At 41.0% G+C, this 59,177-nt stretch overlaps 2 protein-coding genes across 4 annotated transcripts in view; one reads left to right on the top strand and one right to left on the bottom strand.

Annotated features, from left to right (window-relative positions):
* The window catches only part of GPATCH1 (G-patch domain containing 1), a 14,704-nt gene extending 7,816 nt beyond the window's left edge, over positions 1-6,888 (bottom strand). For 2 of the 3 annotated variants that reach the window (XM_021550797.2, XM_021550796.2), the window contains exons 1-11: positions 6,759-6,888; positions 5,698-5,832; positions 5,410-5,495; positions 4,865-5,025; positions 4,412-4,509; positions 4,221-4,279; positions 3,652-3,897; positions 2,733-2,880; positions 1,943-2,022; positions 721-925; positions 1-138 (exon numbers count right to left, since the gene is read on the bottom strand). The exon at positions 1-138 is cut by the window's left edge and continues 150 nt beyond it. In XM_021550797.2, coding sequence (XP_021406472.2) covers positions 1-138; positions 721-925; positions 1,943-2,022; positions 2,733-2,880; positions 3,652-3,897; positions 4,221-4,279; positions 4,412-4,509; positions 4,865-5,025; positions 5,410-5,495; positions 5,698-5,832; positions 6,759-6,834 — 1,432 coding nt within the window. In that variant the 5' untranslated portion in view covers positions 6,835-6,888. The remainder of the gene's footprint in view (positions 139-720; positions 926-1,942; positions 2,023-2,732; positions 2,881-3,651; positions 3,898-4,220; positions 4,280-4,411; positions 4,510-4,864; positions 5,026-5,409; positions 5,496-5,697; positions 5,833-6,758) is intronic. The other variant, XM_077786267.1, reaches the window with a different exon arrangement.
* Positions 6,889-14,275: 7,387 nt separating this feature from the next.
* Positions 14,276-44,683, top strand: RHPN2 (rhophilin Rho GTPase binding protein 2). The gene is made up of 15 exons (XM_031505871.2): positions 14,276-14,463; positions 24,869-24,984; positions 28,182-28,310; positions 30,998-31,073; positions 32,112-32,189; positions 32,866-32,990; positions 33,905-34,071; positions 36,364-36,551; positions 37,869-38,025; positions 38,490-38,609; positions 38,704-38,898; positions 40,027-40,103; positions 40,844-40,990; positions 41,807-41,962; positions 43,226-44,683. Exons 1-15 carry the CDS (start codon positions 14,401-14,403, stop codon positions 43,475-43,477), a joined length of 2,046 nt encoding a protein of 681 aa, XP_031361731.2. The 5' UTR covers positions 14,276-14,400; the 3' UTR covers positions 43,478-44,683.
* The last annotated feature ends 14,494 nt before the right edge of the window (positions 44,684-59,177 follow it).

The following is a 59,177-nucleotide window of genomic DNA, read 5'->3' on the forward strand; positions in this document are numbered from 1 at the left end:
AGGCCACCTGGAATCTGCTATTTGCTGACTGCTGAGACACTATTTTTGCTTTCATTTGTTGTTCAGATGCTTGTTTCACTTCTTTGAGTCTTTCTCGATCTTTCTCAGACAGATATTCCAAAACAGAAGGAGCCGGACCTAGAGCAGAAAAAAAGCAGTAAAAGATAAAGAGAAATGAAAAATTACTAGAACTATTTCTTGCACTTTAGTAGAAGAAAAATCCCTACCACATGTGCATAAATTCAGATAAAATGCTCTGAAGTAGAAATTAACAATAAAATGGCATACATGGCAAATAAAAATTTGGCCACTATTACATCTTCTATGCTATTTACATATAACTTGATAAAGTTTACTGTTGTAGATACAAATGTGAGCCACAGTTACAAATTATCTGAGTAGATCTGAATGTATTTCAGTAAAATATTTTACAGAAAAAATTATCACAGCCTATTATATTCATAAAAGGCCACAACCCTCCCAAACAAAACACAATCCAACACATACTTTTTGTCTTTAAAGTATTTAAGTAAATGAATATACAGACAGTTACATCAACAATTCAACTGCTGATATGAAACTGAGCAATGAAATGGTAACTAGATTTGATATATTTATGTTAGAAAATAAACTCTCAAGGCCAGACCAAATTCTTACTGTTCTATAAATAAACATATAAACATGCTTGAAACACAAAGATATAGTCACGTATCTTAATACCTTTCAGCTCAGTCTCTCCTAGCTGTTCCCTCCTCTGAGCTGCATTCAAAGCATGCCTGCCTTGCTGTGTTGGATCACTCTCCAGTTTCCCAGTTGACTCCTCCAAGGCCTTCTGTAAATGGCAGCTTTCATTCCCAGCTGTTATCACAGGTCGGAAGTAATGGACTGGTCTGTAATTTCGTGGCAGGCTAGGTGGTGGGTAAATCTGGGGGGAAAGGGGCAACAAAACAAAAACCCACTGAGAGAGAGAGAGAGACAACTTTGTATGCAAGACTTATAAATGTGTTTCTGAAAAAGTCAGCTCAACCTAAGAATTCCTCAATTTACATCTTGGCAGTAGAAACAGACAGTACAAGCTAACAACCCCTTCAGACCTAGCCAGCAAGTAATACAAATTCTGTAATACAAATTCTGGGAACAAATATATTGACAACATATTTAAAACTATGAAAAAATATGAAAACATGGACATTAAGTGACAGAAAAATTAACAGGAGTCTTAGGATGCACTGCTTTTATTCGAGAAAACACCTTGTAATATTGCTTACTATTTTTTTTAAACTGAAGTCAAATGATTTTATCAATTGGACAACTGAATACTTCCATGCTTACTATATTTTAACATCTTTCAAAGTGCTTTTCCCCGTGTTCTTCATTCAAGCTGTTGCTTAAAGGGTTACTCTGTGCTCCCTATACAATGGGATTTTTTCCCACACATATTTCCTCCTTTGAAAGAGGACCCTGTCATACAGTTGTTTGTCATTCTGATTTATGCAAATATATATGGCATGAATTATGTAAACCTGAAGACAGGCCTAAGAAATTAAACTGTCACTAAAATAGCAAAGTGAACAAAGCATGAGGCCTACTTTTTACAGAAAACTGAATGTTACATATGAAAGATGTAAAGCAAAAATATGGATTTTTTTTTTTAAGTTAAATTGAACCATTCCTCCAACTTTACGGCAAGTAGCAGTGAATAGTGGAAGGTATTTGTTCAAAGCCAGTACTCAGGCAAAGCTTAAATAGCTTCAGAAGTCTGATAAATTTTAGGTTTCTGTTGAATAGCCCCCTGTGTCATAATTTTGTTCATTCAGCAATTTTCACTGCCGACCAAAACATTTATTTATAAGAACAGAAAAACACCAAGAACCAGTAGTCTGTATTGTTCACAGGATGAATGATGTTATTCTTAATACATAAAATATCACTATCTGCTTACCTTGATTGGAGCTGATGGTTTTGATGCCAAGGAAAAGCCAGGCAGGACTTTGCCAATATATTTAAATTCTCTTTCAGGCCCTACAAAATGATCACAGATGTAGTATTTAAAACATCCATTTTTTTCTGAGTATTTTCCATATGTCACTGTCTATTATGAGACATAATTGTAGTTAATCTTCACCACCTTTAATTTAAAATTAAGGGTTCTGATTCTGGATTAGTATTACACAACTAAAAATTGCTCCCAGAGTGACTGCTGAAGGTTGAACATGGCTTATATTGAAGCAACAGTATCCACACTGTGCACAGCTAACACCATCAGTGCCATTAAAGTGCACACCTAATGTGAACAGGTACTCCAGAAATTATGACAGTGTTTCATGCACTTACCCAGCGCAGAAAAAATAAAGTGGTACCAAGCTACAATTTACAAAAATTATCTCAAAATACAGAAGTTCAGCTAAAAAAAAGTTCTCTTTTTAAGTGCTGGGTCATATTTTTTAACTGTGATTCACAGTCACTTGTTTTCTTCAGTGAAACTGAACATTGTATATCACCAAGCAGCACATATTGTCCTTTTGAAAATGTGCTTTGAGGGTTTAATCTACACTGGGATTAGTGGAAGACTTTGGAAATAATTTCTGTAATTGAACACTTCAATATAGAAGGAGGACTAGTTGAATTTTCAGATATCAAGGCTAAAAATTAAAATATATGGCAAATACAGATTACATTTTTTTCCTTCCTCCATATTACACTCACTCTTTAAAGACAATAACAGTTCTTACTTTTTTTGGATTCATACTGTTTTGGTGCTGTCCAGCCATACAAGCCATCCCCAGGCTCCTCATCCTTTAGAACTGTATCATATTTTGACAGTGTGTCAGTTGCATAAATATCATCATCTTCTTCCTCTAAAGCTCCTACACCAAAAGCCTAAAATACAAATTTCAAATGAGAACTCAAAAGTGTGAAAAATTTTAAGCCACATATCAGAACACATCTACATGGATTACCTATTAATCTACATAAAATCTACAGTACAAATATATATTCACTGGGAAAAATGTACAGATTCACCACAGAAACTAAGGCAGGAAAAAACCCCACACCCCAGTGAGCACAAAAGCAAATACATTCCACTTCCTTGACAGGGAGGGACAGCAAGTTTGGTGTGTACAACACAAGAACAACAGACTAGTTCCACCAAAGTAATATGTGCAATCTGACTAAGAGCAGGTTAAATTCTCAAAAGGAAAAAATATGTCAGTTAACAGGGAAATTAAACAAATAGAATTCACCGAAAATATAAACTGACAGTGCTTCTAGGTAAGAACTACAAATACCCTGAAGCAACACAAAACCTCTCTAGCTGACAGATACAGCATTACTAAAAGTACAATAGACAAAAAACATAAACTAAATACATACTGAATATTAACTTTACCTCATCAAAATAACACAGAACATTTTTCCATCCAGCTACTCAGAGTCAGGTAGTTTTATAGTGTTTTACAGTTTGAGTAAGTGAAGGCATTTGAGACTTCTAAGGGTTTTTCTGCATCTTCAAAGTAAGTTTAAAAAAATTTCTCAAATCACACTTGACATTTCTTACAATAATAGAATGACTAGGAGCTTTAAACTTAAAACAAAATTTATGTGGATTTTACTACACTAATCACAAAATGCATTAAAAAATGTCCTTACCTGACCTGTAATACCTAGTTTTCTCCCTTTACTATGTCTCAGATCACCAAGTAAATTGCTTGTTTCTTCAGAACCACCAGTGAAAAGATTCAGGTGTTCTCTTCCAGACGCACCAAACAAAGCTTGTGAGGGGTCCAAACCCTTATAGCCAAGTCCATGGACATTCTCTTTGGGAGTCAAGTCTACAGGCATTACATCTTTCGGTGCAAATGTCACATTCTCTGGCTGGTATTCATCCTCTTCATCCTTGTACAAAATACAAGTTCATGAGAGCAAATATGACTAAAAGTTCTGTATGTTGAGCTTTTACAACATTCAGTTAACATGAGCCTAGGCAAGTTTGAATTTCCTGAATTGTGTATGAACCATACCTTCTTACATAGCAAAAGAAGAAATTTAGATATTAAAACCTTTATTCACATTAAGCATAGAAAGTTCTTATAAACACTTTTAAAAAGATTTGAATCTGCATTTTAAAATACTGTTTGAGGACATTAAAGAAGTTGGTTTTTTTATCTGTCATCACATATTCTTACATAAGTCAACAGAAAACATTCCTTGTTCAATACCTCAGAACCCTCAGACAGTCCAGGTGGTAATGCACAACCATATATCTTCACTGTAGGATCTGCAAGAGACATCATAACATCATATTACATTAATAAAAAGAGGGTTTAAAATCAGCTTTCTAATCAGTCTATGAGTGTTAACTTTCTACTAACAAGGAAGTTAATTAGCTCAGGAACTTCCCTGAACTTACCAGGTTGCTGTCTCCGTGGCTTTCTTTTGACTCGTGGTCCAATTCCTTGTCCTTCTTTCCAGCCCATTTTCCGTAACAGTTCAACCCCAACTGTTATTCTAAAAAGAAAACAAAAGGAAACAAAACCCAAAATTACTTCAAACCACACCTTTCTTATCTGTTGATAAATAATGTACATATATAATATTTGAACTTCTAGTTCTATATCCTGCTTTAAAATCAAATCTGAATGTGTTACTATTTGCATACACACTACCTGCCAGTTTATAAATGTTTCCTTGGTATAAATCTGCACATTCAAAACAAAAATCCAGGTGGAGGCCACTTAGGAAACGTAACACTGCAGGATCTTCCAGTCTCACAATTATGGTGGTCAAACATTACTTTTCCAAGCAATACAACACTTCTAAGTGAAATCAACGGTTTGGTGAACTTTCAGGTAAATTTACTTACTTAGATGGTCCAATTAAATCATCAAATGCAGTGGTTCCTGGAATGGGAGCAACCACTCCTGCAATCTGCCTGGCTTTCTCTTTTATCCTGTCTTTAGCTTTAGATGCAAAATCATCTGTAGTTGTAATATCTTTTGGTGCAATCCCAAATTCACTAAGATCCTGGAAACATACACAAAATGAAAACATTTAGATTAAACATCCTTCAAGTTCTTACTTACTCTAATAGTAGTGTAATGAAAATGACATATGACCTTCATATTTGCTAATTTTCTCAAGCCACTTATGCAGTTGTTTTTGTAATAACTTTAGTGGAAATATCTTAAACACTTTCAAAAGTATTTGCATTTTCTGATAAAGTGAAAAAGTTGAGTTCTGGTTTTACATTTTAATATTGACATTACAGGAGTTTCTTAAGTGAACCTATGAAATAGTCTACATAACCTAGTAGAATAACACTGTATACAAGAAGTAATTTCAAGGTTACTTCAATTTTTGCTGTCATGGCAACTATTTACACAAGTTTTCCTTCCTTTCTAAGTTTACCTCTTCATCCATGAAGTCTTCTGGTCCAAGAACGGTTTTACCTGCTCTCTTCTGCCGTGACGATACAAAAGCTGATGGTGTCCATCCTTTAAAGAAGGAAAATATTTAAGTAAGGTACTTAAAGCAACATAGTATTCAAAAACACTTCAAACATTTCAACCTTGCATCTTAAGGATATATCAAAGGACTATTTATAAAGTTACAGTCCAAAAACTCAAGGAGAAATAACTTCAGCAATACGGTTTCAACTATTCACAGTATAAGGAAGAGCAGGAAACCAAAATGTACCTTCCTTTGTACCAACAGTGTTAAAGTAGCCGGCAGAAAAGCCACCAGTAAATGCACCATGGAAACGCTGGTATCGTCCCTTTGCATCTTTAACAGTCTGCTCTTGAAGAGGGACTGGCTTTTTAATTCGTTCACCTGCAATCAAATAAAACAGGAAGTAAGACACAACTTTACATGAAGGAACGATCTCCCACTTCCTCCAGAAGCTGTTTCTTCCTTACAAGTAAGAACGGGATCAAACACTAGCCACCCTGTCGTGGAAAGAATCACATTTTATTTATTTCCACTGCACTGTAACTATTCATGTACACCACTGAAAAAGGAAAAGCGTGAAGTGTTCACATCAAACTTCTTAATTCTACTGACTTCTGAGAGCATTGGATTTTTCTTGTGAAATGGAAGTTTTAGTTTTTAAGTATGCAAGACCTCTGGCAGGATTTCTTCAGTTCAGTAATTGCTTGAGAAATTATACATCAAAAGCGTACAAACTGAAACAAAACACAAAAGCCATAGACTTCGGCACAAACCTTTGTAACAGTATTTCTCGAATAAAGTAGCACAGACGTGGGAATCACAACTGCACATTAGTCCCTACCCTGTCCATCCCAACAATATAAGCATGGGACGGTCAGATTAGTATAACTGCGTACACTTGAACTGTACTGGGTGTTTTTGGAAGGATGGGGAGGCCAGAAGCAAAGAGCAGCAGCCGGCTCCACCCGGAGCAGCCGCCACAAGGCGCGGGGTGCCGCAGCCGCAGCGGTGCCGGGCCCGTCTCGGCCTGCGCTGGGCCGGGCCCCTCGCAGGACAGCCGGGCTGCCGGGACGGGCCCGCGGCAGCAGCAGGGGGAAGGGGAAGCAGCCCAGCGCTGCGCCCACCCGCCGCATCCCTCACGGTCAGGGCTGCGGGGCGCCCGGCCGCGAACCGAACCGGACCGCGCCGCGCAGGCCTCCGGGACAGCCCGGCCCCAGCGCCTCACGCCGGGCCGCTCCGCAGCGCTCGGCACGACGCGCCGACCGAGCGAGGGCGGGGAGCAGACGAGCCTCCCGGGGGTCCCTTACCCTCCTGCAGCGGCTGCAGCGCGCTTCCATAGCTCACCAAGTCCTCCTCCTCGCTGTCGCTGCTCTCCGCCGCCATCTTACACGACGGTGGCCGCGGGGGACCCGGCCGCGTCACAAGAGGGAGGCGGAGCCGCCGGCCCAAAGAGCGCCGCCCTGCACCGCCGGCGGGACGGGAACGGCGGGACGGGAGCGGCGGGACGGGAGCGCCGCCCTGCGCCGCCGGCGGGACGGGAACGGCGGGACGGGAGCGGCGCCCTGCCCCGCCGGTGGGACGGGAACGGCGGGACGGGAGCGCCGCCCTGCCCCGCCGGTGGGACGGGAACGGCGCCCTGCGCCGCCCTGCACCGGCGGGACGGGAGCAGCGGCACCGCCGAGCGCCCCGGAGCCCTTCGGCGCCTCACGGCGGCACCGGGCTTGCCCGCCCGCTCTGGGTGCCCGCTCTGGGGGCCCGCAGCCTGTCCCGGGCACACGGGCCCTCCGGTGCCACCGTGTTTGGCTGAAGAGCCCCGGCGGCCCGGGAGCTCTGACTGGTGTGTTCGGAAATGACCCACGGCACATAATGTCGAACTCCCGGCCATCGGCAGCCGTGCGGTACCTCCCTCCAGCACCACTTCAGCCCCCTCGCACTCAGGGCTACGGGAAGGGCAGCAGCGACTCTGGCAAACAGATTTCATCCAAATCAAGGTGTAAAGCGGGCTCCACCCTGAATCAAAATCAACGGAGTTGCGGAGCTCATTGTACATTTAAGCAAATACATGGCAAATTTTGCCTAACCGCGTTGTCTTACGGGCTGTTCAAGAATTTGCACAGAAACCGGGGCAGAAGTCTGGGCGTTCAAACCCTCCCTCAAAGAGCTTCATCCCTGAACGCTTTCAGGAATCTCTGAACCTCCTTGGGAAGTCAGAGAAACGTTTACTGAAAGTATTTTGTACAAAGACCAGTATTCACCAGCAGGACCCAAGTGTTCAAAATTTGGATTTGATTTACACTGTTACTCCCCTCTCCCCCCGCAAAAAAAAACCCCAAAACCAAACGCTTCGATTTACGCTGAAAATTCCACAACTTTTTAAAGTATCACCAGTTTCTTTGAAACCCTTGAAAATAAATCAGAACACAGTCTTCAGAGATTCCTTCCTTTAACAGGTACGACTTCTGTGTATTCTCCATCCCAGTGTTTCTCTGCATTTGTTTACATGGAACTGGTTTCTTTCAAAGTGAAACTGCCGGAGTTGCACGTGAATTCAGGTTTCCATAGGAAATATTGCCACGGTTCCATGCAAATAGGGAGTACTCTGTTTCAGGTCTTTAATTCGCTCAAAAACAATATAGTGAAAACCACAGACACTATCTACGTGCATTGTCTTTTCTCATCATTACTAAGCACTTAGCTAGAACACACAGTGGCAAAACGAGTTGTTAGCATACTTGCTGTTTGTCTTTGTTTAGGAAAGAATTGTTCCTGAATAGTCGGTACTGTGTGACTTTGACTTAACACACCGGCTTAAATAAACCTTTTTTGCACAATGCTAACAGAAAATCTCTTGAGTGTTTTGTCTGATCAGTTCAAAGACTTGGGGTAATCAAATACTGAAGCTTCTTTTCCGTTAAGGCTTTTCTCAGATTAGAATCACTTTTGTATCCCAGTAGTATTTCCTTTTCCATGGTAAACTTTCTCGTTTACAGTTATTCAACCAGGTGACAATTGCTATTTGTGGCTGTTTCATAAGACAATAATTCCAATGTCTTTTTGTAAATTGCAATTAAATTAAAATATTAGTAGAATTGAATAGCTTATATTTCAAATAATTTTTTACAGAAATTTGTCTGGTGAAAAAAAAAATCAGCATTTTTGAATGAAAGTTCACATATTTGCCAGTGGATGTAAGGCTGAAACTGGTCCCTAAAGGCATGGGTAGATTCCAGGCTTTTGTTTTCCAATACATAGTTTTCAACATCTGCTTCTGTACTGGTTCATCGGGAAGATCAGGCATAGAAGTGTCTTGGTATGTCTTTTGTTGTATTATTTAAAACCACGACTTCAAATAGCTTTGGTGATTTGTTTTAAGTCATGCGAGTCACGGGAGCTTCAGACTAAAATTGGTATAATCGATATATAAAAGAAAAAAGCAAAAACTTGATTCATCGAAAGGGTTTTTTAAATCACATTAAAGGACAAAAACCAAAATCATAAGCACAGGAAGTATAAAAATCACATATTTTTACAAACAATTAAAAGAGACAAACTCACGTCTGCCTTCTTTTGCATTCAATGGGAATGTTTCCTTGTATGTTCATCCTGCCAACTCAGGGCTGTCTTATCAGTTGACAAAAAAGTCACCTGAAGGTCATCCCCCGAGGCATTGTCTTAGCTTTTCCCAAGTTCTACTTTTCTTTTTTTAAAGGACTGGAAAATAAAAAGATATAACACACATTGTTCTTAAATACCCAGACTTTCATCTGTCGATCTCGGTTAAAGGCAAGGCGTTTACTGGGAAAAGTGGTGATGATTTTGCTCATGTTTGATCTTAGTTTCCACATAAACTGCAATGTCTTGTTTCCAATGTGGTTTCACAGTACAATAGGCAAAGTATATTAGTTATTTAATAGTAAATAGGATTTCAGTGAAGATAATGCTGCAGTTAATACCTCTAAGGTGAAGAAGCAGCAGTGGAGCACTGCCACCTACAGAAAGCATGTCGTGCTTATCTAAAGTCCTGATACTGAGTTTGTGTACCATTTTCAGATAATTTTATTACTCCTCAGTAAATTTCTTGGTAAGGAAATATTCCACTCCATTTTGTAAATTTCTAACAGTCTCAAAGCAGATTCACATCACTGCTGCTACTGTGTCTCATGCCCTATTTTTGCAATTTGCAATCTCTTTTTTTGCTCCCCACAGATACTGTTTGGAAAGAGAATGGGGGGAAAATCGACCTATGATGATGTTTCCTCACTCCTCACCTCGTGCCTGCTTACAGCAGGCAGATACTTAGTAAAAACTGCAATCTTCAGAAATAAAGGATGATAGTAACTCAACTAAATCACTGCAGTGGAATGTAGCGACAAAGCTACAGGCTGTCATGATTACTGACAAAATCTTTCTCTCTTTCTGATCAGAATCTAAGTTCAATATTCAAAGCCACCGACAATAGGAACATAAATGTTCCTCTTATGTTAGGTTCAGAATTCAAAAACCTACCTTGAGAAGCAACAGGAGTTGATGCATAGTTCTCCCTTCATACAGTATAATTCTAATGTGCTTCTGCTGGTAAGCCTCTGGGTCTCTCTGGGACAAAAGAGGTCTTGAGACATGCTATCACCATATAGACAAAAGGACTGTAAAATCGGAGATAAGAAACATTGTCACTCCAGAGACCTGCCAGATTCCTGTCTTGGGTATGGAATGATACATAACCAGTCCCCAGCAGGAAATTAATTTCCCAAGCTGGAACTATTTCCTAGCAGCCAAAGAGAAGACTATTGATTGATGGAGAAGAAGTAGAGGATTAACAGAACTAATGGAGTGAAACAAATATATGAGAATATATATATATATATATATATATATATATATATATATATATATATATATATATAATATATATGTGTCTGCGGTAAGGGTGTTCAGATTCTGGTCCCAGTTCTCATCCTTCTTACCTTTACTATTGTGGGACAAAACATGGGACAACTCAAGGTCTGCCATTATGTGCCTGTTTCCAGCATGGTCATTGTCTACATCACCTGGCTGTTTTATCTGTGAAAATGCACAAAGCCAGTTAGCACCTAGTTCTGCAAAGAACTAGGAGATGATGAGTTCTGGAAAGAACTAAGAGAGGTGATGCAGAGATAAAAACCAGTTCTTTCAGATTCAACACTTCATGCAGAACTGTTTTGCCAATTGATCAACACTTCATGCAGAACTGTTTTGCCAATTGACAAAGCAACTTAAAGGACACAGACACCAATGGAGAGAATGGTCTTATTTTACTATGAATAGTAAAGCAACACAAAAGTAAAATTACACATTTAATAAAACAATAAGCTTACCACTCAGCTTTGACAACAAGCAAAAATAAGCAATTAATGCACCTAGTCATTACTATACAAGAAAGAGAGCACTGATTGAGAAAGACAGATCACCGAGTGCCTAAATACCATCATCCAGAGTCTGCAACTGCATTTGCTGGTGAGCCCCATTTCAAAGAGAGGACCTGGAGAAATCTTCCCGTCAGTTGGGAAAATCCTACATGGTGCATGCACCCATAGGTGAGGCTTCCCAATTCACCCTGAAAGGGAGTCCAGTTTTTATAGGCTCAAATCAGCCAGGCAAAGTGACCTGTTTATATTTTTATCACGGAAACACCTGATGGCACCCTGGGCCAGAGCCCAGGCCTCAGCTGAGTGGGTTTTCCCTAAAATACCATACAAACAAACCTCTATTAATGTCAGTTAGGAAAGTTTCTTAAAATAATACATTTTTTGCAGATAACTACACAAGATTATGGAAAAGTTTCTAAAGCAGCCTGTTTGGTGTTAAACAGCTGGCATACATGTCTTGGTCATCTATTTTTAGGTAAGTAATGCTGATGGTGTTGGTCACACAGTGCCCAGGATTGTAAGTCAGCTCTGGCTTAGGCCTGCTGCTCAGGCTTCAGCACATGAAGAACATATTGATATTCTTTAGATGCAAATTCTTAAGCATTTGATGCTTTCTTACAGATAGATGTGTGTCCAGTGCACGAGATCACAGAATTGACTCTCTTCAAATATTAAAAATAAATGTTGAACAAACATCTGTATCTATACAACCCATTTTCTGAATGCATTTATCTGTATTTCTAGCCTACATTTCTCAATCTTTACAATGCAGCAACCAAGCCTCTGACTCAGGCAGTAATCATGAGAAGGTTTGTGGTATAAACCCAACTCTATTTAGGAATTCTAACAGCAACCAAATAGCTACTGGAGACAAGATGGAGCACAGAGCAGGGACATGGTTTTTTAGAGTGTAAATCAGGTTTTGGAATGTTCTAAGCTGCAATTTACATTCCAGGGTCAGAGAGCAGTCCTACTCAGCCATTATACAGCTGAGCACTACTAAGATCATACAATCAATATGTGCTTTTGCAAAAAAATCCATGTTCCCTATATGCACACCAAACCTCCAGTGACTTAGTGAAGAAACACTCTATCAGTGCTAATGCAGTCATGATGAAATCCCCTTTATTCGAGTGAGGGGAAGTCTCAGTGTAATCTGGCAGTTGTGAGGGTGCTGGGTGATATACCCCAGACACTGACAGCAGGGAGGGAGCCTGCTATCTTGGACTCCTGCTTTTACTGTAGAACTTACTAGATGTGCTGACTTTGCTTTATTCAAAGAATCCACCAGCAACAAAGAAAGGCAGCATTTTGTCATTGGAATATGTTAGAAAGTGTCTTTGGTGTTGTATCACGCAGAAATCTCTGCAAATTTGTGTTTTACACATAACTATGATAACGAGCATTTTTGTTAACTGAGCCTATGGCCTGAATACAGGCTCTTATTTGGAGTAATAGCTGTAGCCTTTCAATGAGATCAGTTTTCAATAAAGCCAGTGACAGCAGCACAAACTACAAAGAGGGTTACATAGATGTTGTTTTAATTGGCAGGTTGTATCAGCACAGCCTGCCTGGAAAATTACTCACTTATTTAAACTAGTTTCTGTATTGCTTTGGAGTTTTATACTGATTTGCAAGATTTGAATTTTAAACCCCTTTTTATCAGATAAGTACCTTTTCTAATAAGATACAATTGAAAATATTTTTACACACTCAAATCAGAAACTGAAGCAAGTTTCCTACTCTCACCTATTCATATTTAATACACATTTTGATAGACTCATCCAGTATCTTTAGAATTATTGGGGAAAAAATAGTGAGGTGAGAGTGAGCAAAATCACAACAAACAAAATTCAGCTGCTTTCAAGACAGCAAGTCTTTGGATCCCAATTTCTGAGTTGCTGACTCTAATAATCTTCCTTTAAAACATGCAGTAGACACACAGTCTAAACAGACTGCCTTGTAGAACCTTTTGGAGACCCTGTCATTATTACATACGTGAAAGCATGACACGAGCCACTGCTGTTGTAAAGGTGAAAAAGAGGAAGTTTATTTTCTGACTCCAGCATTTGTACTTTTCCAAAGGTGACAGTGGATTGGAGGGTGAAGGTGCCACCTCGCCAACGACATTGGACAAACTACTAGTACATCAAATTTCTCTGCCTCTGTGAAGGAATGCAACATAATAGGTTGTTTACCGAGTTGTGTGAGAAAATTCTCCACAAGAATGTAAACACAGAAGGCTTTACAAAATCTTAAGAATCAGGGCAACAAGACCCCACTATTTTCAAAGAACAGTTTCCATTAAGAATATAATTCCAAGGATATTTTTTCCTTTGATAAGAAAAATGTTCTCTGTTCTTTTTTTTTTTTTTTTTTTTTTTTTTTTCCTTGCCTGACACAACTACACCATAATTCAAAGAAAGCTAAAAAAAGAGAAACAAGGCTGGGGGAGGTGGGGAGGAAGGTAAGTTAGGTAATACCGATTGAAGTACTGCATCTATCAGTGCTAAATGTGCAGGAAGCTCTGTAGGTTAGGCATGGCTAGGAATAGGATCCAATATTGGCAAATTCCAATATCTGGAATTGTCAAGCTCTGTAGGTTAGGCACGGCTAGGAGTAGGAACCAATATTAGTAAATTCCAATATTTGTGTCCAAATAATATTTGTGAAACCAGTTACACAACAGAGTGTTGCAGACAGGTGGTCTCTGCAGCACGAACAACTGCAGACCTCCGCAATGTTGAGGCTGGTCCCACAGCGGTTTCCTGGAGCAGAGCCAGCCCTGCCTTTCACTGAGACCCCGCTGCCCTTTTCAGGGGCCGGGGCTCCGGCGCCTCTTCCAGCCTTTTCACAGATCAGGGGCCAGGGAGAGACCATTGCTGCGAGCCGTGCCGGCAGGTCGAACCCACGCAAAGCACTCGGTGCCAAGGGGCCGTGAGGATCCTCCCCGCGGGGCTGGGAGCGCCCCTGTGGGGGAACGCGCCCGCTCGGAGGGGCAGCCACCGCGGGGAGCCTCGCCTCCCCGAGGCCGTGCCCGGGGAGAGCTGCCGGCGGCCCCACGCTGCCGGGAGCGGCCGCTGCGGGCGGCCGCCCCAGGGGCTGCGGGAGCCGCGGGGAAGCGCCAGCAGCGAGCCGCGCCTTCCAGGCGGCCAGGCGGAATGGCCAGGCAGACTGGCCCGGCCGGAGAACGGCCGGAGGGCCGAGGGGGAGCGCGCTGAGCCGCCACCGCTCAGCACCGGGCTCCGCTCTCAGCCTGCCACCGCCCGCCGCCGCACCGCGGGCGCCTCGGCCACCCGGCGGGGCTCCCGCGGGAAGAGGCCCGGGGGTCGCCGCCGGGACCTCGCCGGGACCACTGGGCGGCGGCGGAGCAGCGCCGTGGGGCGGGGCAGCTCCTCCCCGCCACCGCCGGAGGTGGGGCCGGGCGGTGCCGTGGGGCAGCGCTGGCATTTCCGCAGGGTCGCGGCGTCGCGGGGGAGAGCTCGGCTCCTAGCAGCGGCGGAGGACGGACGGAAGGAAGGTCGGTCGGCCGGCCCGCCCGAAGATGACAGACGCCCTGCTGCCCCGGCAGGCGGCGGAGCCGGCGGGGGACGGCTACTTTCGGAAGGTGGGAGGCTCGGTGGCCAGCCCGGGGCGGGCGCGTTGCGTGCACCCGGGGCTGGGGTGCCCTCTCCGTCGCTCACGGTCTGCGTTCTCCCGGCGAATCCTTGTGGGCTCCGTCCTGTGGCAGCCCACGGGTGTGGGGGCAGCCTTGGGGGCCAGGGGCAGGGAGGCGAGGTGGGGAGCCGGGGGAGCGCGGCCGCACGGACCGCCCGGCGCGGGCTCCGCCCGGCGCTGCCGGAGCGCTGCGCGGGACCCCGGCGGCGCTCCCCGCTTCGTGCTGGGCGTCCCCCTGAAGGACAGGAGCCCTCGCAGCTTCCCAGAATGAGCCAAACTCCACTTGTCGGCCTTCTTTTTGCTGTCTTCATTTTCTTTCCCCCCCCACCGCTCTCTTCCCCGTTTGCTACTCGCCGCGTCTCCGCGCGCTTTCTAGTAAATTGCCTTGTGTACCTGTAAGAAAGTTTACTGGAGTAAGGTACGAAGTTAACAGATTCATTAGGAAGTTCCTAATGAACATCTGCCCTAATTACTTTTCAGACTGACTGGGCGGCTTATGCCGTAACCTGCACCTGAGTTCTTTTTGCACAACAGTAATTATAGTTAAGTATTGCCTGTAATGCAGCCCTGTGGGGCTCTGTGAACTTCGCTGGAGGTAAAGGACAGTAAGTGCCGTTTTCAGAGAGCTTTGATTCGGCCTTCCCTTGCTGTTTTTAAGTTCCCGTCCATAGGTTTCAAGTCGGGGTGTGGGTACACGGGAGTTTTGGTGTAGATTCTGGATCCAGGACCATGAATTGTATTGTCTGTGGAGGGGGTAAAAAAAAGCTCCATACATCTGGTTGTTGCTGCTCGCCTCTGTGCAAAAATAGCCCCATTACGCACTTCAGCAACCACCTGGATTACGTGCTGGGGAGGCACATAGGCTTTGCTTTGTTGCCCTTTTTACAGGCAGTTTGATTTTTTGGCCACAGTATTTATCGAATTCATAAGTGCAGGAACTTAAACAGTATTGCCCTTTAGCAGAGAAGCTGTTTCTAGCTGAAAAGAGCCAAGCTTTATCTGTGCCAGCCATGCTGCAAGGAATCACTGCCACCTTGTAAATAACTAGAGCCTAAAACAAAACTTGGACCAAATCTTGTCTGGCTTCTTCATTTGAGTATTCCTACTGTAGTATTTGGTGAGTAAATCACTTTTAGTCTTTGTAGTCTTTAGCAGGACTTTCAGTCTTTAGCAGTCTTTCCCAGTCATACAATGTGACCAAGTTGTAATTACTTAGTTTTCATTGCTATGTTTTCTACACTGTAGGAAGCTCATAGGCTGCCTTGAGGCATGCTAGTAAAAAAGTTGACTTTTCATGAACTACCTTACTGATAAGGGCTACCTGAAGTTTAGCAGCCAAATTGTGCCTCAGGTCATAAGAGTAGTAGATCTTCTACATTCAGACTTGCTAAACGACTGAGTTTACTTTAAATTAAGTGTTGTATGTTGCAGTTATGGTCACTGAAAAAGTATTAGTTCAGTGTAAAGCCTATTGGAATGAATTTTTTCTCATATATGAAAATACTGTAAGATGAATTTAATACCTAATCAGGAGCATCTTTCCTATTACTAACTGCTTTAAGACATAAGTAATGAAAAATGGGGAATCTGATCAAATCTGAATGAGCCACATGCTGCAGTGAAACATTCTTGCCTCTGTTCCCTTAGATCTTGGAAAGGTTCAGCCAGCTCATAAGTGTCTTTATTAAAGTTATGAACTTTAGATTAGGCTAGATGCTCAAAGCCTTTAGCCCCTAAAAGTAAGAAGGAAAATAGTATACCTTGTTGTATGTTAGTTGACCTCAAAAGTCAGACCTTTAATACTGATTTAGAAGTTGTAGGTGAAGGGGGAGGAAAAAGAAAACGCCAAAAAAATGGACCAAAACAATCTTATTCCTGCAATCTTTAACAGGTATACCCTGTGAACTCAAGGAGATACTTTAAATGTGGTATCTACATGTCCCTGTGAATGGTATACTTGGTGATTTCATATGACTGAAATTAGTGACAGAGCTTTTGATGGGTGTCCGTGGGTCTTCCCCCCTTCCCTTCTGAGTTATCTTGGTATTGTTTACTCTTACCTTTCTAAATCACACTGTTTTCCTGAAAAGATTTGAGGGTTTACCACTTTTGTTGGTGCAGAATCGCATCAATTTCCAAGGATAGTCTTTGTGCTTTTAGGTCAGGGGGTACGTACTTAATCGACTTTTTTTATTCTGTAAGCTGTGTAGCAAGGTGAAAACACTTGCTTTGCATCAGTCCTGCTCAAACTTGGCTTCCAAACACTACTTACACAGTGAGGTTGTCTCCCATACTTTCTAAGGATGTTGTGCACAGTGAAATGTTGTAATTGATAAAAATTGGGCAATTCATACAGTATCCAATTGTTTTAGACTCTTGATTTCTTTTGATGAAAGGATTACTATGGGAAATGTGCTCAAAGTCTCTCATGTTCTTTTATTTATTACGCTTTTTGAAGTTTTAAATACAGCATACCAGTGCCCTTGCTATTCCCAAGATGCAGCATGTTATTTACTTAATTTTTTAGTGTTTTGTTTTGGGTTTTTTTTGTGTAGGGAGGGGGCCCCGTCAAACTATGACTGGCCAGAAACAGGGACACAGATGCACAGTCGTGTTTCCTGCTTTGTCTAATGCTGTCACACTAAAAAGTGACTCTGCCATCTGTCTGAGATGTGGTGGGTGCCAGGAACTGAAGTCCACTTGCATCCTTTCTCAGATTTACCCTCTCCATTCCCTGGCAGTGATGTCAGAGCTGCTCCAGATAGACCTTTCCCTTACCCAGTCTTTTTCCATTATCTCCTTTTTCCCCATGGCAAAGACCTATCATTTATATATGCAAAATTTTTCTTTAAACCTGTAAGGTGCTTTGAGCTTGCTCAATGCTGGTATATCTTTTGTTGGTGTTTTTTCCTTTTTTAATCACCTAATTTTAAGGAAATTACCTGTGCAGCCACACAGGGCACATTTAACTCTATCACTGTTGCCCCATTCACTTCCTCTTATATTGCCCTTCCAAAATAACCCTCTTGAGCTGTTTGATGAGCTGTAGCCAAACTTCTGAGAAGAGTTTTACTTTTAAAAGCAAAACGGACAACAACAAAAAATATTCTTTGTGGGGTCCTGAAGAGGGTATGGCAAAATGGAAGAAGCACCTTACTTTCCATCAAAAAGAAGATAGAGCTTCTGCCTGGAACTTTTTAATTTCTGGCATGATAATGTACCAGGAACTGGTTTTGCTACTGTTGTGTTTATCTTGGCTTAGCTCAGTGTACATTGCCAGGGCACACTGTACCTGTTCTCCTGGGTGGTGTGAGTGCTCTTGGACCGTGAGCCTCATGTCTTGACCTATTCTGTGTGGAGTTTCACATTCTTTCACTGTTACTGACAGCAATCAGTGAATCAGCAATGCATGTCCCACACATCCGTCCAAATTCTGCCCCCAGTCTTCCTTGTCTATAAAAATAATAACAAAATTAATGCTAAGAGCAAAGAACAATTTGTTTTAAAAGTACACCATTTAGACAGGAAGTATTTTTCAACAGACCAATAGTAATTAAAGCAGGTCTGTTGTCATGTGCTGCTTTCCTTACATGAGATACTTTTCCCAATCATGCTTATTTTTTACACCTGCCATGGTTCTGTGGCTTGCTTGGCCTCTCAAATGTCTTCCTGGATTTTTTTAGTTACCTTTGAATGCTTATGAGAGAAACAGCTTGCTTTTTCAAACCGTTCTCCCTTTTTTTTTTTTTAATAGCACACCACCCCACTTAACCAGTAAGCTTTTGCAAAGTAAATATCCCTGAGACACATCAATGTACAGAACTGAGGATATTTATAATACAGTACTTACACAGTGCTTGTGTGATGACCTGGTCTATGCCTGCCTTATTTTTTGTTTGTTTGTTTGGGGGTGGTTTCTGTTTTTTTGGTTTTTTTTTTTTTTGTTTTTTTTTGGGTTTTTTTTTTGTTTGGTTTGGGTTTTTCTTGGTGGGTAGAAGCAGAGCAAGGAAGAAATACCAAGTAACTTCTTTCTACTCTACTCTGTTTTTCCCACCTTGGCTTGCTGCTTTGTAACACCTTACACTAGCCGCATTTTCAAAATGTCTCTCACCTGTCAGAAAGTTGCAATAAATGGTAAGAAAAAGCCATAGGTAATTTTCCAAGGTTAACATGTCTGCAGCTCTCTGGGTATTGGCTGGCTCAACATGAAACATCCCAGCTTCAGTTTGGTTGTTCTGGATAGCAGTGCACTGTGCTACACAGAGGCAGAGCAGTAGGACAGCTAGCTTAATAAATCTTTAGATTTTGATCAGTTGAACAAAGGTGCATAATTTTTTCTCTTTCTTAAAGCTTTGCTTTCATCTGTGAGGCTAGATACTTATCATATAGACCAAGCTGATTCAGAAAGAATGACTGTATATTAGTCCCCTGTGTCAGGGAAGAAGGCTAAAAGCAGAAGCAAGCAGCTCCATAAGTGAGGTACCAGACTGAAGATGATAGGTATGGTAACTAGCTCATGAATCAACACTTCCCTAATTAACTCTGTGTCCTTCCCCTCTTTCTGAGTTTTTTTCTGTAGGGCTTCCCCCCATCTGTGGTTAATGTATCAGTTTACCAACCTGCCACACCTGTCCTTCCACTGGGGTTTAACTCATGGAGTTCTTTCTAAGTCATTAGTAGCCAGGCAACCATCAACATTAGCATTGACACAGGAATATTTATTTGGCTATTTGTTCTCTTTCCTCTCGTCTGGCAGGACAGAAACAACATAGCAATGATTCATATAACCCTTGTCATCCAAAGTCCACTCATTATATACGAATTCATAAAACCTAAAACAGAAAGTAGGCCTTCATGTGAAACTAAGAATCATCTGAAACTTGGTTAGTCAAGAGACAGATGTCTCTGATGAAATATGAATGTTAAATTTTGCTTAGTAAGTGCTGTGACAAGATGGAGTTCATGTAGGAAATACATATTTGGAGTCTAATACAATAATTACTTTATATTAATTTTTGGGCCAGGCTCTTAGAACTATAAAATACTTCATTCATAGCACAAGTAGACCAGGCTCTCAAAGACCAGAGCTTCCCAACATCTTTATTAAAGCAAAAAATAACAACAACAAAATGCTCAGATAAAACTGGTGCTTCTGAAAGATCTGCAGTATATAGCTCAATTTTCAAAACTGAACTAGTGGGACCATGCAAAAAACTATTAATTATAGTATTGCAAGAAGGTAAGAAAATGACAATTTAGCAGGACTTGGGATCAGTTCTAGAAATACTGGTGTGAAATACGCTGTTTTCTATGATTGCTGTTAGTACCAAAGAAGTTCTGTGCATGAGTTCCATACATAGTTGTTATTTAAACATGCATGTTTTAGTACCTGGAGGATATGGCCATTTGTGTACACTGCTGGGCTTGACGAGCTGCACTGGCTGGAAAGGACTGTTTTCCTTTAAGCAGGGAGGCACACCTAGTTTCAACTCTGTGTCACCTTCAGACAGTGTGGCTCATCTTAACAGTTCAAACCACTACTTTGTAAAGCATATTTATGTTAATTTCGAATACTTACTGCCATTACTCATCGTTTGGCAGTCATGATTTTTGCATTCATCATGACTGGACTTCTGATGTAGAAATGCTGTTTGGGAAAGGGATCTTCTACATGGAGGAAGACAAAACTAAGCACTTGTTTGGACCTGTTTGCTAAATAACTATATAGTACACAGATTTTGTGCATTACACAAGGGGTATCTTTCCCAAACTGTGTATTTCTTGAGGGATTTTTTCAGATGTTGGTTATTTTCACTGTTCTCTATGCAGACTTCTACCTTTGTCAGATTAAGTTATTTTTTGACTTAGAGATGGGGGTAACTGAGAGGCATTTAAAAAACTTTTATTCTATTTTTAGTCTCATGTGAAGGGTGAGACAATGCAGGTGTTAAAATTCACAACATCACAATCAGAAGTTAAATATTTCTTAATTACAATACATTATAAGTGTTTCTTGGATTTTTAGTTTTTGCTACACTATGCTGTAAGTGCTTTAAAGCCAATACTCTAAAATTACTTCTCGTGGGTCTTAATATAATGTGTTTTTCATAGTTCTATTTCTCTAAAGTATCTAGTCTTATTTTTAAGGTTATCTTTTGAAACTTTTCTAGCTCCATTTCTCTCTCAATAAGGTCTGTCCTATTCTATGACATTTCTAAGTCAGCATTTATTATCTCAAAGTTTGCATACAAATACATGCTATGTGAGCTTTGTCACGCTTTGAGAATTTTCTATAAATCCATTTCCCATACTATCAATCAGTTTTATGGCAGCTTGATTACAGTTTAAAGAGTTTAAGCCTGCAAATGAACACAAACTAGTCGAGTGTCCTCATCCCCTGTGCAGGAGATGTAAAGAGCAACATTTTCCAAAAAGCACAATATTAATTCCTTATAGGCTTTGTGAAGTTAATGGGAGCCATATGCTTGAGCAGGTGAGTATATCCTGAAAACAAACTCCTCTATCCATAAGAAGCCTCTTACCAAAACTGTTGCACTTGCAGGCACACTGGAGGTTATATAGACACTTTGGTCTGTCAGTGCCTTGTCCTGGTAGGACCCAGGGCTGGTTTTCCTTCCTATAGACAATAGTGTCTGAGGACCTGAAATGGAGGGAAACATCTCTTTGCAGAGTTTCAGATCACTGCAGTTATATACTCACTTTTTAGTGGGAGCTTGATCAAAAGTTCATTAAAATGGAGAGATCACATCTATAAGCTTCATGGGCTTGGGAATTAGGCAGTTAGTCTTCTGAAAAAATTCTGAAGAGAAGCTGTAAAGAAGGATTTGAATGATGTCATCAAACATGTTTGGCACATAAAAGGGACCAGGGAATTCTGGGAGGAAGCTGCAGCTTTACAGAAAAAATGAAGGGCAAGGCAAGGATACATTTTAGAAGGATGCTTGAACTAAGTGGTCAAGAAAGAAATTGGAAGGAAATACCTGTGCATAAATATGGAGATAACAGGTCCGAGATGAGAATTAAATACCCAAAATAAATGCAAGAGCAAATAATTTGTGAGGTTCAAATGAAAAATGGCATGGGTAGAATGGAAGGAGATAAAACTTTGAATAGCAGTAGTAGAAAAGGCTGTACAACACAAAATGAAGGAAAATCAAAATGGGGAAGAACAGCTTCATCCCAGACAAAGAACCAGACTAAGAGCAGACAGCAACCTGTGGCTACAAGACCATGTTATACACTCAAGTGTGCATTGCTTATATCTTTGTTGTGTGCAAAGGAGCATAAAGTATTTGGTAGTTAAAGGACTGCTTCTAATCTGAGGTGAATGAATGAGTTTGCTGCATGTGTGTATTCCCTCCAGTAAAAAGTTCATCTTCTGTGTGTGTCGTGGTTTGACACTGGCCAACCAGGCACCCACGAAAGTCTCTCTTGCTCTCAGCTGGGTAGAGGAGAGGGAAAAAAAAAGAAATAACTAAGGGTTCATGAGTTGAGATGAGGACTGTGAGAAAACACTCTAAGGGCAAAACAGGTTCAAATTTAAAGGTTTAAAGTAAATATATTATTAAGAGAGTCTGAGGAGCATAATGACAAGTAAAATAAGCCTTTAAACACCTTTCTTCCCCTTCCCTCCTTCCCACTGACAGCACAAGGAGACAGGGCATGGAGGTTTTGTTCAATTCATCACCCGAGATCTTCTGTTGTTCACTTGGGGAGAGAAGTCTTTCCTCTGCTGTGCTGTGGGTCCCTCCACAGGCAGGCACTCTTCCCAGAACTGTTGTGGCATGGGTCACTTGTCCACAGGGTGCATGCAGTTCTCTAAAGCTAGGCTGCTCTAGTTTGGGAGCAAGGGCTCTGTCTCTCTGTCTCTGGCAGCAGGAGCCCTCTCTCTCTGTTTGGATCTCCCACTGGATCACAGCTTCCTCTGGCACCCGCCCGCTCTGACATGATCCACGGGCTGCCAGTGGATCTCTTCATCCCCTGTGGACTTCATGCATTGCAGGGGGACAGTTGTTTCACCATGGTCCTCACCACGGCTGGCAGAGGAATCTTGGCTCTGACACTGGAAAACCTCCCCCCTCTTTCTTTCCCACAGACCTTGGTGATCCATGTTGTTTTCCCTCACATGCCCTCACTACCTCCTCTTTTCCGAGTAGTAGAAAAAGTGCTGCTCATAGGTACCATCGTCAAAAAGTTCCACCAGCTTAAAGACTCTTGCAGGATCCCACAGTGCTGAGAGGTTGATTTCGTCTAGCTTCCATGTCAGAGAATTGCTCGCCACGTTTCTGCTGCCGGCCCAGCAGCCCCACCAGCACAGCATGGGCAATGGTAGATCCCATGGCACTGCCATTATTTAGTGCCTCTACTCAGGCAGGGTGCTGGGGGAGAGAAGCCACCACTGCCCTGCCCTCCCTCAGCACGGCTGGGAGAAGCCACCACTGCCCTGCCCACCCTCAGCGTGGCTGGTCAGGGGTGGCCAGGTGGGCAGGGCTCACCTTGGTCCATGCTGAGGTAGCGGTGGCCGTGGCACCTCGCCACCCCTGGGAAAAGCTGTGCGTGTGCTGTTTTGATTTTCTTCTTAAATGTGTCATCACAGAGGCATTGCCACCCTCTCTAACTGGGCCAGCAGCATGTCCATCTTCAGAGCCATCAGAGATTGGCTCTGCTGGACATGGTGGAAGCTTCCAGCAGCTTCTCGCAGAAGCTACTTCGATGGCTCTCCCCTGCTGCTAAAAAACTCGGCTGTGCCAAACCAACACGAGATGTCAGGCTTGCTGTGAGAGCTTTCTCAATGAAGACAGCTGTGGGCTTGTGCTGGGAGTGGTATCTCAATGCAGTAATTCAATGTGTGTTTTTTGAAGTTATGTGGCAAATGGTGCTTCTGGAGATGTTTGCACAAGCTTCCTGCCTTTTACCTATTTATTACAAGCTTTTCAAACTAGATATGTAAAACTAATATTATTAGGCTGTGTAGTTATTACTCAGTTGAACTAGAGTAATCTGGTTTGATCAGCTAATTTCTCTGTTGTCAAGTCAATTTGCTTTCACTTGACAACAGAAACAAGAACTGAACTTCATGATCAGAATGTCATGTTCTGTTTAAATACTGACTTTTTTTTTTGCTGGTATGTCATTGCTTGGCCACTCATAATTAGATCTTGTTAATAGACTTTTAAATGCTCTTATAACAAAATCAATTTTTTCTAGTCAAAACTAAGAGGGAGAGGTCCAAACTAGTGCATAATTTAGTGGCTGGAGTAATTGAAAGAAGACTTAGAGAGATCTCAGCCTCCTTGTGTAGCAGACAATACAGTAGGACTGATAAGCTTTATAATCATACCCAGTGAGGCCACTCAAAAGGACATTCTTCGTTTAAGGGTAAGCCTTAAAACAGAATTATTAGTTAAGGTTGCAGGGATGTGCTAGCAGACTCCTGAATATTAAGATTCAAAGGCATTTGATACTTTTTAAAAAAAGAGGTGGCAGGGGCAAAGAATAAATTGTGGAAGATAAATTTCTAACATATTTTAAAAAGGTGTTAAAATTGTGTTTCCCTTAATCAAAAAAGACATACGTGCAGTCCTATTCATCTGTAGCAGTTTTAGCTTATCAGTGCTCAGAATACAATGGCTCAGTCTTGCTCAAACACAGGTTTCAGCAGGATTTCACACTTTGCTTTTTAAGAGCCTAATTTGATAAGAGTCTGAGGGTATAATCATTTTACCCTGTTAAGCTTTATTTTGGTAAGTTTGAGATGTGAAGGAGCTTAGGGAAGGAGGGGGAGGAATTGTACTGAAGGTCTGAGCCACCAGAAGGGAAGATCAGAGATCCTAAAACTGGGAGCAGCTTTTTGGGCCCCAAACTTTGAGCACCACAATCTCTTTTGGACAGAGTTGTATTTCAAGGCCACATATATCCCAGTATGGAACTCTGATATTTTACAAGGCAGAAACTTTGATGAGAGTTGCTGTCTTACCAGATACTGTTTTCATAAAATCCTACAAACTTAATAACATGCTGTCAAATTTGGTTGCATTTGTAAAATACCTTGAAAATATTTTTAGGGGAGAAGAGACTGGCTCACATGTGTACTTAAGGTTTAAAACAAATACTTTCTGTCTGGATTTTGATGATAAAATGTACTGTGGTCATGGTCCCTTGTGGTTTAAATGACCAAGTTTGAGACAAGAAATACTATTGTTGATGTTAGATCATCCTTGATGTCAAGGTTGCTAATTTGTATTCATACAGAACTTATGCCTTTAACATTGAATTTAAATGAACCTTTAAAGTTTCTTCCAACAGAAACAAAATATTTGTTTTCTTAATTCTAGGGATGTAATCCTCTTGCTGAGACTGGACGAAGCAAACTGCAAAATCAAAGAGCTGTTCTAAACCAACAGATCTTAAGAGCAGTGAGAATGAGAGCTGGTGCTGAAAATCTTTTAAGGTACATGTCATGGTTTCTTCATTTTCTTGCTCAAGCAACAATTGTTCGATTTTCTTTTAGTTTTGTAGAAGTCTCTTAGCTATTGTATTTTCTCCTCATTTTCCCCAAACATGCTGCATCTCTTACTGTAGAAGGATTTGTCAATCTCCCTGATTTTTTTTTAAAAGCTATAGCTCTACAGATTAATTATTTGCTTTCAAGTGCACTTTCATACTATGTTGTAGTAAATTAGCTAAATGTTAGACTTTCTTAGGTTGCTCTCTTTGTTCAGCTTTATTGCTAGTGATAATGGCAAGTGAACTTTGCTGAATATTGTAATGAGTCCCTTTTACTCTTCAAATCAAATTAAGGTATTGCCAGTTTGCTGTTGGCTTTTTCCAAGACCCTTTAATTCAGTACTGCATAGTAGAAAGGACCATCCATTGCCTTCTTTACTCCCTGTAAATATGATATAGGAGTAGCAGGGTAGCACACATCTAATTTGAGCTGGGTTACCACCAGTTGCCACCAAATTCCCCTCCAGTTTGAGGTAACTTAATCTATTACATTTAGTTAGGATATGTTTTCATACATTGCTGTCCCCATAGGAATAGCCTTATGCTGACCCTGCCTTCAGGCTGTTACATCCTGTGATCAACTGTTTGATCTACAAACAGCCTGTAGATTTCCAATCTTACACAGAAGAACTGAAAATTATCCCAATTCTCATCTGCAGTAGTTTCCTGTAGTGTTTGTTTCTCTGCAACTGGAGCAACAATGGGCCTTTAAAAACAAAATCTAGTAAATATAAAGAAGTGAAAATGCTTGGATAAATTAAATTTTCTTAAACTTGCCATTAATCAATGGGTTGCATGTTGTCTGTTACCTGCTTTTATCTCCACTTCTGCAAGAAATGTGACAGGCTAAAAACTTAGGTAATTTTAGCCTCTGTGACTGACTTAAATTTGATTTGTTTTCTGGTAATTGACTTAAGGAGTGAGACTTAAAATTGTATTGCTTTTTATATGTGTTGCATTATACCTGCTTTTGAAATGAAATACCTCATTCAGTTAATGTTTCTGCTTGTTGATTCAGGATTGTTTTGGAAAGGCTAAAAAGATAAGTAATATCTAATGAGAAAACTGATAACGTTTAACCTAGATATCCTAAAGTTCAGTTTCTGATGCCAGTATTAACTGCTGAAATACTGAAGTCACTATTTACAGGAGTGGGAACTAAATCTACTTAAGAGCAGATTTCTTTTTAAGATTTTAGAAATCTAAAATGAATTTACACCAGTTGCACTATTAAAGCTAGCTAGTTCTTTGAAAGAAGCAATTTTAAAAATAACCTGACCACTAGACAGTTCACATGATTAGTTGTATCTACAGTCTCCTAAGGAAAAGCATAAACTAGCTTTATGTTTGCAGATTCTATTTGAATTTCATCAGGTTCTAAAAGAAACAAACCAATTGCTGTCCACAAGAAGCCTCCTGGAGTAGAATTTGAGAAAAAACTGGAAATGCAGGCTCCTTTACTTTTGGCTGAAAGTAAGCGCTAGGCTTGAAGCACATAATCCATATATAACCATATAGTGCAAAGACTTCTGTTCTTAGAATTTCTAAAAGTCACCCTCTCCTTTTTTATTTTCTTCTGCTCTGGAAGTTAAGTTAAAATTAAATTTAGTGTAGAATTGTGTGAATTTCAACAATACCACATTGCCCCTGTAGCTGTGTTCTGCTGGTTGCTACTAAAAATATGTCTTCAGTGTAAAAAAAACATGAAAAGGTGATAAAATTAAATTGATGTGGATGTTCATAGCCACAGAGCAAATAGACAAGTCAATCTGGATGGAACTGTGGGGTTTCTGAAAAAGATACCAGAATCCCTCCTGTGGAGGATGGTAAACTGGACCAAACATGGAGCCTTCATACATCACAGTTAAAGTGCTTGTGGTATCAAAACTTGCTCATTTATCTGGGAAGATAAGTTCCCATTTAGCAGGGAAGATCCACCCCACCATATGTTTGTATCCAGTTTGGTTTATCAAGGCAACAGATGTTAATATTGCTTAATTTAAGCAATCCAAGGTATTCAATAAGGTACAGCATAGAAAAAAAAAAATCACAGATAACTCCTTTATAATATGAAAAACAAATCTAGAACTTTAGTTTTGGAAAAATTAGTTCTTCCTCAAGGGGCTCCATAAAACTGGAGAACTGCTCCAAGTGAGCCTAGATTTATTAGATAGTTGTTCATAAATAATTATGAAGGCGAATTTTGCCTTAAAGGTAAATGCAAAATGCTGCAAATTTAAGTTTGTTCTTGTCTTTAGATTCATACTAATATTAGGGTACAGTATCTTAAGCATGGACACCATTTATCTTAAACCCATACCTGTGGATTTATAGATACAGATGATTTAAGTATCTTGAAAACAGTAATATTCTAATGAAATTGTCAGTATGGAGACTCAGGTTAGAAATTGTGATATAAATACACAAATAAATAATCACAAAGAAATGCTTGGGGGTGTTAAATGCTAACACCCATTGTGCTTGCAGTTCAAAGTGTTGCCATTTAAATACATAAATGGCAAAGGAAACAAGCAAACAATATCATACAAATCAAATAATATACATACAAGCAATATCAAACAAAATCAAATTATGAAGAAAATTGTCTTGTATTAAAAAGATATGGTTGAAATATACTTCTTTTTTTAATAACTTTTGGGAGAAAGTTATTTTCTTCTATTCTTAAGATCAGGAGTCTCAAAAGATCTTTATTCAGTTTATGAGGTGGAGATGTCTCTGTTGAAGAATGTCTCCTGACTCCTCCCACCTCTACCCACATATCTTCTTTGATGGAAAAAAATATCACATAATCTGAAGATAGGATAGTGATTCTGATTAAGATGCTTTAGTTCTGTTGATTAATGTATCTGAAAATAAGCTTGACCTTTTATCATACAGAGACAATTGGGCATAGAGGAAATCTGTAGCTGCATGCTATTGTCTGGAAACTATCCCAGGCACTCTCTAGGCAGAAAAAAAACCCCTAATAAATTCTGAAACATGAGGTCTTGTATAATCTTTTAAGGAGATAAAAAGAAATCTTAAAAATGCTGGGAATGCTTGCACTGGAGGTTGAAGAGGGTCAACCAAGCTTGTAGAAAACCTTTTCCTGAGCAATAAAAAATGGATGTGTTTCTGCAGAGCAACCACCAACAACAAAGTACGAGAGCAAGTACTACTGGAACTCAGTTTTGTAAATTCAGACCTCCAGATCTTAAAGGAAGAATTGGAAGGACTTAATATCTCAGTAGAAGTTTATCAAAATGCAGAGTAAGTATAAAGCTAAGTTATTCAATTATTAACAGATCTTCTGTTTACCCTTGAAAACAAAATTGTTTCTAGGTGAGTGAGAATGTTGGACACTAATCATGTGAAAGAACAGAGAGCTTGATAGGAAGAGAACATACTTGATGGTAGATTTGTTGACTAAGGGTTAGTCTGCATATTTGTCCTTCTCTTGGGAAATGTATGTGCCACTAATCCTTGGATGTGAGGTTCCTTTGAAGAGAGGAGTATTGTGAGAATTGAAAGCTCTTGGGGCTATACTACAAGCAGTTGGCACTTAGAATTTCCAGTACTGGAATGGCTAATTGCCTCAGTGCATTCTGGAGTGAACAAACTTAGCCATAAAGTAATATCTCTTCTCAAATGTGGTCCTCTCTGGAGCTGGAGAACAGACACAATGCTGCTCTGATGTTTAAGGCAGACTAGGTAATCTTGAGTGTGCTCTTCAGTGACAGAAAAACACAAATTCCTTGGGTAAAGCAGAGGAATTTTTAGTAGATGAAATTGGATTTTTTCCAAGATATTTTTCTCCACTTTGAAGAGCACACTAACTTTTAAATTGCAATTGATTCCTCAAAGATAAGACTTCAAAGTTAAGGAGTATTCATTGCCTGCATACTGAAATGATTTCTGTATCAGTTATATGTCTTGTTCCTCATAAAGCTGAAATATTTGCTATTTGATTAACAGCAGCTCAAGGTACAAATTGAAATGCTTCATGTGATGGGGGTATAATTTTGTGTCCCTCTTAGCAATGTTCTGAGGTGTTAAACTTCTAGGTGGATTACAAGGAATTGTTAATATAAAACGATGAAGAACATTTCCAGGGAGGTAACTTCCATCTGAATGCTGACTTGATGCAAAATATCTATGTTGTAGTTTTCTCAAACAGCAACCTGTGCTAAACTTCTTACCCTCCACCCCCATGCAAACTTATTTGATACAAAAATATTTTGGGGTTTTTTGGTTGGTCTTTTTTTTGAGATTTGGGTTTCTTGTTCAAGTTTTTTCTGGTCTTCATAGATGTATGTGAGCACAGAGAGCAGTTACAGCTGTGGAAATGAGAGCAGGGCTCCACAAGTACTATTTCTTCTAGCTAAAGAATATTAAATATAATTGGATTCTGACTGAAGGATGAGCAGTAGGTCAAACCCCAAGGCAGGCAGAAGCCTTGAGGTTGGACAGCAATATGCTTGTTGTTCTCTCCTGATCCTACTTTCCCAATCTATTTTGAATGGTGTTTTGCCTTTCTTATGCTTTTCATTCTAAGCTCTAAATGCTTTTTATGTTTCATCAGCTAAAATAATTAATTTCCCTGTAACTGCTCCATCCTTTAACAGTAAGTAGCTATTAATAGTTTTTCTCTGACTATTGTGCATGGAGTTGTTAAGATAAGGTCACACCCATGGTTTACTGGATTAGCCTGGATTGTGTTAGAACAATGTAAGGGTTGGCCCTCCCAGTACTTGCACACATGCCAGCTTGATTGAGAAGGGTGATGCTATTTCTACTCGGTTCTGGAAATCCAGGATCACCTCCCTAACCGTTCAATCCTCCATGGGTGTGGCACCTTAGCTGTAGAGAAAAAATTCAATTCACTTTCTTTGAATGACCAATGCTGATATCTACAGGGAATGTGCATGGCAGTAAAATGGATTAAATCAGTAAGTTAGGATTCTTTTTCCATGTGTCTCACTTCCTTTTGAGGAAAAAGCATTGATATAATAGGTGGTAAAAGTGTTCAGGTTTTTTCTAAAAGCCTCATCAGAAATCAGGTCATTTGCACCACTTGAAATGGTGTTTTGGCTCTGTATCCTGGAAGTCTTTTTCAAGCTAGCAGAGCCACTTTCTGGACCATGAAGGACTCTTGCTCTTCTTAGGAAGTTGTGTTCCTACTGCCACCGTCTCAAGATAGAATTTTCACCAATAAGAAAGTTGGATTTGCTGACAAGACCATAAATGAATGTGGGATTTTGTAGTTGGTAATAGAATGCTATAAACAATGGTTAGACAGTCAAAAAGGAAAAATGAAAATATTGTATGAACTTTATAATTGCTTGATACTGATCTATTAAATCTACACAACCAACTATGTATCTGGAAGCTATTGTGATCTTTTTTAAAGTCAGCTCTCATCCTTATTGCCCTTTGATATTCTAGAGGTTGACTTGTCTAGAGGCTAACACCTAGCATTGCCAGAAGCTAGGTAGTTCTTGGGCTCCCAGACCTTTCACTGTGAAAGCTGTATGCTTTGGCCCTGCTTCTCCTCGTGCTGCACAGATAACTGCTACATACAGAACCATTTGTAACATGTAAAATGCTGTATATAACTGCTAATACATACCATGGCTCTTACTGTGGCAGATCTCCTAGCAGCTGTGGAGCTAAATTGCAGTAAGGCAATGTTTGAGAGTCTCCTTTCTCCTTTCCTTTGCCTGGAGGAAAAATAGGCTTAAATAATAATAATAATAATAAAAAAGTGCAAGCAAGTATCTTTATTCAGTCTTTTATTAAGAAATATAGGCCATTAAGCACATTTTGTTGTGCAGGAAGGAACTGTATACTTTTCTCTTTACCTCATCAATGTATGAAATTCCTGTCATCAAATAAAACAAAAGTAATTTTAAAAGAAGCAGAAAAAAAATTGTGAATCTTTTTGCTTTTTTCCATAGAGAGACTTTCAGTATTCCCCTGGTACCTCTTGGCCTAAAGGAAACCAAAGATGTAGACTTTACACTCCCCCTCAAGGTAAATTTTGCATACATATTTCAGAATGAATAGTTAACAGTAATAACTTTCATTTCAGATTTGTTTAAAGAAACAGGAATAGTAATAACTTTGATTTCAGAATTGTTTAAAGAAACAGAAGTAATTTAAGTACAAATGATTTTTTGTTTTGCCCTAAGATCAAGATCATGACTTGTTAAAAATTAACTACCACTGAATTGGGTCATTGCTCCTACCTATTTAGGACAAGAAGTCCAAAAATGTTTTGACTCCAAAGAAATTCCACTTTGAAGACAGAGTTAAACCAAAGAATAAAAATTCTTTTTGTGGTTTTGTTTCTAATAGTGTTGATTACTGATGTAAGTGTGAAAGGAAATAGTAAAGAAGGTTTTACTCAGCATAATGTAGTGACACACCAACTTAGACTAACCAGGGGAGCTCAGTTGGGAAGCAGTGTTGCAGCATTAACTCTGCTTGTTTGTTGTCTAATGTACTTTGCTGGCTGCTTGAACCATCCCCTGTATTTTCTGAACTTCTGTGTATTGTGAAATACAGATTTTTATCTCACAGTCAACCATCTTGTATCACTGTAGCATTTGTCTCTATTTTTACTTCTGTGGGTTAAATTCCACGGTCAGATCATATGCCACTTCATGTCATTGCAGCTTTGTTATTTTAGGTGGAATTGCCCTAGTATAGCTCACAAGAAGTTGGCAGTCTCTTTCTGTTAAGGAGTTTTTATGGTCACTTGATCCCCTTGTCATTTTAGATAATGGGGTTTGTTTGTCCCTTACAAAACCACTAAGTGTTGTTGTTTTAAAGCCAATTGGAGCTAATGTAGCAGATGTTTGGTTTCTGTACATCACAGTGAAATTTGTCTAAAACATCAAATCATAATTCTGCTGTCTTATTGTAGTCTCATTGTTGCATGTTGACTGAAAAGGAGTAGGCACTGTTCAAATCACAACTGAATCCATTTTGTACTGTTTGTAACAGCAGAAAAAATAGTTTAGGCTAATCTTAGATATTCCAATTTTTAATCTTTTTTTCTCTTATTAGGACTTTATTCTGGAACATTATAGTCAAGACAGCTCAGAGTATGAAGATGAAATAGCAGATCTCATGGATCTGAGACAAGTAAGTTCAAGTATGGTATATTATGAGGTCTTTTAATGTACAATTGTAAATAACATTTGTATGGAATCAAAATACAACATTTTTACTTAGAGCTTACTATGCTCCAATTGACTTGATTTCTAAGACATGGTGCATGAATGTCCACTGTCCAAGAGCTTTGCAATCTGATAAAGAAAGAGTGAAGAAACAGAAAGTTATGCAAAATGATTGAGCTATTGATGTAGCTGTGTAAATTTTGTTAATCCAAGACTTGTCTTGTCTACTATTTTTTATTTTAAAGTATTTTAAATTTAGCAGGAAGGGTGTTGAAGTGGATTAACCTGGCAAAATATTGTAGTAGAATGGTTGGTATTTCTGACTATTGTTTGCTTCCAGTACTATGCTAGAAACTAAAGCCTTCATTGTAGTTTTCATAAAATACCTACAATCTTTATTTAATTAACTTTGAGACTTGCCAAACAGATTCTGTTTGCTTTTTTAAAGGTTGTGTGCTACTTGTATGCAGCTGAAAAACTTTTGGCGTGAATCCATATGGCTTTAAGCTTACTGCTCTCAGATTCCACACATTTCTATGATATGCAGAAGTCCAAAGGAAGCAGAGCTTTATCCTTGGGGTTTCAGTATTCATCCTGTAACTCAACAGAATGCACTTAATTTTAATCTATTGTATTTCAAGGCCTGCCGCACACCTAGCCGAGATGAAGCTGGCATTGAGATGTTGATAAGCTATTTCCTGCAACTTGGTTATGTAGAAAACAGATTTTTCCCACCCACCAGGCACATTGGAGTTTTATTTACATGGTAAGTCTGTTGTTCATGTTTCTCTTCAGTCCTTCCTTTTCCTCCCCAGAATATTGGTTAATCATTAACTTTCTTTAAATCTGTAGTGTGTCAGTGTGTGTCTCCTCTTGAATCCCTGCAGTGTGTTGTCAATTTTTTTTCAATTAAGAGTAAACCTGAATACACTACACTCTTTACATGCTTAAGAGTGAAACCACTGGTTAGATTATGATTTGGGCTACACGTTAGCAAAAGAGAGAAAGAGATAAAATAATCTTCATTTTGGGTAGCTGCAGATGATTCTGAACCTAGGTGTACAAAATGAGGACAAGGAATGAGGTCAAACCTTAATTTCCCTCCTTCAATTTGGTAAAACCACTTAGGCCAGAAGAGAGAAAGGAGCAACTTATTTTTTATAAGGGAGTATTTACTATATCTGTGAGCAAAATTTGACTCTGAATTCAAAATTTTTATGATGAGAAAAGATGACTACCACGTAGCCAAGAGGAACAGTTAAATGTAGTCAGGCTTGCAAATCGAAACTTTAAGCACAAGCAGTAGAGAATCTGACCATGCCTGTTATCTTTGGCAGCACCTAAGTAGGAGAGTGTAGCAGCACATAATGATACTTCCCCAGTATGCTGTCCACCTCTGTGATGTTTTATGAGCTCTGAGTTTAACTTCTGAGTTAAATGTATGAGTTTATGAGGTACTACTGTAAAACCTGCTGAAAACTGTCTCAAATAAAGCTGCTCCATGGCATGGTTAATTATGTGGATTATCCTTGTAGAATATTATGGGCTTCTGTTCACTTTCATTTTCGCTGCAGCAGAACAGTTAATAATTCCAGTACTTATTCAGAAAAGCAGAATTAAAATACTTGTTTTTTCAATTGATTCTGCTAATCTTAACACTTCTAATATTTGTTTCCCAAGGTATGATTCCTTCACAGGTGTCCCAGTGTGTCAGCAAAATCTGTTGCTTGAAAAAGCCAGTGTTTTATTCAACATTGGAGCTCTCTACACACAGATTGGAACAAGATGCAATCGTCAGACCCAGGCTGGACTTGACAATGCTGTTGATGCTTTTCAGAAAGCTGCAGGTACACACCTTAAAATACTGGAAAGGTCTTCACACAAATGTTCCCAATCTCATTCTGATGTCTGCATTTTCTACTGGCCTGATTACACAAAAAAGGAGGAATAGGGACATTCAAGAAGCGCAGTGAAGAGCTCAGATGAAGCTTTAATTCAAAACCTGGAAGTGCAGTCTGAACATGCAGATAAGATAGTGAATACTGTGGTTAATGATTATTGAACTGCAGTTCAAAGGTCAGAGTTACTGCAGTAGCATTAACTGCTTCATTCCTTGTTTCACCAGCATAATTTTGACCTCAATGATAGCACCTTGGTGTCAAACCTGTACAAGAGACAATTGACAGGTTGGATAAAAACCCTGTAAGCACAGTTTTCCATATGAGGGTCTTAAAAATTAATCTTGCTTTTTCCTCTGATGAAAGTTGCAATTCATTGGAAGTTGACTACCTGTTTTCCATAGATTCCAAAGGCAAACAGGTTCAAAATAATCTATCTCTGTCGCAAGCAAGGAGAAATAGAAATTCTAATAAGGGGAATCCTTTCCCTTGAACTAACATCTTATAAAGTCTTTTGTTTTCATTGAGGGCTTTTAAATAGATTTTCTGATTTGTTTTGTAAGTATCATCTTCTGCTACACATAATATTTAAAGACATGTCCTCTGTAATTAATATGTACTGTGAGATTTATTTCTGCACTAACACCTGTGACTATTGGTTTGCACTGTATGGGTAGCTTTATCAACTAAAAACTGTGGAGCACAGAGTTGAATTTTCATAAGTCCCCTCCTTTGAATACACTGCTATAAAATACTTCTTGATGCATGTTCAAAATAAATAAATAAATTCTTTCTCAACCTTTGTATTTCATCTAAAAGAAATTTCATTAGTTGGGAAATTTCTCCATTTTACTGCTGTTCCTTCCAATTTCCAAATTAAAAAAAATATCACTGCTTTTCACTTCAACATGTTTGCAGAACAGCATTAATACAAAACTGGAAATGTGTTATTTGCTACCACAGTTACCTTTGCAGGGCCCCAAAGCAACAAGGTCAGGAGGCATTTCATTGTACCTGTGCATGGTCCTGTAACACTTCTTTATGTTGGCAGAGGCATGATACAGAGTTTGTATGAACTATTTCCCAGTGCTGGATGAAAGTTGTTGGACAGAATTTATCCTCAACATATACAGAAATATGTTGAGAACAAAAAAAAACGAAAAGAAAAAAACAAAAAAAAAAAAACATGTTTTTTCCTCCTATGATTTCAGTTCCTTTTGGTAGGGCACTCTCAGTACTTTACTAGGCATGTCCTGGTAAACTTGGGATTACTTTTTTTAGTGCAAAAAGGTAGGAATGGCCATGTTTCAAATTTGTTTAATGGCATATTAAGAATTGAGATACGAGTGTAACATGGAAAATCAAAAATCACAGACACTGTATAGTGGCAAAATACTGCATAACATGGCCAGACCTGAGTGTGGTGGGAAGAAGTAAGGTTACAGAAGCTGGAATGCCTAAGAGGCCTTGGTGTTACAGTTCTGCAGGCCTGTCAGCATTAGTGAGCTGGGTGAACTCACTAAACCAGTCTGATGACATGCCTGCTGAGGGTTCTGCTTCCATCCATGAAACTGTTACTTAGTGTTGCACTGCAGTTACTGTTTGGTTTAGATTTGATATATGATAGAAATTACTAATGTTTTGGTGGAACCAAATGTCTAGAGAACAATCTTATTGTTACGCTATTAAATATATTTATATAGCTATAAATAAAAATTCTAGTTTACAGGCATGGAATGGAGCTTTCATTGGGATACACAATGCACTTAGGAGCATCTGAAAAGAAGATTAATATTTAATTAAGTTTACATGTTTTTATCTTTTCCTTCTATCCAGAGGATCTACTACTGTCATTTCCTTATAGCTGTGCTAATTTTTTTTTGTCCTCTGTATTAAGCCATAGCCTGCCACTCCCACATACAAGTCACATTCAGTTCAGCACAGTCTTATGGTGAATCACAAGAACTTTTACAAGCAAATCTGAAGGCAGTGCCCTCAAAACTTGGAGTTTCTATTGCTCCTCAGAAATGTAATTTTGACAACTGTACTTGAGGATGGTTGATAGCAATGCAAAGCAAAACCTGTAGGTCAGTCTAACTTCTTATGCACCAAGAATTCCTTCAGATTGCTGTAGTGCAATACTAGAAAATGTCCTTTAAATCCTAATTATTATGGTACATGCTAGAGTTAAGTTCACTTGTTTATCTTTGTAATGCTAACAAAACCATTTTGTGATTGCAGGAGTTCTAAGCTACTTAAAGGAGACATTTACTCACACACCAAGTTATGACATGAGCCCAGCTATGCTGAATGTACTAGTAAAAATGATGCTTGCACAAGCTCGAGAGTGTGTTTTTGAGCAGATTGGTCTTTCTGGAATACGCAACGAGTTTTTCACACTAGTGAAAATGACACAGGAAGTTGCCAAGGTAAAATATGGGACTTTAAATCTAGTCTTTAACTGCTTGCAGTGCTGTGTTATTACCAACAGCTTTTGGTAATATTTATTATTATTTAATATTTTATAATATATACTATTATTATATGTGTGCTATTATCTATAATATTATTTAAAATTTATTGAATTTAAATGTTAACCACCATTACTGGAAACCAAAAGCAACATGGGGTAGTTCACAAACTACAGTTAAAAGCACAACCCTTCAGAAGATTAAAATGTGAACAAAATTTAAATATTATTCTAGAGTTGTTACAATTTATTTAATTCATAGTTCATGGAGATTAGCAGAAATAGGCAGTGAATTTGCTAAAGGTTTTTAGCAAGCTATTTAGGTTGGTCTTTCAAACATAGAGATTTCATCCACAGAACTACATACAAAGGTCATGGGGTGTTTGTGTGGTTCCCTGTTAAGTATTGAACACAACCTGTCTTGTTTCCCAGCTGCTGAAGGGTTTGCAAACCAAAAAAGCTTAATCCAAAAGGATAGCTAAATTGTAACTGAGACAAACAGAGTCAAATTGGTACCTGCAGAGCTGTCTTGGGACTTGCCAGAAAATGAGACAGGCTTGCCCCAGAAGATAGTGTTAATACTTGATTGAAGTATGTACCAAAAAATAAGAATACCATGAAGATATTCCTATGCTTTCTCGGTTATTTCAGAGTAGCAGATAAAAAAGTGGTTCCATACAAGAAAAAGGCAAAGCCTTTAATACCAGCCCTGTAAAGCCACTATGACAGATCTGTGGGATTGATCAGCTGCAGGGGAAAGATTTTTGATTCTGTCAGTTGGAGTAGTTTGATCCACTAAAGCAGCATTCACTGCTCAAAAAACTATCTTATTTCCTCTGTATAAAGGATAATATCCCAGTTTTAATTAGACCACACAAACTTAAGGCTATGTATGACCACACAGTTTCAAAGTGTAGCACAAACCTACGGTTTGTATATGGTTCACTCTTTTTTTCAACTGAGTTAATGAGATATATTTGTAAATTAAGACCTGTTTATTATATGGTGTTTTTATTTAACTATGAAGCTATATAGGTTGACTGACTTAGACCATCTGTTCTTGTAGAAAATTGATTTACCCTTCTTGTGAGGGAAAAATCAGAGAAGACATTTGAAATTTTTTCCCAAACTTAATTCCAACCCATCCTAAGCATGTTTTTCCCTTCTTTGATGTGATTGTATATGAAATATCTTAAGCCCGAATATGAAACCCCTTACTTGAGTTCCTAATACCTCATGTTAATTTCTAATACTTCAATTATTTGCTTTATTTTAGGTGGGAGAGGTTTACATGCTGGTTAACACTGCAATGAATCAGGAACCAGTGAAAGAGAATATTCCCTATTCCTGGTCTAAGCTGGCACAAATAAAGTCAGACCATTACAAAGCTCTGGCACATTACTTCACTGCCACCATTCTGTGTGACCATGAATGTAAGAATCATACTTCTTTATATGTTTGTATAAAAAAAATAATACACCAACAGTTATAATTTGGTCTGTGAATAAGTCTTGGAGCCAGGAACTTTGGTGCTTTAATATATATTAAATTTTAATTGTTTTCCCCACTCAAATATGAGGCCATGCTCTTTTTGTCTTTTGAGAAAAATGTGACAATTCACTAAAATAACTTTCACAGAAACAAAAGAAAAGTTATATATCTATTATATACTACTAAATAGTTCAGATTTTATAAATATGTTTTGTCGTGTAAGTATTACTTGCATATTGTAGATGATGATAAAACCAAAAACTTGAAATTCTTATTTATATATTTATATACACGTATGTAAGTATTTTATTGCATTGGGAGAGAATGTAGTAATAAGCACACAGTATCCTAAAGGAACAGGGGACCAAGAAATGTGTATGGTTAATGTTTTTATCCATCATTACAGTGCAGCCTGGTGATGATGAAGATCAGCAGGAGAAAGCCTTGTCCCAGCTCTATGACTATGTGCCTGAAGGGCTGATGGTTCTTGCTGTTTTAAAGGACAAAGTTCAGAGAAAACAATTAGGTAACTGCCACTTCCACACAGCTACTAGCTACAATTTGAAAACTCCCTGGCATTTATTGTCTGGATGACAAGCAGTGGTTTTTAATGTTTTCAGGGAAAGCACATTTACGCAAAGCCATTGTTTACCATGAAGAAGCTCTCAGAGTCTGTGGGCTCTGCAAAAAGCTTCGCAACATCGAGGTTCTTCAGGAGGTTCTGACAGCTGCACATAAACGTTCACTCCTCAAATATGCTCAGCAAGAGACAGAAGATGACTTCCTAAGTCTAATTCAGGCTCCAGATATACTCTGTAAGTGTACACAACCAGAAATAAAGGATATCTCACCATAGGCAAATATGCTTTCATGGAGATAGGCCTTTAATTTCTATATATCAATACATATATAATATGCTTCCATACAGAACATAAATAATGTAGAATATATACTGCACATTTGTAGAGCTGCTGTTGTAGTTGAGATGGTCACAATACAAAGCAACACACTCCATTTTCAGAAGGCTTCAAACTGTTTTTATTATAGCATGTATGCTTTTTATACATTCTTACAAAACTCATACTTTTACACTTTTCTCATTGGTCACGAGAGACAAAGTATTCATTGGAATAGACAGTTGTAGGTTTCTCTAATTTATCCTTCTTTCTTTTTTGGTTTCTATGTCAACGACCTTGGTAGGAAATCCTTTCATGGGTAAACATGGATCCCTTTAACAAACTTCTCTCTGGCTCACAGAAGTCGCTGTAAAACCTCTTCCACAAGTTCCCATTCCTTATGTGTTTCCTCAGTCACAGATTAATATATTTTGATCAGTATATTATTTTGTTAGAACTCTTTTACAGTATTTCTGTCTCTACCAACACTGTTTTTTGGGGTAGATAACAATGGTGGCTAGTTAGAATCCAGCTTTTTTTGGTGACTATCTTGTGAACTAGAAAAAAATGGTGAAACTTAAAAAGTTAAATTTGTATGGGGGAAAACTACAGTAATTGTTTCTTGAGCCCAGCTCTTGTACTAGTCTGGGCTGTTAACTCAATTTGATGGCTATTTTTTTTTCTACCTTAGTCCAGCTCTTTCCTCATTGGATGCAGTAGGAAACTGTGACTGCTGGTTTTAAAAACTTCTCAAAGGAAAATAAAATAAAAAGGGGAATAGCATAATTTTGTTCTAAGGGATTTTTTTAAGTTTTCCATATTGATACTGTGAATTCTGAAGATATTTTTAAGGCAGTTCTGATATCTAACAAGGTTCCACAAAGATGAATTTTTCCACAGCCCAGAAAGAATTTAGGACAAATTCCTTTCTAGCTTGGAATGCAAGAAAAATAAATTTTGATGCTTTTTAACTAATACTTAAAAATATTTATAAGTCTTTTAACTAATACTTAAAAGAAAATTAATTTTGTTTTATCTTTATTTCAGCTAAAACAGAACATAAAATAGAAACAATTGCTCCTCAGTTTTCCAAGGTGAAAGTTAAAGACTTCTTTCATAAGCTGGTATGTAACATACTGATGCTGACTAACCTTTGCCTTTTGGATAGCAACTATAAATTCACTCTTAAGTGAGAGAAGGGACACAAGTATTTTAGCCTGAAAAAATGTTCCTGTAGTAATTGAGTTTTTTTCAGAAGCTATTGGAGAAATCACTCCTAGCTTTAGAGGTGTAAGTCAACTTGAGAGAAGCAAACAATAGAAGTGCCATTTCTATATAGCTTGCACAACATTCAGTCTTGAAAACCTTCACAAAAGTCCCATGAAGTCTCAACAGATAATTGCACACAACTTAAGGGGAGGGAGAAATACCTAGTGTGTGGAGACAGGCATGCAGAACGTGTGACTTCTATGTGACACAGACAGTTTTTCAGCTGGCTCTGTATGAGTCTGTGAGCAGAAGGAATTGGGAGTTATGGTTAGGATCAGAATATGCAGTGTTTCATGAATCAGCTTATCTCCTCTGAAATGGAGTAATATAGGACATTACAGCCTATGCAGCCAGAAGATTCTGCACACCTTAACAGAGATCCTGGAACAATTTAGCAGTTGCCTTTATCCCACTCTGTTTGAAGTATCAACTGAACAGTCAAGAAATCCCTTTGCATTTCCAGGGAATTAGCTGGGACTTAACCTGAGTAAAATCTACAATAGATGAGCTTAAAGCATTATGACTTACAAAACCAGAAATGCTCACTTACAAGTGACAGTAAACCATAATATGCCTGCTGTTGTGTTCCCTCCAGGGCCCACTGACAGTGTTCTCAGCCAAGCAGAGATGGACAGCTCCACGTACCATTTGCCTGCATCATGAAGCAGGAGAGCTTGGATTCAGTCTGAAAGGAGGTTCACCAGTACAGGTTTATTGTCTTGATCCAGTTTGTTCTGCAGCAGTAAGTATATTGGTGTGATATGAACAATTTCTCTGCACACTCTAGCATTAAAATGTACCTTTAGCTAGTTCATACTCGTGGACGGAGTATTTCTTGAGTTCTATACATTAGGATAGAAAATTCATATAATCTGAATACATTTTAAGTGCTATATGTGCTGCAGGTTGTTCAAGTACCCATATCCCAAACATCACAGGAAACTAGAGTTTATTTCTTTCTCTGTTCATTCTTAATAGTTAAAAAGTCACAAATAATAAAAGCAAATGTTACTTCCTGTCTTATTCAGGAAGTTAGAAGGGATAAATACTTTAAAAGGTAGCAACAAGAATAAGGATCGGGAAGGGAATGCAAGGTGTAGTGTTTGCCTAAGAAGGGCAAGAATATTTTATTGGCTTGTAATGTTGTCCTTTCAGGGCAAGTTCAAAAGGATAGAGCAGCATGCAGTGAAAAGCAGTTTACTCATAGAAAAGGCAGAACTAACCACAGAAATACAAATAAAAATAATGAAGAAAAATAATTAAACACTGCAGAAAATGTCTTCTGGGGACAATAGCATAGCAAAACCCAGGGTTCATTTACTTAAGGAGAAAAGTGAAAAGAACATAAAGCCAGCCAACATTTGAGTATAGCAGAATCACATCAATGGTAACTCCAGAGGTAGTTTGTGTACTTGAGAAAGTTGCACATGTGTGGCTAGAGAATGGGTTTGTAGTATGTAAGAGTGAAATGCCTTTGGGGCAGATATTCTGTCATGACAAAAACATTTTACATGTCTTTATAATTCTGGATAATAACCTGTGCCAAATTTTTTGACAGTCAGCAGGCCTAAAAGAAGGTGACTACATTGTTTCAGTTGATGGCACAGATTGCAAGTGGCTTGGTGTCAGTGAAGTGCTGGAAAAATTGAAAAGTGTGGGAAAGCAGCCCATGGAGATTGAGGTTATCAGTTGCCAGGACACAACAGCATCTTTGGTATGTAAAGAGACAAATATGTTTGGCAGATTTGATATGCTAGAGTTTTTTCACTTGCCTGCCTTCAATTCCTGATTAATGTTTAATTTCATGTAGTCAGATATCCCACTCAGCCTGTGAATATATAAAGCCTTCAGATGTGTGTTCAGGTTTAAACCATCTGTTTAAATATTGTGACTGAGCAAACCAAAGCAGTCTGTCTGCATAAGAATGGTTGGTTGGGTGGTGGGCTTTTTTGTAGTGAAGCTACTTAGATTAATTGTATGAAAAATTGGAAGACCTAGTTTATTTCCCCTAACTTGTCCCAGAGGATGAAGGCATTACCCTCTTCAGCAGTGGACAAACCACAGTGAAACAATAATGGGATGAAATAGAACATCCAAGACCACATGTTGATTTTCTGTGCACTGTTATTCTAAATGATCTGTGACTTTTGTATTAGATAATGGATTACTGTATGTATTTTTTTTTTTTTTTGGGGGGGAACTTCTGTCTAGTTAGTTACGAAACTACTACAGAAGCTTTAGACTAAGGGAAAGTCATCACAGGATTAAAAAATATTAAACCTTAAATAACTTACTAGTTGTGTGAAAGAGCTTGGATCTCAGCTAAATCCACTGCTTCATACATTTAACATTCCCTGGCAAGCTTAGACACTCAAGTAGTGTTGCCTAAGCAGCTATTAAGGTGCCCCTGCTGCTGTTACGTTTTCTTGTTTTGTTAAAATTGGTTTTCCTTATTGAAAATAAGGAATTGTGCATCTGCCATTCCAAGTTGCAACTGGAAAGAAAAGGCTAGAATATAATCAAATTGTTTCAGGGCAAAGCTAAGAAGAGACAGAGAAGGCTGTGCCTTTCAGGTATCCCAGGAGAAAGTCACACAGAAGCTCCTATAGTTGTGATCATTATAAAACCTGTCCAAAGACAGTAGAAATACTCCCTTCACATCTGTGCAGGAATTACACACTGTAGGGAAGTTAGTGTGTACATTAAATAGTTGTGCTAAAAGCCAGTAAATGTTTAACGACCAAAGAAAAAGAATGACAAGTTCCTTTATGCTTTGCAGAATAGACCTTTGAGCCTACATGTGCAAAATCCCAGAGTCACAGGACTCTGAAGGGCCTGGTGCTCAGTGATGTCATCAGCACAGAAAGCTTGCTGCAGTCTGCCCTGGAAAACTGCTTGCACAGTAACCTTTCGTTATTGTCAACATTTTGACCATTTTGGATGACTGATTCTTACAATGCTTCTCTTTTTCCTACAGCATAGCAAGAGTGCAACTTACTCTATGGGAATGCAGAAGACTTACTCCTTAATCTGTTTAGCCATGGACGAGGATAAAATTGATCAGACCAAGAAAGCCCCACTAAAACTTCCTTTTCTAAGTTGGGGAACTAAAAACAGACAGAAAGCTGCAAGTACACTCTGCCTTCCTTCAGCTGTGGCTGGAAGTTCTCAGGTTAAGAAGAAGCTTTCTCCCTTCACACTTTTCAATACAGAAAGTTCATTGTACTGAATCTTTCAGAAGTATCTGTTAATGTGACTTTTGTTTAAAATGTAGATAAAAATATTGATCAATTTTGTCTTCACATACATATGTATAAACTCAGACAAATACTGGTGACTTCATTTGCTGTGCATTGAGCACTTATGGTAAGAAGATGGCAGAAACTGTAAAACTGAAGTATTTGAAGGCTAGAATGAAGTCGTTTGGGAGGTATGCAATAACAAGATGTAGATTATAGAATTGCTTACATGAGGACTGAACTCCTTTGGGATTTCAAAATACAGTTATGACTGATTTTTCATAAAAATATTCATAACTATGCTAGATGGGAGTTATTTATTATAAACTTGATGCTGAATACAAAAGAATAGGGGACACATTAAAGAACGATTTTGTTCTTAAAGTTTAGAGTCAATAAATCACTTAACACTACTTTGAAGAATTACCTTAACAAACCACAGGTGAGAAGGAATAATAATATTCAGAGAAACAAGTCTTGTGAAAAGTAACACTGTCATAGAGTTGTGTTTTTATGCAGAGGTGCTTCCTCACAATACACAATGTAGCCTACCGAACAGGTAATTTAATTCTGGAAAAGAATTACAAGGCTTAAAATCTAAAAGGTCTTTTAAACTCCAAAAGGCTTTTACTCTCTTCTTTTCTGATTTAGGTAACATTTTAAATGCCTGCTGATTCAATTGGTAAAAACAGGCTTTATTCCAAATGTTATTTAACCTACTTACCTTAAGACTTGTATCTCACTTGTCTTGATAAAATGGATAGCTGTGTAATGTAACAAATCTCAAAATGGATATACTATATTGATTTGAGGGCATATAAATTGCAGTGATGCTTTAAAATATAATGAAGTGCTTGTGCTAAGTGGCACATTTATTTACTGACATATCAAGCAAAAAGAAATCCTTCTGCCCTTGGAAAAATTAATGAGCAGACTGTATCTATAGTAAGGAGGAGGGAAAAATAACAGGTGAGCATTTCTTTGAGATTCTTCTGTTTCCTTAAATTAATTGAAAATTGCTAACACTGTAGTGTTAGTTAACTTTGCCATCTACAGAGTAGATAGATACGTAAAATTTACACAAAAATCTGTATCTTGGTGTAAACTTTTAAGTTGTCATGTATTTTTAATTTCTTACATAGTAGGTGTAAATATTTTGATGACCATTATTTAAGAATAAAAATCAGATGCTGACATTTAGTAGTAGCTTTTTAATTCTGCTGCAGTTTGGATGATAAGGCATAATTTATAGGTTTTTCCCATTTACTGTTGCCATACCTCTTGTGTGTTTCTCTAATGTTGCTTACAGAGATCTAAGAAACTTTTCTTAAAAGTTCCTGTATTGTGCAATATCAACTAAGAGTTTAAAACCAATTTCCTTACAAAGAGTGTAAAGATATTTCTAGTTTCCCTGTAAAGGTTACATAAAAAAAGAAGTTGTAAATTCCTTCTGATTTGCCTATCCTTAGCAATTACTCTTTAGGGGTATTGGGAGTAGTGCTTCTATTACACACACAAGCAGCAGCAGCCAGACCCAGATCTGCACAGCCCTGCCTCACAGTGTTCCATACAGATGAGATTTACTTCGTTTGTGTGCTGAAATTGCTGTCCAAGTAACCAAACCTTTAGCAAAGTCACAGCAATCACCCTTCCAGCTCTTCATTTCTCTTAAACCATTATGACAGTCTTCCTGGAAATACTTTCCCTCTTAGCTCCTGAAAAATTGTCTTTCTCTTCCCATCATCTCACTCACTTGTCCTTGAGGAAAGCTTGGCTTTTTAAATTTCAAACACACCCCTCAATTCAAGTAAAAATGTGGACCTCTCAGGTGCCATGCAAACACTCTTAGTTTTCTGTCACCTAACCAAAGACTCATACTACACATAGTAGTAGCCAACAGCTAACTTAAGGTACACACTCCTTTCAGTGCTAGTTATGTTCTTGCTCGGGCCACGGATATTTTGTACCAAGTGTCTACGCACAAGGATGTATAGGATGCTGTAAAGCCCCAAAAAGAAAAGTTAGCAATGGATTCGTAGTACAGCCTGTAACTTCATTAATATTAATTTTTCATACTTCAGCTGAACTCTGTTTCATGCACTGAGCAGATGGCCATTTGCCATAGGGAAAAGGTGTTTGTCTTGCAACATAACAGCCACGTGCCTTTAGATGTGAAATCCAGTCTTCACAGCAAAGTGACAAAATCTTAGAGGGAATAAAATCCAAGCAACCACACATATAAAGAGGCTTAAAGTACTCCCTAGTTGCCTGGAAAAAAATAGAATCTTTTCCTGTACTTTTGGAAATTCTGATGTTTATTAGTCACTAAATGAAATAATTATGTCTAAGTCACAGACAATTTTTCATCCCAAGTATGAAATCAATATAAATAGCAGGTCCACTTGCTGTCCATGCTAACCAGTGTAAGAGAGGACTTTCAGAGGTACCAAGGCTGCCACAATAGGGAGTGGAAAATCTTACTCAGCTATCTTCCTGCTGTGGTCTAAACTCCCAAACGGTATGAGAAATGCTTTTCACACACCTCCTCAAGGAAAAAGGCAATTTTACCCTTAAAAAATAGGATAAAAATATTATTTAAAATAAAACGCAAGATGTCAGGAAAACCAATCCTCTTAACAAACAAATTTTCAAAATATTAATACTGGAAGAGTAGTATGAATTAGGAATTTTGTTCAAAACTTCCCATATTATTTTCTTTGTAGTGTATATTATAGTATGATTGATAGTATAATTAACATATTAGACATTATAATTAATCTATCAAAATACTTTGCAATTTATTATTAGTATGCCAACCTATATTCAGAAGGACAACATGATTTAATCAATATTTTGGATATCAGACATGTGGGAATAAATTTGTTAACAGCCCGTGAACTGGAGGGGTAACCAGAGAAATAAGTTAGTGTGAAGTCACATGTATTTTCCAGTAGGACTTTCCAAAGGAACTCCAAAAAGTTATAAATCAAAGGTGTTACTCTAAAGCAATATATCCTAACTTTTTAAACACATGTGACCTATTTCCAGTTACTGAGAAGCTACTATGCACATATTCATATGGTGTTTTTGTTTCTGGAAGACCAAAGTAAGCAAGCAGATTGCTCTTCCATATTGAAACACGGATGTTGAAAAAGACATCTCTCTTGGTTTTTCTTTGTTCTTTCCAAGGCAATTTGCACAGCTTAATCTATATGAACAGAGCAGGTGTTAAAAAAGAAGCATCAGAGTCCAGTTGCTGCTAGCCATGATTACAGAAATCAGCATAATATGTGATTATTAAAACCAAACGTTTATCATTCAGAAGAAAAAACCCAATATTTGATTTTGCAAAATACCACTGCTCATGCACGTCAGGTGTTGGAATCTGTGGTATTGATGATTCCCAGATTGTAGAAAGTCTCTTTCAGCCCCGCTGCCAAAGCAGAAGCCATAATTGGTCTGTGCTGGTTTCCAGGTTGTTTATTCTGTTTATCTCTAACATGTTCTGCTGCCCTGCCCAGCTCTGTCCTGCAGGGCAGCGTGTGGGGCTCTGCCCTCAGTGGGATGTGACAAACATTAAATACCAGAAACTCCCTGGGCTGGATTTACAAGAACGTGTCAATATCTGTCACCTACGTTGGACAGTGTGTCCCCAGCCTGAACCAACAGAAAAATGCCAACACCACAGTGAAACATGGAGGGCATGAAGAAGGAGAAAAAGGACAAGGCACACCCAATTTCCTCCATCTTGTCCCCTTTGGACCCCTAATCTAGAATCCTAAAATTTTACTTTTGCACCTGTGCCGCACTTAATTATTACTTCTATCAAACACTCAGAGCTTGTAATAATTCATGCTGTAAGATTGAAAACTCTTTTCCATGGACAGAGATCACAGCCAGTGTCTCTGGGGGCTCTGTCCAGGGGGGTTCCTGACCCCTGCCAGGGTCCCAGACCTGCCAGGGCAGCCAGAGGGATGCCCTGGACTCTCACAATCAAAACACAGCACATCGAGCTCTTAGGCCACATGTTCTAGCCAAGACTGTTACAAATTTTGGTAAAGGTCAGCCCTTTGCTGGATTCCCAGAGGAGCAGATCTCTTCTCTGCTGGATCCCCAGAGGAAGACCAGGCCCACCACTCCATCACCAGACCTTCAGAGAAAACCCCACCCTTCTACAGAATCACTGCTCCAGCAGCATTTCATCTGCCACTGCAGGAGGAGCAGCCACCATTAAAATGGACTATCACCAACACCCTGACTCCTCAGGGTGTCAGGTTTCTGACTCCATCACTAGTTTTGTTTGTACTAATTACATTTTTAAAAATTTTTATTTAGTTTTTTCCTAGTAAAGAACTGTTATTTCCATTGCCATATCTTTGCCTTGAGATCTTTTAATTTTGAAATTGTGGTAATTCAGAGGGGGGTGGGTTTACCTTTTCCATTTCACAGGAGGCTTTTGCCTTTCTTCACAGACTGCTGTCTTTTCAAACCAAGACAATACTTACATTTACCTTTTGCAGAGTTTGTTGCCCTGTATCTCAGGAACAAGCTCATCCAAAACTCCTACAGGTCAGATGCAACTGTGTGTGTCAAAACATTGTTCAGGGGCTTCTTTCACCTCAGTGCAAGCCTTTGTTGAAGGAAGGAAAGAAGGAAGGCCAGGTGGGACAGCCGGGCTCCTCTGGAAGCACGTGGCACTCACTTCCCTCTGAAGTCAGCTCATTGGCACGGGCCTTGCATGTAGAAATGGATCTGGTCTCCTGAAATAGAGTTCTCCCTTTTCATTAATTCTTCTAGAGAAAGGAAATGAAGAACATCCAATGGTTTTTGTTTTTCTTTGAGAAATCTCAAAGTTACTCAAGATTTGGCAGGTCTGTTACTTCAGATGAAAATCTTTAAACTTAGTAACAGTTATTATTGCTAAATAAAACTTATTATTGACAAAATAAAACCCCGAACCATGTCCATAATGGTATACATAGCTTTATGACGTATTTCAGACATACATAGCATATGACATATGACATGCTCAATTTAGATAGCAAATTCAGAGTAATTCTTTTTATAAATACCCATTTCTAGTTTGGGATTTGGCAATTACTATAAACAAACTTTATAAATTCATTCACTGTGCAAAACGTTTTGTAGATTACGAGTATAACCACATGAAATGTACAGAGTAATAGAGCAGTATCAAATAAGTTGAATACAAAAGAAATAATTTTTGTGCAGTAACTGTGTTGAGGAACACAATTTACTTTGTATTTTAGTTCTGAAAACATTTTTAGGTTAATTTATACTTTTATGTACTTTGACTTATGCCAGATATTTTTTTCAGGCAGATTGAATCATGAAAAGTATTGAAGTTTTCTTACAAAATGTTCTTTAGTTGGCCCTCTAGCACTCAACAGTTGTAGAGCAGAACAGTTCATGCAACTCCATTTCCCTTTGACGTCAGAAAATATTTGACTCAAACCTGAAGTAGTTTATAAATGGAACTTGGTTGTTGTTTTTCTTTAACAGTAATACACAGAAAATTTCCAATCTTCATCTGTCTGTAAAAACAATGGCAATGTATTTAAGAGGATTTTTTTAAACAATCTAAATCTACCAAGGGCAAAAGGATTCCAGCCTATTAATTGGCAGGGCTTATTGAGAGGGCACTAAAGGAGGTTTGAGGGGGGAAGGGATGCAGCTAAGACTCTCCAGAAACAGCCCAAGGGAGGTGAGCCAGGGTCAGCCCAGCCCAAGTGCATGTGCACTGATGCATGCAGCATGGGGAACAAACATCAGGAGCTGCACTCTCCCTACAGGAACGTGGTGGCATCAGCAGCAGAACTGGAGTGCTGCAAGGGATGGGTACCAGCTCTTCAGAAGACACAGGTGGAGGAGAAGAGGTGGAGGGGTGCCTCTGGATATTAGGGAGGCTCTCACCACCATGGAACGTGAGATTACTCAGGATAATGTCATGTCCCATGAGTGAGAATCATGGGGAAGGCTGACATCCTGGTGGGAGTCTGCTAAAGACCACCCAGGCAGGATTGAGAGGTGGAGCTGTTACTCTGTGAGCAGCTGGGAGATGTTTCAAGAAGTGAAGGGCCTGGAACAGAAGCCCTGTGAAGAAAGGCTGAGGGAGCTGGCGTTGTTTAGCCTGGAAAAAAGGAGACTCGGGAGACTTTTATCACTCTGGATGACTTCCTGAAAGGAGGCTGTGCTCAGGTGGGGGTTGGTCTTTTCTCCCAGGCATTTAGTGACAGGACAAGAGGATGCAGCCTTAAGCTGTGCCAGGGGAGGTTTAGGCTAGAGATTAGGAAACAATTCTTCACAGGAAGAGTGATTGGGCCCTGGAATGGACTGCCCAGGGCGGCGGTGGGGTCTCTGTCCTTGGAGCTGTTTAAGGTGGCTGGATGTGGTGCTCAGTGCCGTGGTTTAGTTGATGAGGTGGTGTTAGGTCATAGGTTGGACTTCATCATCACAAAGCTCTTTTCCAACCTAATTAAATGTGATTCTGTGAACTGAGAGATCGTGACTCAGTGCCATGGTCAGCATGATAACCTGAGGTGATGCTTTGGCTGGGGTTCCCTGGGAGGTCTCTTTGTAGTTCAGAATTGTAATTACCAAGCAGTTTGATGATCCATGGCAAGAATTTGAGGAAGCCAGTTTTTCTGGTATTAAAACTATTCCTTTACAGTCAGAATTCCACACTGTTTCCTCTTTTAACATGAGCTTGGACATATAGTTTGTCTCATCAGGGAGTCCTTCAACTTCATGCAAGGGGGACAACTAACACAGAAAAATCTTTTATAAAATACAGAACAATCTTTTCCAAAAAGCATTTTACTGAAAAGGTATTTTAGCCAAATGTCTTGTACAAATTCTGTGAAAACAATCCAGGGTTTTGGACTTAGAACTGTGAATAGTAAGTCTCTGATAACAGAATTTGCCCTCCAGTTCATCATTAGCCACCTTTTCCTTCCATTCACTGCAAGTGTAATTCATCTTTAAATTATGCACACGCTGTTGAAAAAAAGAATTAAGATTACAACAAGTTCATTCATTCTGAACCTGTATTTGATAATGATTTTTAGTCATAAGGTTTTAGTAAGAACAGAAACAACCTTTGTACTGAAGGCATTTACCATCTCCTACTGTAACTGCCCTATATGAGGAGCTGTGTATTGCAGAATATATTTACTATATTTAACTCTCCTACTGCCCTGTATGAGGAGCTGTGTATTTCAGAACTACATGTACTCATTGTAGAACCTCCTATTAGTATAAGGAGTTGCTCATGCCAGCACATTTGAAGGAGACAATGTTCCTATCACCAGTGCTCCTTTGCCACGTTCCTGTCAACATTAATCTGGACTTAGAGGAAGGTGCTTTGTGTCTGAAATCAGGATACCATGGGTTGATTTAAGTATTGCTGCTTACATGGCTTTTCTGTTTAGTGTTCATTCTGCTTTGTTCGACTCTAGATTTCTCCAGTAGGAGACCATTGAAAATTCATGGAGCATTGCTGGTTTTTTAAATGCAGCCACTTAAGAAACTGCTTGTTTTGTCAGTCCTAAAGATTAACTGTTTTCCCCCCAAATCTTTTAATTATCAGGGCACTGAGAAAAGCCTCTGTGAGCTTGTCTGGGGCTTGGGCATCACAGGATCCAGCAGACACTTCCCATGGGAGCTTTCCCTTCTAAGGGGCATTGTTCATCTCAAATCGGAGCCAGGGTGCTCATCATTCTCATGAGGAATAATTTCAAATGATTTCCACAAGACACATCATGATCAACACCTTGGCAGATCAGTTCGGTGAGTGCTGTCACTGCAACCTGGCCATGGATAAAGGCCGCTCTCATGGCTAAGGAAGTGGAAATCAGATTTTTATAGCATCTGGCTCCAGGTAAAAGACTATCTGTTGGGAACTGAACTGGTTCACAGATAAATCTTTCCTTTTCAGCCTGCACTTTCTGCTCCATTAACCATTAGTACCCAATGTATTTTGGGAACAAAATTTTATTCATGCATTTGAAATGCCACTGAGTTGACATTATTTACATGTTTGACAAAATGAGAAACATGCTGGACAGATTCTAAAACAAAGGAGAGGAAAATAAATGGGTATGATTATATATAGACACACATTTGTAATCTCAAATTGGACTTTATTTTGTTCTCTGTCTGTATACTGCTCAAATGGTTATGTTCAGAAAGCTCTGAAGTGAGCCACGTTTTCTATGGCAACAACACTAAGAAAAATGTTGAGTTTCCTTGATCTAATTTAATTCTATTGATGTGATCTTATGGTAGCAATAATGCTCAAAATGCTCCAAGCTGAAATTGTCATAGCATTTGCCTCCCACTGAAAGAATTTAGGTTTTATTATTTTATACTCATAGATGAAAGATTCTTATGATACCACTTGAGTGTATATACTACAAGCATACAATTTTATTAATAGTAGGTCAGGCTTTAATAATATTAAAATGGAAAAGGAATACTGCTGAGATATGATAGGTATGGGGGATTTATAAAAATACCTGCATGAGCAGTTGCATTCTGTCACAAAACATGCACAATCATCACTTGGAAATGCACAGCTCCAAGAAATTAAAGGACACGTTCACATCCCTGCTTGTCCATACCCTCAGAAATCAGTATTTCTCTCTCTTTAACACCCCTCAAATTTTGGAAATCAAATCATCTGTGTGTACCAAGAGTCAAGTGGAAGGGGTCCAGGCCCCTGTTTTCAATAAACATCCGGAAAAGTCCCAGCTAAAGTCTGCGGGAATGGTCTTCCTAAGCAAAGATTCAAAAGATGAACTGTGCAACACTGTGAGAGGAAATAGAAAGAAAAAGAGCTTCAGGGGCTAACAGACCTAAATTTATGTCCATGGCTGACTGTGAGTTCTCCCTTGAAATAGTTCTACATGCTGAAGAAGGGAGAAGGATATTTATTTCAGAGAAGACAATGAATCATATGTTAAGAGTGGTGCAAATAAAGTGCCCAGGGATGGATTAAATTGATTTGATAAAGGTGCAACGTTATTGGAAAAATCTTGAGGCTCACAAATGACAAAAATTTAAAAGAGAACAAATTTTGCAAAAAAGTGAATTTAAATCTGACTGTGTGACTACATCCCCTATACAACTCTTTTTTGGACCTCAGTAGCAGGAGCTGATGGGAATGACTAAATAACATTCAAAAAGCACCAGGAGACTTCATCTAAGGAGGGTTCTACCTCACCTCGCAGAGATTAGAACTTGGTTTATTTTTAGGGAAAGGCATAAAAGGAGTAGCTGTCATATACAGCTGTACTTCTTATTAAAATCAACTGCATTTGTTAAGCAGGCATATGGAGTGTTATTGATTTTTTAATATTGAATAAAGTGTCCAAAGTTAGTTTCTTGGCTAGCAGCCTGCCCAGTTAACAAAGTGCTCACCTGGATAATTTAAGAACTAATTTATACAAAATGCCTCAATCTCCAAGGGCACTGAAGGCCCTCAGCTTACAACTAAGCATGGAAATCAAAGTTCTCCACAGCCAGGATGCAAGCTGGGACAAAGAAGGGAGTCAATAAATAGCTTAGGAGGAAGCTACCAGAAATCTGTGCTCCTTCTGTAAGCATTGAGGGGGAACAATTGTGGAGTTGTGTTATTATAAGTTTTATTATGTAATGGTTTGCTCCTCTGTACCCCCATGTTCTATTTGGTTTACCCCCAGTTTTCCCGCCCTACCCCACGTGTCAATCCTCCCCTAAAGTGCCTACCCACTCCCTTGCCCCCTCCCAGGCGCCCTGTCAGTCACTCGGCATCCCCTCCCGGACACCTAGAAGCTTCTACCCTGGGTGCCGGGTGGTTGGACAGGGGTCTGGGGACCCCTCCTACGTCTGCCCCTCATTGGATCCCATGCACATCACCCCACACCAGAGCCACTCCTTACCCCATCCCCATTGGTCTCGTTCCCCTCCCTCCCCGGTTATAAGGCGCTGCAAGCACCTGTCAGCTGCTCTTGGCAGCAGGATTGTTCGGGTGTTGTTAGCCCCGGTTGGGCTGCAATAAATCTTGGCTATACCCCTGCCAGGAGCCTCTCTTCTCTCATCGCCGCGGGGTCCAGCAGCGCTCGGAAGACCCACGGAGCATTCTCCAAAGCCCCTGGGGGTCCAGCGGAGGGTGCTTCATTTGCCCCTCTCGCCCCACCGGACAGCTAGCCGGGGCAGGATCGGGGGGGAGCGCGGCAAACAATAAGGCTTAAAGGATGAAAATGTCATGTAATAATCACTTCCCTTCCTCGGGTTCTTCTGTCACAACCATTCATACAATTAGACTGGGAGGTAACACCACAGAGAGCTTTTGGGTTCTGATGCTATCGGATTTTATGGGTGTGAAATTTGCTAATTTCACGGGTATGCCAAATACTAACTTCTTCCAGAAGATTCATCATCTTGTTTAAGACAGGTAAAATGTTCACGAGAGTAATTGTCCACTCCTCTGAATCCTTTCATTATTTACTTATATATACTGAGAAGCCTATTGTGAAGTCTCTTCTCGTTCACAGCAGTCTAGTATTGAACAGAGAGGGGAAATACCACTCATACAAGAGCACTGCGTATTTCCCCTTATCCTTGTTGCAGAGAAACTCCTGAAGAATTTCCAAACGAGGATGAGTGAAGAGGGTTCTTTATCTACAGCTTGGGCAGTTAGCAGCTCTGTTCTTCAATTGAAGCTGAAGCCAGCAGCTGCTCACTTCCCTGCCATTAGGCGCCGACACGTTACCTTTGAAACAATAAACAGTTGTCGCTGTTTGAGTTCTTGCCACCAGCACCTCCCAAAAAACAGCTGTCCGCGGTACCCAGCGCCCCAGCGGGCGAGCCTCTGGGCGCTCAGGTTGGCTGTGCCCAGGTGTCAGCCTTTCTAAAAGCTGCGGCAGCGTTTCTGCCCCCTCGGAGAAAAGAGACGGGCTCGTCTGCAGGAACAGAGAGTGTTTGTGCCCGTGTGAAGGGGAGGAGAGCCGGGCACAGTCCGATACCTGTTGGCAGCGCCGTTCAGCGCCAGCTCGGATCGATTCCGCTCTGTTTCGGCTGCTACGAAACGTAGGAAAGGAAGCTATCTAGCCATGCCTATTTATTTACTTACTTACTTAGGGGGTGCAAAGCTGTGCGGTGAGGGAAGGTGATAATAAATCGGGATTTCCCCTGCTCAAGCTTCTTCCAGCCTCGTCCTCCTTCATTTACACATCTGGCTGGTGGGTGATTTTTATTCTCAGCACGAAAACGGCAGTCTATTTCAATGCATGAATGCAGCCCTGCATCTATTCACAACACAGTGAAATAGCCCAGAGACTTATTGTTCTAAATAAGAAAACAAGGAGAAGAAACGGCTTCGGCAGCCTTAGAAGCGAGCCTCTGTGATCCAAAGTCCTCCTGACTCTTCAAAGGAGGGTTGTAGAACGGAAGGGAAAATAAACCTCCTCCCAAAAAACACCAACAAGCGGGAAGACAAATACAATTACCACCACTTCTTCTCCCGAGAGAATAATAATGATCATAAAAAATTACTAACAAGCACCGGACGACATTTTCATTATCGGCAATTTGGAAACATCCGACTTAATGAGGGACCCCAGTTCAGTCTAATACGGCACCTACGGACGAGGAAGGCGCTCGCCCAGCGCGCCTTGCACGCACAGAGAGCCCAAGTCAGCCAGAAACCCACGGAGCGAGAGCCCTCTGCCAGGCAGGCAGCCACAAATTGTCTGAATAAAATGAATACTCACTCTTTCAAGGAGCAAGGGAGCCGCTCGCCCGCAGCCACTTCAGGCGCGGATTGAAAGGGTGAGGTAAAAAAGCATCAGCCGGTCCCTGGGAACGGGCAGGATGCTCCAAATTTTCTTCTCATGCTTTCCGAGGCTGCCGATGCCGGCGGAGCCGCTGCTTGCTGGGCTTCCCGGCTCTCTGTGCCTGCATGCTGCGTGCAATTCTTAATTTGTCCCTTCGCACGAGCCAGCGGCAGCCGCCCGTCTCCAGGAAAGCAGGGATATTCCAAATAAATCCGCTAATCGCGGGATGAGCGCGCTGCCGTGCCTGGAGCCCCCCTCCGCCTCCCTGCCCGTCCTTTGGGAGAGGGATGCGGGCTGGATGCGGCAGCCCCCGACGGGCCGCGGGCAGCCGCTCGGCTCCGTGCGGCAGCGCTGCGGGCGGGCGCCCTGGGCACAGGGAGAGCATCCTTTACAAACGCTTTTCCCAGCACGCTTTTCCCGGGCAGCTGCGGGCGGTTCGGGGCTCTCCGCAGCCTCGGTGGCCTCGGGCGCAGCGGGAGCTGCAGGGAGGCAGCAGCGCGCAGCGAGTCCTTGACCCCCGGCCCGTCCCCGCATCCTCTGTGTGGCCGCATCCCGCACAGCCCCGGCTGCGGAGCGCTGCGTGCGGCTCCGGGAGCGCAGCGCTGGGCATCGCCGCCTGCCTTGGGCTTCACGGAGCCGGAGGGGCTCGTCCCGACCGAGGCCGACAAACAGCAGGGCCAGCAGCCCGCGAGGGACACGCCACTGCCATCCCTGCCCGCCTGCCTCACCCACCGGGCTTTTCTCCTGGCCATGTTGCACGGATTATCTGTGAGCAGATTAAATGCATCGGTTGTAATAATACATCCTAGCTCTGAATCCTCCCACCTGATGTTTGCCGCAAGGGAAAGGGGAAAGTGCACAAGGTGCAGACATGGTCTTCAGTCCACCGTTGTTTATGCTCTTGGCTCTGAGATTTGGATCATTTGTCCTTGGTCCCCAGCTAGAGAAGGAATTGTTTTGTCTGTCTGCTCTGTGAAGAGAGCTCTCCATCCCCTAATACGAAGCTCAGAACTACACACTAAGGCAGTACAGTGTCTGAAAAATGTAAAAGCTAAAACCTAAGGCATCCTCTAGATTACAGATGAACTTGGAAAGAATATTAAAATCTCAAGTGTAAGCAGGAAAGTTGCAAGAATTATGGTTCTAGTGTGTTTTTATTACAGTGCTTGGAATGCAGCTGCAAATCAATCTTGCATTTCATTTGAAGATGGAGGTTGATAAATACTGTATACTGTTTTTTTTTTCTTTTTTTGGCACATCTGTATTGTGAAAGAGAATGCCAAAGAAAAAGGCAGGATGTAATAAGGTCGGTCTTCTGGAGCACTAATTCCTGTCTGCAGATGAGGTGAGGAGCCATGGCAGCAGGGAATGCCTTTGCTCGCTGTGTCCCTAAGAGGAGCGAGAAGCGGAGCGCCAGCGCAGGACCTGCAGCCGGCTGAGTGCCGCTGGCGCTGCACACGAGCGGCGGGACCCGGGGGGCCCCCGCTGTGGAGCCGCGGCCGGAGCCGGGCCGAGGCTCCGGCGACATCGAGCGCTGCCGCCGGGGCCGTCCCGTGCCGGGCCCGGCAGCGAATCGCTCCCGACCAGGGCTGGAACAGGCGGGGAGCGAGCGGGGCCCGGGGCAGATGGAGGGCGGCTCGAGGGGGCAGCGGGGCGGGACCGGGGCGGGACCGGGGCGGGACCGGGCCGGGCCGGGGCGGGACCGGGGCGGGACCGACCGGGGCGGGACCGGGCCGGGACCGAGCTGGGACCGGGGCGGGACCGGGGCGGGACCGGGGCGGGACCGGGGCGGGATCGAGCTGGGACCGGGGCGGGACCGGGCCGGGATCGAGCCGGGACCGGGGCGGGACCGGGCCGGGACCGGGCCGGGCCGGGGCGGGACCGGGCCGGGACCGGGCCGGGCCGGGCCGGGACCGGGCCGGGACCGACCGGGGCGGGACCGGGCCGGGATCGAGCTGGCACCGGGGCGGCACCGGGGCGGGACCGGGCCGGGACCGGGCCGGGCCGGGGCGGGACCGGGGCGGGATCGAGCTGGGACCGGGCCGGGCCGGGGCGGGACCGGGGCGGGACCGGGCCGGGCCGGGGCGGGACCGGGCCGGGACCGGGGCCACCGACCCGGCCCGGCTCGGCCCCGGCCCGGCTCGGCCCGGCCCGGCTCGGCCCGGCCCCGCAGTCGGTTCCGCGGTTGCCGGGTGACCGGGACGGGCCCGCAGCGTCTGTGACGGCGCTGCGGCCTCAGCTGCCCAGAGCTCGCCCCGGGCTGGTTGTTCACAGCCCCGGCGCCTTCAGGCGGCTGCGCTCGGCCATTCCCCGAGGGCAGTGTTCGCGGAGCATCGCTCCGTGCCAGCGAGTCCTGAACTTGCAGAATATTGGTGTCTGCGAGGGACTCCTCAATTCCAGTTGAAGGTAAAGATTGCCTCGAGCTGTGCTTTCTGGTTTTGTCACAGCTGTGCTCCAAAAGAGAATGCCAAAGGGAAATACAGCATGGGAGAATGCCAGTCTTCAGTTCGGTGGCATGGACAGCTGAGGGGATGAACAAGATAGAGTCTACTGATGGTGCTTTTTTCTCACTGAAGAAAAGCAACATTTCCTAAATATACTAGTCTAACCATTTTCCCCTATAGTATTTACTTCAGCTGCTTAAAGGTGAATGAGTTCTGCTCAAGTTTGGTGGGTTGTTATGATCTGGTTCTTAAAATGATTAGGGAGATGCCCCTGAATTAAGGTGCAAAATGAGACCATATGTCAAAGTCGATAGTCTGGATGTTATGTAACAATAAATGTGAGGAAGAGAGAGAAAGAAATAGAAAAAGGAGTGGGGGGGGGAGGGAGGGCCTGGGAAGGGGGGAAGAAAGAGAGTGACAGAGACAGATTTAGTAGAAAATTATCACCATTCCATGGATCTTATCCCATCCCACTAAATCCTCTTCTGGTTTTCTCTGTGGTGAGGTCTCGCAAAACGTAAGACTCCAGTGGATTAATGCAGATTTGGGCAAGGTGGGACTGCCCAGGTACCTCCCTGGGTTGGGCAAGTTGGACTCTGTCTCTTGCTACTTTTCAGTAATACCAAATCCTGAGCACCAGTATATCCTTTGGGTCTGCCACGAATTGGGTTGTGGATTTTCAGGTCTCTTGTGTTACGTGGCTTGCCATGCAGTCATCTAGTGCAAGGCCTCAGGGACGGTCTGGGGGCACTTTGGAGGTCTTTGATGGGTTATGACACCCCCTGAGCTGCCCCTGGTGGGAATGTGCCCTGGATGTGGCCTTCTGGGGCTGGGGGTTTTAGAGCTGAGCCAGTTTGTGTGAGGGAGGATGGGTGTCCACTGCCCCTTACCAGAGGTGACACCGCACACCCAAAATTTCCTCCTTCCCCTCTCTTGATGGGAGGTCTGTGTGCAAACCTGGCCTCAGCAGATGAGTTTGGGGCTATGACTTCCCCAGCCTGAAGGCAGACAGAACTGATTTTCAGGACAGCTGCTGGGTTTGGCTGTGTTGTAGATATAGTTTTCTCCCTCAGCCTTGTTCACTTCTCCCCGGACCTGAGCTAATAGGAGAGTTGTGTCACCTTTATCTTGTCTCAAGTTCCCTTAGGCAGCTTAACTCACAGTCCCAAGTTCCAGTCAGGAGGCATTTTCAGGGCAGGGTGGGCTTGGGAGGTCTCGGCTTCCTTATTCAGTTTTGTCACAATGGGCAAAAAAATCCTTTATCACACTATTTAAGCCATTAGCCACAACATTCCAGTCTCTCACAAGTCCTGTGAGGAGCAGCTGAGAGAGCAGGGCTTGTTTAGCCTAAAAAAAGAGGAGGTCCACTCAAGCTATTTTTAAGTGATATTTAAGCAATAGGCTTTGTC

Source organism: Lonchura striata, chromosome 13, assembly GCF_046129695.1.
Source record: "Lonchura striata isolate bLonStr1 chromosome 13, bLonStr1.mat, whole genome shotgun sequence".
Lineage (NCBI taxonomy): Eukaryota > Metazoa > Chordata > Aves > Passeriformes > Estrildidae > Lonchura > Lonchura striata.

What these genes read in the sequence shown, in the direction of transcription:
- RHPN2 (XM_031505871.2), top strand. Translation starts at nt 14,401, where the DNA reads ATGACAGACGCCCTGCTGCCCCGGCAGGCGGCGGAGCCGGCGGGGGAC. An exon ending in GGTGCTGAAAATCTTTTAAG is followed by an intron (nt 24,985 to 28,181) that starts GTACATGTCATG and finishes GTGTTTCTGCAG; the next exon opens with AGCAACCACCAACAACAAAG. An exon ending in AGTTCAGAGAAAACAATTAG is followed by an intron (nt 38,610 to 38,703) that starts GTAACTGCCACT and finishes TAATGTTTTCAG; the next exon opens with GGAAAGCACATTTACGCAAA.